This window comes from Rattus norvegicus, chromosome 3, assembly GCF_036323735.1.
Source record: "Rattus norvegicus strain BN/NHsdMcwi chromosome 3, GRCr8, whole genome shotgun sequence".
Classification (NCBI taxonomy): Eukaryota; Metazoa; Chordata; class Mammalia; order Rodentia; family Muridae; genus Rattus; species Rattus norvegicus.
In genome coordinates this window covers 177,375,212-177,446,402 of record NC_086021.1, presented here as the reverse complement: position 1 = coordinate 177,446,402, position 71,191 = coordinate 177,375,212, and the positions used below count along the sequence as shown (strand labels likewise).

The window sequence follows — 71,191 nt, the reverse complement described above, 5'->3', positions numbered from 1 at the left end:
AAGCGCTCTACCACTGAGCTAAATCCCCAACCCCCCTCCATGTCCTTCTTGAACCGTCATCTGAGACCTTTCCCTGAAGAGACACTTTTTATCGCCCCAGACAGGGAAGAAAGGCACTGACCATGCAAAGAAACCATTCTATCAGTGCAGCTTGGAGAACCACAGAGCGGGCTCCTTTAGTAGGAGCATGGGTAATTCAAACGCTGCAAAGCCCACGCCAAGCCCAGGGGAGAAGCTCGGAAGAGCTGCTGCTCTTGGGCTCCTGGTACAGCTTGCAAACGACTCCAGCATAGACAATCTTCTTTCCCAGCTTGGCTGTCCTCAGGGAGGGGCAGCCCAGTCCTGCTGGTTTCTCGTGAGACTCCTAAACCTTGGGGACCTCCCTGCTGCAGGAAACAGTGTTTGGATCCAGGAAACAGCCACACAGCACCCATCCTGAGATGCATCAGCCTGTACTTCCTGCCTCCCGAATTCACTCTTCCCACTGCCAACCCCGAAGCCCGGCCATGGAATCTTTATTTCTCCCATCTCCTGTGCTGCTGTGTTCCCATGCCTGGGGCAGACATGGCACGCTGCGGGGCCTCAGTGTGTCCTTAGTGAAAGATGAGAACACTACGGGAATGTCTTTCTAGGGAACGAATTTTAAATCCTCTCAAAGGAACCTGTGTGCTAGACTGATCAGGAACCACGAACCAACTGATTCCAGCACTCCAACTGCAAGGAGCACGTCCTCTCTCCTCATCGGGAGGGAGCACTGAGCCCTAGGAGACAAGTGATACTGAGCTGAGTCAGGAAATGAATGGACGGTGCCCATAGGAACCAGCCATGTGCATCCGGGCCAAGTCATCTTCTCAAAACAGCTGAGCCAAAGTGGATTCACAGCTGAAGAGCTGGCTCAGTCAGGATGTTCGCCTTGCCGAGCACGGGGGCCTGAGTTCAATTCCCAACACCCATGTTGAAAAGTGGGATATTGAAAGGCGCCTGCCATCCCAGTACTGGAAGTCAGGGAAGAGGCAGGACCATGCTAGGGCTTGCTGACTGACAGCTATGTCTGGGTTCAGTGAGACACCCTGTGTCAGGGGATATGGTGGGAGTGACAGAGCAAGACACACAACAACTTCCTCTGCGTTCCAACACACATGCATCCTTACATGCTTGGCACACACATACACACACACACACACCACACACACCACACACACACACACATTCACCGAACACATACACACCACACACACACACCACACACCACACACACACACACACACACACACCACATACACACACCACACACACACCACATACACCACACACATATACACACACACACCACACACACACATACACCACACACATATACACACACACACCACACACACACATACACACACAACACACACATATACACACACACACCACACACACACACATACACACCACACACACACACATATACACACACAACACACACACACACACACACACACACACACACACCAGGTGTGGCGGCTGGGGGGAGGGGGATGCAGATTCACCAGGTCTACGTACCTAGCACTGTGCATATAGCTGGGGTAGAAACTGAGGTCCTGTTTCTAATGAGGATCAGCAGATGTTACTCACAATCAAGGAAGCTGGTTGGGATGGGTCTCCATTCCTTGGCCAGCTCAAAGCTTGAGTTCAATAAACACAGCCACTTGTGTTTCGAAGAGACTCAGCATGACAAATGAGGCCGCAGAGAGGCCTCACCCCTGCCTGGGTGGCATCCCAGCCAGACCTTGGTCATCCATTTCCAAATGGTAACATTTCCAAACCAAGTAGATAGATCTCCTACAGCAGGATAAACAGAGCAAGGGCCGAAGAAGGCTTCGAGAACAGGGAGCTGCTTCGAACTGGAGCTTGCCTTCCCTTGCCCGCTGCTGGGCACCCCCAGCCTCTGGGTTAGTTATTTAACAAGAGACGACTGTCCACGGTGGTTTCCTGAGATCACTAAGGAAGTCAGCTAAGAAGGCACACAGGGAAGAAAGCCACTTCACCCACCCCCCTTCCCGTGGTACTTTGGTGGGGCTTTCAGTGTGAATATCCACCCCTGAGGCTCCATTGGTTCCCTGTGGGTGGCTCCTGATGCCGGGGAGGCAAATAAAGGCTCCCAGTGGACTCCCTGTTTTAATTTTCTCTTCCAGGTGAGAGGCTTGAAGGAGAAAAGGCGTGAAAACAGAAAGGAATCTATCTGGTCCATGGTACTGCTGCTCTGATGGCTTTATCTGCCCTGATCCATTTACAGAGTAAGAGCTATCAAAAACCCTTGATGGCCTCCCAGGGAGCCATATGTCATCAGACCCATCCTTTTCCCAGATGACTTGGTCCCCAATCTTCAGAACCTTGCAGCAGAAAAACCCTCTTCTGGGGAGGGACCTAAGAAAGCCCAGTTAGCATCCTCGCAGAAGCCATCACTTGGACATGTGTTCTTACCGCACATCACAGTGACCCTGGCACAGGGCAGCAAGGGACAAAACCCCAACACCACCACCAGCAGTCTGGACTTGCTGACCTTTCGCCTCTGAACCGTTGTTTTTGATTTTTGGGTTTTTTTGTTTGTTTGTTTGTTTCAGTTTGTTTTGTTTTGTTTTGAACAAAGCAAGAGATGACAGTCTCCTTAATGGCATCCACTCGGGTGAAGTCAGATCTCAACTACACTCTCAACTTTACCAAGGAGAGAAGAGAGGTGCATGCTTCAGATTTAAGCATGGCTGTTCACACAGAGATGCTTAGGATGAGGAAAATTACTCCCCCATAACATGGGTGGGGCTTCTCGGGACAACGTTGCCCTACGTGTTTTTTGTTTGGTTGGTTTTCAAGACCAGGTTTCTCTTTGTCACCCTGGCTGTCCTGGACAACTATAGACCAGGCTGGCCTTGAACTCAGAGATGGCCTCCCTCTGCCTCCCAAGTCCTAGGATCAAACACATATGCCACCATGCCAGGCACCCTTAGAGTCTCAAGAGTGGCTCTATATAGAGTGTGAAATTACACATCTCAAAGGACATAATTTATCACAAGGCTTAAAGATTAAGTGGCGTTTTTAAATTAAGTACAAAATACAAGCTGTTTTCCCTTTTTAAAACTTATTTTGTATTTTATGTGTGTGGGTGTTTTGCCTGCATGTATGTCTGTGCACCACATGTATGCAGTGCTTATAGAGGCCAGAAGAAGACAGAAGAATCCCCTGAACTGGTGTGCACGCACGCGCGCGTGCACGCGCACTGGGAATTGAACTCAGGTCCTCTGGAACAGTAGCCAGTGCTCTTAGCCCCTGAAACCATCTCTCCAGCAGCATTCCTGCCCTTGCGCCCTCCTGCCCTTGCGCCCTCGTGCCCTTGCGCCCTTGCGCCCTTGCGCCCTTTTAGAGACAAGAACTTGTGTAGTCCGGGCTGGCCTTGAAGTCCTGATATGGCTGAAGATGACCCTAAAGCTGCCTCAGCTTCCCGAGTGCTGGAATGAGAGGTGTGCACAGCACCCGCAGTTTATCAGCCTCCAGGGAAGCAACCCAGAGTTTTGTGTGCATTAGCAAGCACAGCTCGTGTGTTGCCTTGAGTGCAGTACCTCTCCAGGCGGTTCTGTAGTGCAGACGTTTCTGCGTGCAGGGGCGGAAGAAAACGCAAACTAGATCCCAGAGTGAGGTGAGGGCCTTTCCCTTCCCAGACCCCCTATCTTCCCCATCTTTCTATCCCTCTAAGCCCTCTGAGGCAGCCAGCAGCTGCGCATGTGCAGACCCCACCTGAAGCCCAGAGACTTCCCACCAGGACGCTCTGACTCCACCCACAAGCCAGCCGCCTCTGAGGACAGCGACCCGAAAGCTTTGCCCTCCAAAAGTCTTCAAGGATTTGAGAACACAGATAAGAATCTCCTATTAAGAGCTCCACACTGACAGAGGGAAAGAAACCATATGAAGGGCTACAAATGGAAAACGACCCTGTCAGCACGTTGGTATTTAATTCCACCATGACCAAAGAGTATACGATTTAACAAAACCGTTTTCAAATCACCAACCGTGATTGTGCAAAACGTATTTTAAAGTACAATTACTTAATTATTTTGTGTGTGGGTATGTGCATGCTACGGCACTGATGTGGGGGTCAGAGGGCAACTTGCCAGAATGTCTTCTCTCCTTTTATTGTAGGTCCTGGGGACCTGACCAAACTCAGGTTTGGTGACAAGCACTTTTACCTAAGGAGCCATCTTGGTGACCCCACGCAATATATTTTGAATACAAAATTTATAAACATTACCATATATTAAACAGCACAATTAATATAAAAACTGTAAGTAATAAATATGTTTACTATGAATTAAGTCATATAAAAAATAAAACATACAAGAACAAATTCAAGTTGAGTGGTGGTGGAGCAAATCTCAGAATTTAGGAGACAGAGGCAAGCAGATCTCTTGAGTTCGAGGCCAGCCTGGTCTACAGAGCAAGTTCCAGGACAGCCAGTGCTACACAGAGAAACCCTGTTTTTAGAAACCAAAAGAAAGGGTTGGGGATTTAGCTCAGCGGTAGAGCGCTTGCCTAGCAAGCACAAGACCCTGGGTTCGATCCCGAGCTCCAAAAAAAAAAAAAAAAAAAAAAAAGAAAAAGAAAAAGAAAAATAGAAACCAAAAGAAGAAGAAGAAGAAAAGAAGAGGGGAGGGGGTGAAGGAGGAGGAGGAAGAGAGGAGGGGGAGGAGAAGGAGAGGAGGAGGAGAGGGGGTAAAGGAGGAGAGGAGGTAGAGGAGGAGAGGGGGGAGAGGAGGAAGAGGAGGAGAAGAGGAGGAGGAGGACGAGGAGGAGGAAAAGAGAAAGGAACAAATCAAAAACTAAATAAATTCTTTTTGAAAGTTTCTACATTTTATAACAAAAAACCTATTAGCTCATATGAAACAGAAAAACAAATCAATTTAAACATAACCAAGTCCCCAGCGGTCAAAACGAATTCAGCTGCATCAGGTAGGACAGATTACCGTGATTCAACACAAACCCTCCGTCTTAAACCCTGGGTCACGCGTGCGAATCCTTCCAGACCAGCTTTGTTCTCCAGCAGCGTCTCTCTTGGACCTTGTGACCAGTTTTTATCTGGATCCACTGAGGAATATGATGGCTCTACTCTGCTTCTTAGCCAGAAATCACGTGATTCCGAAAACCTCATGAGTCAGGGATATGGCGCACAATGGCGGAGGACAGAGACAAGTTTTTAAATAAGACAAAGCTTTTAATAGATTTTCATGTAGACAGTGGGAAATAAACAATGGATTTGAGAGTCTGGGGAAAAGGAGTTGTTTGTGACAGGGGTGGGGGAGGTGTTGTAGCACAGGTTGGCCTTGAATTCACTATACAGTCAAGGATAACCCTAAACTGTTCCTTGGTTTTGGGTTCTGCTTGTTTTTAGGTAGCAAAGGCGTTTTCTTTAGAGAGAGCATTCAGGACACACTGTAAGGGGGTGTGAGTGCTACCTGGGCTAGACCTTGAACTCTGGATTCTCCTGCCTGCACACCCTGATCCCTGAGATTCCAGGGGTCACAGCGTCCAGTTTATCCGGTGCTGGGGATGGGACCCAGGGCATCCTGTAAGCTTGGTGAGCACCTCACATTCTGAGCCATGTCCCCAGTCCGAAAATAATACTTGATTCTCAGATCAAAGTGTGTACCAATGGGGAGGCGAGTGTAAGGGAAGAAAAACGACATGAATGTAAATACACACACATCCTCATATAAAGTTGTGACGAAACCCGGTTTTTTACATGTCAACTTAGAGAAGTTAATTGATTTTAAAAGTTGTACTAAGTATGTCCTAGATGAATTCCAAGTATCTTCTGTTGCAATTTTTTTTTCAACTGTTAAAATAAAAAACCAATGGGCCATGGCAGGTGTGGTGGCGCATGCCCTTGGTCCCAGCACTCAGGAGGTAGTGGCAGGCAGATCTCTGTGAGTTCAAGGACAGCCTGATCTACAGAGTGAGTTCCTCCACAGCCAGCTACATGGTGAGACCCTGGCTCATACAAAACTAAACAACTGTGGGCCATTTGAGAGAGTTCTGAAATAAAGTAGAGCTCGCCTCCAAGCCTGATAACCTGAATTAAATCCCCAGGACCCATGTGAGGGAAGTGAATACTACTCTTGCTTGCTGGGGTGTGACGAGTGTCTTTAATCCCAGCACCGAGAAGGCAGAGGTAGGTGGATCTCTGAGGCTAGCCTAGTCAACAGAGAGAGAGACCCTGTCTCAAAGGAGAAAAACAAAACAAACACCTCACCCCCATACCCGTACACACACCCTTACCCACACACCCCACCCCACCCCACCCCCACTCCCCCAATACTTTCTCAAAGAGAATCGCAGTTGGGTTTCCAGCGCCCACGTCAGTCAGCGCTAGAATTCTGTCACTTTGTATCTGATTTCTCGCCAAGGTATCGCATCTGCCTCAGCCACAGCCCACTCACAGAGAACTTTTACTAGGCCCATGAGTGAAGCACAAGCTTCTTTTGAGCACACACAATGTCCTCCTCCCTTCTCGTTAGGAAGATGAAGGTGAGAAAGGTGTTTTCCAAAACAAGTGATCTTTTGTTCAGTTTGAATCTTTATGCAATTCGAAACAATCTCTGGGGCACCTCAAGACGGAAATGACTCAGCCCTCAGACTCTGGAAGAAGTTAAAATAACAGTACTATATTTTTTTAAAGGAAAAAAAACCAGTATTTTGGTGCTTAAAAATAGCACGGTGTACCAGAATACCAAAAAGAGGAAATTTTACTGCAATCATTAGCGCAGTTGCTAGGAGACTCATGCACAAGCCTGAAGCTAGAGCACAGGTAGGAAAGGGAAATTCACTTCAGCCGCTCGCTTCGGGTGACAGGGGCCGGCAGGCAAAGTAGTGATAAAGTCCTTAAGAGTCTGTGTCTTAGAACGAGGTCTGAATTCCATCCTACATAGAGTCTAACTACCAATCACTAGGGATAGTTTCCCACACCATTCTACATCCCGATGCTGTGTTTATTCTGCAACAGTGCCTGGAGATTCTCCTTGTCCGTGGTTACAGAAAGGCAGGGTTATCATCCCAACTACTCAGGAAGCTGAGGCAGGAGGATTAAACCAACACTGAAAGCCAGAGTCAGCCTGGGCAAGTCAGTGAAGCTATCTAAACACGGCTAGAGATGTAAAGTGCTTGCCTAAAACGACTGAGGCTCTGGGATCCATCCCTTAACACCTTAGCATGTGTGTGTGCACACACACATTGTTGTTGGGTCTGATTTCTGCCCATGGGCCAGGAAACCGTGACCTGAATTATAAGTTCCAGGCTTACACATACTGAACAGTAAATAGGACAGGTGAAACAGGAGCCAGTTCTTGATGGAGAGGGAAAGAGCATCCCATGTTTGGGGTGTGTGTGTGTGTGTGTGTGTGTGTGTGTGTGTGTGTGTGTGTGTGTTTGTGTGTGTGTGTTTGTGTGTGTGCATGAAATATATGTGTATGATGTGTGTTTGTGTGCACAATATGTGTGTGCATGCATGTGTGTAATATGTGTGTAATGTGTGTAAGTGTGTATCTGCATGTGTGTGTTTGTGTATGTGTGTTTGTGTGTGTTTGTGTGTGTGTGCATGAAATATATGTGTGTGATGTGTTTGTGTGCACAATATGTGTGCGCATGCATGTGTGTAATATGTGTGTAATGTGTGTATGTGTGTATCTGCATGTGTGTGTGTTTGTGTATGTGTGTTTGTGTGTGTGTTTGTGTGTGTGCATGAAATATATGTGTGTGATGTGTTTGTGTGCACAATATGTCTGCGCATGCATGTGTGTAATATGTGTGTAATGTGTGTATGTGTGTGTCTGCGTGTGTGTGTGTGTATGTGTGTGTGTGGGAATACATTTGTGTGTATTTTCGGAGGTCAAAAGTTAGTCAAAATTGCTTCAATTGCTTTCCATCTTTCTTTCTATTTCTCTTTTTCTCTCTTTCTTCCTTTCTTGTTTCTTTCTCTCTTTCTTTTGTATTTTTATCATGCTTGTTTAATTTCTTAGATTTTTCTCCTTAATTTTTTTGTTATTTATTTTTTAATTCACTTTACAATTCAATCACGGTCTCTCTCTCTCTCCCTCTCTCTCTCTCTCTTTCTCTCTCTCTCTCTCTTTCTCTCTCTCTCTCTCTCTCTCTCTCTCTCTCTCTCTCTGGTCAGGGTCTCCACCTGCCTGGCCTTAGAACTCACTATTTAAACAGTAGCTTCCTGGCAATGTGAACTGAAGTCGGCCTGCCTACATAGTGAGTCTCAGTTCAGTTCAGGCGGGGTTACGTGTGAGTTCCTATCTCTCCAAAATTGAGCAAGCCTTTAAAAATAAACCAACAAGCAAACTACGCCACAGCACCACACACATCCTTCCATCAGACGAGCATCTGCTGATGAGGCAAGGTGAAGCAGCCCCTCCTGACGTCACTCAAGAGCCCCTGATGTTGCTCTGACAGCGTGGCCCAGTGGCAGGCGTGGGCACAGCTCACAAGCCGCCAGCAGTGACTCTGACTCAATCCTGCCTTTAGGAGCACACACTGTGCTACGCGCAGCAAAGCGCGAGTGTGTGCAGGAGTGATGGCTGCAGCAGCAGCAGTGAAAGCCAAACGCAGAGGCCCCTAAGCACCCATACCCACGTACACAGATTCATCAGAGGGAGGCCCAGGACTTGTGGGCAGAGTAGGGTGCAAACAACCATAGTGTGTGTAACCGAGACTTACACAAGTGTCCGTGAGTGTACATGTACCTGTGTGTACAGATATATGTGTCTGAGGACTTGTATATGTGCATGTGTGTATGTGTTGCTAGAAATCTTTCCCTCCGGGGAGATGCAAACAACATCTACCCTGCATTTTAAGGTCCCATCAAAAAGAACTCAGGTGTGATTCCACCCTGGGGAGCCAATAGGTTTATCAGGTTTCCTTACAGGGCATGGGTGAGGGGTTACAGGCAGGAGCATAGGTGGCTTAAAGCAACCGCAGTGGAAGGTCTGTACCCGGAGGGATGGCAGCTCACCCAGGACTGTGTAGATAGAAATCCCCTAATTCTTCATATATACATATACATTACATATACATTAAACATACACATATACATTCTTCGTCTAGCCCTTCACAGCACCCAATTAGAGCATAAGTGTATATGGCTGTTTTGGAAGAGTGACTGGGTACACAGACAAGGCATCAGAACCCTCCCGCCCAACTCCTTCCCTCAGTCAACAGGCACATCTATGATGATCTTTTGCAAGCAGTCCCAGCCAAATGCCTAAAGGTGGCAGGGTTTGGCTAAGAGGACAGCCTGCGTGGCTATCTGGGCATGTCTACGTGTGTATGTACAAATGTATGTGAGTGTGTATGTACAGATTGTGCTCATGTATGTACAAGTGTGTGCGTCTATGGATGTGGACATGTGTAGCCATTTGTGTGCAGGTGTCTGTGCACGCATGTGTATGATAAGTGATTAGAGCATGATGCACAGGAAGAAGAAACCAGAAACTAGTGGAAAGTTTTCATGGGTGTGTGTGAATAAAGAGAACTATGGGGGGAAGTGGAAGGAGACCTCTAAGGCCACCTTCCTATACAGTTTTTGGGTTGAACCGTGTACATTAAATAAGAGGTGGGGGAAAGCCATCCCCAAGACTGAAGATGAAGTGAGTCTGCACAGCCTGGCTGCAAATGTGGACTTTAGCTTCCATAGAATCACTTCATCAGAATTAGTTTTTGAGCATGTTAAATGTGTGTGTTATGTAATAACGTTGTTCTTGCTCTTAGAAGCCCCACGACTGAGGTATTTATAGGTAAAAGGATACGGTGTCTTCATGCTGCTTTCAAGCACTTTGGGAAAATGCAAAATGTCAAATGCCAAACGGTGAGCCCAGAAGAAGGCACGGGGAGGTCATTAGACTATCTTCTGACCTTTTCAACACGTTTGAAATGTGTTGGAATAAGTCCTGGGGGATAATGAGCCAATTGTGCAAAGCTGACTACAAACAAGGCTCGGGGCCTCAGGAAGAGGAAGGTGAGCCACTCGAACCTACCATGAGCCGAGTACCATTCATGGTTCTGGTGTGGAAGGGAGGCTCCTCACAGCACCAGTGGAAGCTCCACACTCATTTATTCCCATTTAAACTAGAGCTAGAGTCACAGAAGACAGCTCGTAAACAAGCAGTGCCCGTTCGGGAAATCCCAGCCTGCCCTGACTCCCACGAAGCCACTCAGCAGAACTTATCAAAGTCTCTGTGAGAGACCACCCCTGTCCAGGTGCCCAGGTGATACATAAAGGGCTTCTGTGCCTTTAAGATGTGCTATGTAGCCAAGGCACAGCAGGAGAAAGCGCACAGCTTGTGCACATGGGTGTTCCCTGTACACTTTGCTGGAAAGGATTAGAGAATCCGATGCTTTTTCTAGGAAGGAAAATCAATATTGGACTTACCTCGCATTCTTTTGTTCTATTTTGAATTCTTACATTGGAATGCGTTAACTGTATAAAATGTGTCTCATACATAGTAGTATGGTAGGTGAATGGATGAGTTGGTGAGTCAGTAGATGGATGGACAGATGGATGTATTGGTGGAAGTGGGTAGGTTGGTGGGTGGATAGATGGATTGATGGACAGATGGGCGGGTGGATGGATGGATTGGTAGATAGACAGATGGACAGACGAATGAGTGGGTAGATACATAGATGCTAAGACAGATGGGTGAGAAGACAGATAAGTGAATGGGTGGGTTGATGAATTGATAGACACATGGACAGATGGATGGGTGGATGGATTGATGGACAGATGGATAGGAGGATGGATAGATGATAGATAGATAGATAGATAGATCGATAGATAGATAGAGGATGGACAGATGAATGGGTGGATGGATTGATGGACAGATGGATAAGATGGATGGGTGGATAAATAGATGATAGATAGACAGACAGACAGATAAAGGATGGACAGATGGATAGATAGATAGATAGATAGATAGATAGATAGATAGATGATGGACAGATGGATGGGGAAGGATAGATGATAGATAGATAGATAGATAGATAGATAGATAGATAGATAGATAGATAGAAACAGGTGAACAGATGAATGGATTAATGGGTTGTTGGATGATGAATGGGCAAATAGATAGATGGGTGGAGAGTAGATGAGTAGATAGATAGATAGATAGATAGATAGATAGATAGATAGATAGATGGATGATAGATGATAGATAGGTGGACAATAGGCGGGTAGGAGGATGCAGAGATGGGTGAATGATGGGTAAACAGAGAGATGGACAGATGGATAGGTAAATTGCCGGACAGCTCAGTGGGTGGATAGATACAGATGGATGGTACATAGAAAAACAAGTTTTCCTGTCCCAGACATTTGCTCTACGACGCCCCACCCCTGCTTCCATTGACAAGTATTGGCTGGTCTGAGCTGCTCCCGCTGACTTGAGGCCACAGCCTGGCTCTGGGTCTTCAGTTTACAACTGGAAGCTTCTCTCTGTTATCCCTCCTTGGATTTCAGAGACCTCTTCCTCCCACTTCCCTGCCCTGAGACACTTGCATCTCATTGTCATTGTCCCCAGCCAGAGGGACTTGTTTGTAATGCCCTCTCTTCTTATCTGCAAAGGCAGAACCAGGTTCCACCTGATCACCGGGATGACTGAGGTGGCCCTGGGAAGTCTTCTGAGAAGCTGCCAAGGCCTCACAATTCCCTGGGGACCGCCTGCTGACAAAATCCCGGTATCTCTGTGGTAAATTACTCTGTGTGGTTGTCTCTCTCACGTCACGGCTCCAAGGACCTCATCTCTCTGGCTGTGTCACAGGCAACGTAACCAGAACTGTAACTCCTGCAGAAGGCAAGGAGTACGGGCAGAGAGCCAGGGCCTCTCACTTCCATTGCTAGACCCCACCAGAGCTGGGAAACTCAACTCTGCTGAGGCACACACACTGCAGGGGGCATTCCTGCCAGGCCAGCCTCCACCCCGCATGGACCACGTGAAAAAGTGCACAGCAACAATATCGAGGAGGGTTGGGGAGATGGCTCAGGACTAAAGTTTGTGGTGTGTAGGTTATAACTGGCACCCATTGTAGAATCATTGTGGTCCCTCCCGGGTTGGCTCCACCACAGGGCTCCGGTTGCTTGGGGAGGTAGGGTGTGGGACGTTGAGTGTGCTTACCCCCTTGCTGCTGTACATGGGTGTCGGGTTGTGGGAAGCCGTGGGACATTGTTCTGGGGGGGGGAGTGCTGTCTGAGCACCAGACACAGCTGGAACTGGCTCGGGGGTCCCTGGGCCTGCGAGGAAGCCGGGGTGTCTGGTTCTCAGGCACTTGGGCATCCGGAAGTCACTGGGATGCTGCGGGAGAGCCGAGAAGGGAGTGGGGCCCGAGGGACTGAATCTAGCCTAGGGCGGAGGGGAAAGTGGGAGAGTTCCAGCTGGTCCCAAGGGGGTAGTCCTAGGCTTGATGGCCGTGGGCTTGGTTTGGTGGTGGTCCCTGCTGGGAGCGCAGGGAAGCTTTCTTCCCGGAGATTAGATGGTGGCTCTGTAGTCGAAGGCCTTCTCTGTGGCTCCCCCCAGCAGATCCTGATGAAAGGAGGTGGTCCGTGGTCTTAAGGAGTTTATTCTCATAACCATACCTCACTTCTTAGGGTGAGATTAAATACCTTTTTCATGGAGGAATGTCTGGGAAGAAAAGGTCACTGGCTAAGCCTCCAGGCCTTTGAGTACCTCATTATAATGGAGATCTGTCTTGAGCCTATGTGACCCTTAAGCCTCTACCTCAAGGCTTGGGACCTTGTCCTTACATGACCAATGGCCACAAATCTATGGAGGGCTAGTGTGGGCTAGTGACAGGCCTGGTTTCCTGGGAGTCAGGCAAACGCCAACAGTCCCTTCAGGGTTACCAGGGTTTCAAACTTTCTCAACCAGGAACCAGGGTGCCTTTCACGGTCTCACAGCGGTGCAAGCATGAAAACCAGATTTCAGATTCCTAGAGCCCACATCCATGTCAGGTAGACAAGTTGGCCAACTGAGAATTCCAGACCCTGGAGGACAGAGATGAGATTCCGGCGGGGCAAGCTGGCTAGCCAGAGTAGGCCTTTCAGTGAGCTTTGGGTTGAATTGAGAGACCTTGTCCCAGGGAATGAGGTGGACATCAATCAGGAAAGACTCTGAGCTTAACCTCTGGCCTCCACGTGAAAGCATACACATGTGCACACACAAGCATACACACGTGCACCCAGACACCCACATTCACACATGCACACATAACACATATAAACATGCACAAAAGAAAGAAAAGGGGAGGGGTGAAGGAAGGGAAGAAGGAAGAGAGAGAGGGAAAGAGGGAGGAAGGAAGGAAGGGACAGAGGGAAGGAGGGAGGGGGGAAGAAACAGAGGGAGAGACAGGAAGGAGGGAGGAACGAGGAAGGGAGGAAGGAGGGAGGGAAGAAGGGAAGGAGGGAGGGAAGAAGGGAAGGAGGGAGGGAAGAAGGGAAGGAGGGAGGGAAGAAGGGAAGGAGGGAGGGAAGGAAGGAGGGAGGGAGAGAGGGAAGGAAGGAGGAGGGAGAGAGGGAGGGAAGGAGGGAGGGAAAGAAGGAAGAAGGAAGCAGAAATGGAAAACACAGAGAGGTCGGGGAGAGAGAGAGCATTCGGTGAGGGAACCTGACTTGCTCTCTCAGGACAGAAGGACAGGCATGGAGGTCCTCAGTGCCTACATTAGTTGGTTTTCTCATCCCTGTAAGCACTGCATGTGACAGAAATAGCTTCAGAGAAGAAAGGTTTGTTTAATTCATGATTTCAGAGATGCGGATCCATCATGACAGAAAGGGTACGGTAGCTCACATGATGGGCAGGCCAAGATACAGAAAAAGGGCACTAAGTACAGCTTAGTTAGCAGTGCTTGCCTGGCACAAAGCCCCCGGTTTGCTCCTCAGCATAAAATAAAATCCTCAGAATAAAACCAGACGTGGTGTCACTCACCTGTTGTCCCCTAGCACCAGTGATGAGAAGACAGGAAGTCCAAGGTCACCCTCCCCCACTCAGTGGGTGAGAGGTCAAGAAAAAGGAAAGAAGGAAGAAAGGGAGGGAGGGAAGGAAGAGGAAAGAAACAGAAAGGGAAAAGAAATCCAGGAAAGGATGAGGTGAGACAGCCCAGTGATCCATCCCTCCAAGCAGGCCCAGCGTCCGCTGGCCCACCAGTTAGCAGGGTACTCACCTACCATACACGAGGCCTGGGCTCCATCCCCAGCACCACACAAACTAGGTGTGGTAGCGCTTGCCTAAAGTCCCAGCATTCAGGAGGTGAGGCAGATGGATAGCAGGTCAAGGTCATTTGAGCTACTTAACAAGTTCAAAGCCAGCCTGGGATATAGGAGACCTTGTAGTAGTAATAATAATAATAATAATAATAATAATAATAATAATAAGAAGAAGAAGAAGAAGAAGAAGAAGAAGAAGAAGAAGAAGAAGGAGAAGAAGAAGAAGAAGAAGAAGAAGAAGAAGAAGAAGAAGAAGAAGAAGAAGAAGAAGAAGAAGAAGAAGAAGAAGGAGAAGAAGGAGAAGAAGAAGAAGAAGAAGAAGAAGAAGAAGAAGAATGTTAGCATTTCCCAGCCTCACTCCTTGCGTTCCTATACATGAGTCATACTCACAGCACAGTCAAATCTGAACCAGTCCCCGGCAACCTCCTTCCCATGGCTCCTCACTGCCCAGTGACAGACGATGGACTACTGTGGTTTGGATGTCTGTGTTCTCGAATTTTGGGGAGAAGCCAGAGTTGGTGGTTCACACCAGTAATCCTGTCATTCAGGAGATGGAGGATCAGAAGTTCAAGGTTATCCTCAACTACATAGCAAGTCTTAGGCCAGCCTGGGCTTCAAGAGACTCAAGAAAAGCAGATAAATAAATGTGGAATCCAAATTTGAGTTTATAATTAGGAGAAGGCATTGATTAGGTCAGAGCCCTCCTGGCCTCCCTTGAGCATCCTCAAGGATAAAGTTAGGGATGCACTTCATAAAACCTCCTAGGCACCTGCCAATCCAATCAGGCTGACAGGATTAATCATGGCACCTCATTTCCATTGATTAGCATAATTACCATTGTCCTCCTGGGGAATGAGCACCCTTCTGGATCTGACTTCCTGGGAAACTTGCAGCTTCTGGGACAGGCGGGGTAGACTCTGGGGGGACCTTTCTGGTCTTAACTCTTGCTTGTTCCCTCCCCACCTCCTCTGCTGGCATCAACATCTTAGTGAGTTTGGAGCTCCTCGATATGTTAGGGCAGATCTTCTGTAGGGGGACAGAGCCCTTAGAATGAATGTAGATTTTAAGAAGGAACTCACCAGACTGGCGGCTTCTGACCATGGCCACCTGTCTGCTTGGGGAACCTCAGGACCCAGCAGCTGCTCCGTCCACTGAGCAAGACCTCTCCCTCAGCAGTTCCAGTCTGGCAATGAGGGACTGGAGGATCCTGAGAGAAACTCTGGCCTTCAGTCCACCTTGGAAGCTGAAGACCTTGGCAGCAAAGGACGGTGGCCGCGGGCGTGGCTGTGGGCGTGGGCGTGACTGTGGGCGTGACTGTGGGCGTGGCCGTTGCCGTGGGCGTGGCCTCAGCGCCAACAGAGTAGACACACTCTCTAGCAAGGCGGGGAGGCAGACAAACTGCCTTCTCCCCAGATCTCTGCATCTGGGTCCACCAGAAGGTGCCGCCTACTATGTGGAAGGTCTTCCCCTACTCAGAAAATCCTTTTCGAAAATCACACACACACACACACACACACACACACACACACACACACACACCACTTTCCTGCCCAGAATTGTATATCTTAGCTGATTCCAGACACCATCAGATTGAAAATCAAGAATAACCATCACGCCCACGCCAGTCCTTACACTAACCTTACACTTGACTCCTTGGTCATGCCAACTCCACGTATGTGCTGGAGACACAGGCTATGAGCTCAGAGGAATCAGGAAAGCGGAGCTCAGCAAACCTAGTAACCCCCTAGGCCAGCTAATACAGCTAAAAGGGAAAGACGAGCTGGCCCGGGGGCAATCCGAAAACCCCTAGCAGTCTAAGTCTGCAAGGCTGCCCGGGTAATCTCCACTGTCTGCTCTGCAAGGTTTAGGATCACCATGGCAACACACCTCTGGGTGTGTCTGTGGGGAATCTCCATTGAGACTGATGGAGGAGGGAAGACAAACTCTGCGTGTGACCCGCACCATCCATACTGCAGCTCCAGACTGAATCAGAAGGAAAAAGTCATCCAATATCCACCTCCTTACCAGCTGCCTCACACTCCTGCCACCAGGGCTTTCCTACCACGATGGACAGAATGCTCAAACTGTGACCCCAAATAAACCCTTTCTTCTTCTTTAAATTGCTCTTGAAGTAAGTATTTCCTCACAACAAAGAGAAAAGGCGCAGCCCCCTGGCCTTGTCCAGGTCTGGGTAGCAGATGACCTCATCTTTGTTCCCAACCAGATACCCTTGGAGGCTGAGAACAGGAAAGTCTGCACCCCTCCACCCCTTTTCTGGAAGACACTGGTGGGTGTTCCTACCCTTGCTGGAGATTAAGCTCCAAGTCTCGATGGGCCACCTCTGCAGCCCTGGCTTTGCTGAGATGTTTAAATTACTATTTAACGTATTTTTATGATTATTTTTGTGCATGTGCGTGGGTGCGAATGCACACATGAGTGCAGACCCGTGGAGGTCAAAGGCATTCGACTCCCTGGTATTCTCTGGATTCAGAGTTACAGGGAGTGATGGGCTGATTAATGTAGGTGCTGAGAACTGAACTCGGGTCCTCTGCGAAAGCAGCGTGCACTCTTAGCCACTGAGTCAGCCCTCCAGCTCCTCTTAGCTGGGTTTGAACCACATCTTCTTACGAAGAATGCTGGGAGGTCTTTACATAGTCAGACTGTGAACTCTGAATGACCTGTAGGTCTCTCCTCTCTTTCACAACTTGCCTGACCCCACACACACACACACACATAAGGACCCCTTGCTGTGTGGTTCACACGGACACTGCAGTCCTCTTTGTCACCAGCTGCTCTTCTTGGAGTTGGCAGCCTGGACCCAACTCTGCCTCGTTGGCAAACCGTCTTCCCTGGACGCTGGCACTGCGGGTGTGGGTGGGTTCCTTTCAACAGCTCTTCCCTCCTACCACTGCTTCAACTGCCTATCACAAAACCATGCAAGGCTGATATCCTCCAAAAACCCGAGCAATTTGGGCTCAGGTTTATTCCGGGGCACTTCGTTATACATGCATTCCCCAAATCCTATGTACATTGGACATGGGTGGGAGGGTGATCTTTTTGTCAACGATTTGAAAAGTGTTGAAGTCTCAGTATGCATTCTGCAGGAAACTTTAGCATAAAGACTGTCTAGAACATGAAAAAGTCTAGGGCTGAAGAGAAGGCTCAGGCACCCAGTGCTATGCAAGCACAGGGAGCAGAGTTCAATCCCAATCACCTACCTAAGAAGAAGCCCAGGGAGTCTGGCAAGATTGTTTAGTGGTTAAGAGTGCTGGCTACTCTTGCAGAACACCCAAGTTCAGTTCACAGCACTCACACTGGGCGGCTCACAGCATCTATAACTCTAGTTCCTGGGGATTGGACCCTGAGGGCACCTGCACACATCTACACACACACACACACACACACACAAAAACACAGAGAGAGAGAGAGAGAGAGAGAGAGGGAGAGAAAGTGGTTAGTTTGCTTCTATAATTTTGGACTTAATCAAGTCGAGTTAGTAGCGTTTCTTTTCCAGGAAGTCCACAGCCTGTAAAAGTTCAATAAATAAGAATTCAGAGTGCAGAGAGATTTAGCATTGAAAGGCGTGATTGGTTCTGAGAGCCACAAAGAAGTATCTTGGGGATTATGCCAAAGACATTAATAAAGAGGGAGGGGAGAGTTTCCCAGTGAGTACAATGAGTCGCTGGAGGGTGACTGGGAATAATAATCACATTATTTATGTCTAACTTCTCTGTCCGGACTCAGCGGGTCACAAATGGATCTGAAAGTGGCTTTTAGACATGAAGGTTTCTCAGAATATCGTTGTTCCAGTTTGTTCCAGTTTGCTCTCTGTTACTGTGATTTAAAAAAAAATAACATGACCAAAAGCAACTAAGGGAAGGAAAGGGTTAATTTCATCTCACAGATCAGCACTGAGAGGAAGCCAAGGCAGGAACCTGGAGGCAGGAACTGAAACAGATGGGAAAGGAATACTGTTTACTGGCTTGCTTCACCTGGCTTGTTCACCTATCTTTCTTATATAGCCTGGGCTCCTCTGCCTGGGCTGAGCCCTCCTACACCAACTAGCAATTGAGAAAATACCCCACGGAAATAGCCATAGCTCAGTCTGACTGAAGCGGTTCTTCAGTCAGGGTTCCCTCTTCCCAGGTATGCCAACCTGACAAGAGAACTTACAAGGACAGCCATTGCTATCTTCAGAGATTAGATGCAATCTTGGATGTTGTGGCGATTTAAATGAGAATGGCCCCCATAGGCTCCTACGTTGAAATGGTTTGTCCTCAGTTAGTGGAGCTCGGAGGATATGTGCCAATGGAAGTGGACTTTGAGGTCTCAAAAGCCTATGCCAAGCCCAGCCTCTCTCTGCCTCTCTCTCAGGGGATGCTCCAGCGCGGTGCCTGTCTGCTTCCGTCATGATGATCGTGTACTCACCCTCTGAAACAATAAGCAAATCTCCAGTTAAATGTTTTCTTTCTGAGGGTTGCCTTGGTCACAGAGTCTCTTCACAGCTATGGAAGAGTGACTAAGACAGAAGTTCACAATGGCACCAGCAACAGATCAAAACAAAAACAACCCTGCCCACATCTGGCTTGGGAGCTTCTCTCTCAGCTCCACAAGACTGTGTTTCCATTCAGAAGAAGGGCCAATGACTCCTTTCCAAGACTCTGCAGAATCTCAGGTGTCGCCCCTACCTTGGCTACTTAAGTTTAGACCAAGTGTGATGGCCTGATACAATGTATCCCCCAAATGCTTCCTCCTCCAGCCTTGAGGCTCTGACCCGACCTATGGATTCAGTCTTTGGTGCACTGATTCTGATGGTATGGCTGGGAGGCATGGGTGGGGGGGAGTGGGCGTGGGGAGGTGAGGGGGGTGGGCCTCTGTTGAGGAAGCAGGTCCCTGAGGAATGTGCTCTTGTGAACTAGTGCCTGTCCAGCTCCTGAACCTGCTCCTTTCCAGCTGCCATGAGGTGGTATCCTTTCCAGTCACATTCACCTGCCTGCTATGAGATTCTTCTTAGCCAGGACCCTATAAGCCATGGAGTCAGCCCCCCTATAGAGTGGGAACTATGAACCAAAATAAACCTTTCCCCTCTAAACTGTCCCCAGGTAATTACCATGAAAAAGATATGCTCTGACCAATTTTTCAGTTACCATAATCATATCAAACTTCTTTTTTTTTAATTTATTTTAATGACTAGGTGGCGGTGGTGTATACCTTTAATCCCTGCAATATGGAGGCAGAGGCAGGTGGATCTCTGTGAGTTCAAGGCCAGCCTGATCTACAGAGCAAGTTCCAAGACAGCCAGGACTGCACAAAAGAACCCCTGTCTCTGAAAAACAAACAAACAAAAAGATTTATTTTCATCTTTTGTTAGGTATGGTGGCACATGTCTTCAATCCCAGGACTCAGGCAGGTAGATCTCTGTGAGTTCGAGGACAGTCTAGTCTATCCAGCAAGTTCTAGGACACCAGAGATACATAGCAAGGCCTTGTCTCAAAAAAGTTTCTATTTTTGGATGAAACAGGAGTGCATACACATGAGTGTAGTTACCCACAGAGGCCAGAAGAGGGCACCGTGCCCCTCTTCATTGGGTGCGTAGTTGGGCACCACACGATTGACCAACAACGGTGCTGGGAACCAAACCCAAGTCCTCTGTAAGAGCCACAAATGCGCTTAACTGCTGAGCCATCTCTCTGACCCTGAGATTTCTTCTTGAAGTTAAGTTTATTAAAACAAAGCAAGCTGGCTTTAAGGACCCTTCAAGTGGCTGGCTACTCAGGGACAGGGGACAGATAAATCAGAGCCCAGGCAAAGCACAGAAGGCCGAGGTTTGCAAATTGTTCGTCCTAAGAGAATTTTGATGGAACTTGGTGGAAACTGCCTCTCCCTTTAATCAAATTCCTGTGAAACCCATTTGCATTTCCAGTATCTCATCACGAATGCATTAATACATATTTGCTGGATAATTGAGGAAATAATCAATCAACAGGAGACACTTACTGTAAGACCTGTCATCTCCTCTCCAATTAATCCAGTTCATAGCAACAAAAACATCTACACATAGGCCATGCCCCTTGGCCACGCCCAGCCTGCCTGTCATGGTCTAATGTGAAATGCCCCACACACAATGGAATGGTTGGCCCCTCATGGTGCTGCATCCTCGGCTTTGTAACCCTTGAGACAGGAGTCCTAGATGTCAGAAGTGTGATTCAGGTGGGAGTGGGGGTGCTTAAAGTTTGAATTAGCCTATGCTTCCTGCCCCAGCTCTCTGCTTCCCGATTGTCCAAGAAATGAGAGATTTCAGACATCCTCCTGCTGCTGTGAAGTCTGTCAATGAGGAGTGAAAGTCTGAACTGGAGGAAACACCTCCTCTTTATAAGTTGCTTCTGTCACAAATTTTGCCATGGTGATGGGAAAAGAATCTTCTAGACCACCTTAAGCAGACTGAGACCACTTTGGCTAACACTGGGCAACGTCATCCACTACAAAGCCTGTTCCATAATAGGCCATTGAGTATGCAGTAGGCAGTGTGGGATCACTTCCACACCACTATGAAGTGGGAAAGTCACCAACAGGCACACTGTAGGTCAGCAACTGAATGCAATCCTCTCCTGCCTCAACCCAGTTTCTGAAGTCACATTTTCTCTCTGGCTCTATCCTTCTTGACTCTCTCTGTCAAGAGCCCTTTTGTGCTATTGTTGCAGGGGTGAGAGATGTTTGAGTGGGTGGAGCTTAAGTCAGAGAACTAGGGCCCTAGAGATACAATGGCCATTCAAGTCACTCTGGGCCAGGGGCTCCCAGGTCCTTTGTCAACGGGACCAGGAGAAATGATGAGTGTCAAGGGCAAGCAAACCCTCACTGAGATTGTGGTGCCCGTTCCGTGAAGACCACCAGAGAGCTGATTCTGGTGTCACTGCACTAGGATCATTATTCAAGTTTCGGGGGGGGGGGCTCACTGTCAGTGATGCAGCAGGACAGGAGGGCGGAGCTGCAAGCTCTCGGTGGGACAAGGTTTTACAGGAAACAGCGAGCAAGCAAGCGAGGGGGTGTCCAGCCTGGCAGGCATCTAACTGGGTGACTGTTGTGACAAATGCTGTCCTTTAAGCTGACAGCTGGGTGATCTGAAGCCAAACCACCACCAATAATCACAAATGGTCTGAAAGTACATCTGGATCTATCAGACCGATCCTGATTGGCTGTTGCTAGGGAGTAATTCGCTATGGGCCAGGGACGAGCTATGTGGTTCTTCCTGGAACTTGGGTGCAGTTTGAGCGCATCTGCAGGTCAAGTTCTCAGGGCCTTTTTCTTTTAAAATGGAGGCCAGTCCCAAGAGGGAGTAGGTCTGGCCTCTCAAGGTAGAGAAGCAGCTCTGGGCAAGGGAGGACATAAGCCCTGACCTGGACCTTGAGAACCCAGCTTCTGTTGGATAAAGACCAAGATCAGCAGGGTGACCTCCCCAAATCGAGGTCCCTGGCTGTGGTGAGTCAGCGAGGGCCCCCGGCTGATGAAGGGTGTTCTTCAGACATGCAGGAACTGTGGGAACACTTCACACAAATATGGCTGAAGTTAAATTATTAAGAGCAGTGAAGTCTCAGCCTGGGCCTGGCGTCAGGTCTGTCATCCCAGCTACTCAGAAAGGTGAGGCAGAAGGATTGAAACAACAAAATGCATGAACGGGTATTCACAAGAAGATGGGGTAGGGGCGACCACTCTCAGGGCCAGGAAACTCCATCCCCAAACTCTGAAGGCAGTTAGATAAAAGACAGCTTTCTTCAGGAGACTGTGGAACTGGCTCCCACCCCTAAAGGAGCCGTTTCCCTCACCTCTGGCAGAAGGGACACATGGCTACCTGTGGTGTCTATCAGCACAGCACAGCTCATGCTGGCCTCCAGGCTCCCTCGAGTGTCACAGGGACCTGTTAGACACTTCAGAGTCCATGCTAGCCTTCTGACTCCTCACCTCGTCTCTGTCTTAACTCTCTCCAGCTCTGGTTTCCCTCCACCTCTCTACTCATCCTTTTTATATCTCTGTTCTTCCTTCTTCCCTCCCACCCCCAACCTCACCGCCACCCAATCCCACCTCCCCTCCTGCTTCTCCCACCATTTCTCTATTCTCTCCAGCCCCAGACTGCTGGCCGTGTTCAGTCTACTTCTTTCCCTCTCTGCTCTGGACTCTTCCAGATGCTCTCTGGCTGTTCTCTTTCATAATTATAACAAAAACCTTCCCCTTATCCGTATCATGAATTGATCATGTTGTCAGTTTATAGAATCACAACCTGTATCCTCAGCGAGGTTCTTATTCTAGGGTATGCGCGTGAGAGAGGAGAGAGGAGGGAGAGAGAGAGAGGAGGGGGAGAGAGAGAGAGAGAGAGAGAGAGGCTTAGCAATTAAGTGTTAATGAAACAAAACAAAACAAAACAAAAAAGACAGCATAGGAGTGAGGCCAAATGACACCCCGAGGTTCTGAAATTACGATATAAAATTATAATTAATTGTATGCATTTATTAAAAATATGTATTTCTGTCAGGCCTGCTAGTTCACACCTTTAAGCCCAGAACAAGGGAAGGAAAGGCAGGTGGATCTCTGTGAGTTCAAAGCCAGCCTGGTCTACATCATGAGTTACACAGTGGGACCCTGCCTCATTCACACATAGATTTGCCCAAGTCCTCAGGAAAGATGGGGAATGAATGGCTGCCTTCAAGTCTTGAGCCCCTGGTACCAAGATGACTAGATGCCACCAGGGGCAGCTCTTTAAGGGGCCAGTGCTTTTGAGAGGTGACATGGGAAAGACTCAGCTATGAGATAATAGAGGTGGGGACATGGGTGGAAACCTGCTGGGAAGAAAGAAGCCAGAACTAATGTCAAGGGGCAGGGCTGGCAGGTGACAGGGATAACAAGCACCTAACAAGAAATCTGGATTTCTTTTCTAAGAGACAAATGGGGAGCATGAAGCAACCACTTGAGGTGGCCAGAGCTTTCAAAACATCCCCTCCAGCTGCTGAGGGAACAGAGGTGGGCTGGCAACATGGCTCAGCGGGTTAAAGGGCTTGCTGTCAAACCCGACTGCCTGAGTTCAGTCCCCAGGACCCACATGGTGAAGGGAGAGAGCCAACTTCAGTAGGTTATCCTCTGACTTCTACTTGTGCACTGTACACACACAGGCACGCGCGCACGCACACACACAGACACATACACACACACACACACACACACACACACACACACACACACACACACACTAAACAAATCAAATGTAGTTTTAAAAAAGAAAAAGGCCAGGGCTGGGGATTTAGCTCAGTGGTAGAGCGCTTACCTAGGAAGCGCAAGGCCCTGGGTTCGGTCCCCAGCTCCGAAAAAAAGAACCAAAAAAAAAAAAAAAAGAAAGAAAGAAAGAAAAAAGAAAAAGAAAAAGGCCTTTGCGGTATCCCACTCAGACTCCCCACCTCTCCTACCCACCGGGGCTCACCTCTTCCCTCCAAGATGGGTTCCTCCACACTCAGAATCCTACTTCCCTCACTGCTCCCCACACCACTGATTCCCGCTCTCTCCTGCCCTTGAGGAAAGAGAGGAGGAGGGAAGGTTACCACCGTGGGAGATCTCTAATATGCTGGGGTCCAGGTCCTAGCCCAGCAAGAACTGAGTCCTGTGTACTACAGATACAAAACTACCATTCAGGCCACATCCCCAAAATCACAGTAAGTGTTCAGTAAATGCTTAAAAGGGATGTGTGGAAAGACCAGCAAACTTCTCACAAACCACTACCGGGGCAGACAGCGAACAGTTTTCTTTCCTTCACAACAGCGTGCTTCCCAGTACCCAAGGAGGAAGAGAGAGCCCCAAGCTTGACCGCTGAGGACAAAGCGTGTCAGTCAGGCTGCACGTCAACAAACCGCTCGCATGTAATAGGGGTAACAGGGTAAGCAGCTGACGGAGTGGCTAGAAGTGTAGCCTGAAGTGGGCAGGGCAAGGGAGGTGAGATTCCAGCCTCCTGGAATCGGGGTGCCTGGCTCCCTGTCTGCCCCACCGTAAGACTCTTTCCCCACTAAGCCGTCGGCCTCCACGCTCTGTGGAAAAAGGACTAAATTTGTGTCTTCAGAAATGAAAGAAGAAGCTGATAAGATTCCTGCTTTCATGTTTTTTTTTTCCTTACTTCAAAAGGAAGCGCTTGGCAATAAATGGGAGAACCCGAGGGCAGCGGAACATGCAGCTGACACAGCGAGGAAGGGATGAGAAGCTGTGTAGAAATGGCTAGACTCGACCTGGGGGAGGGGGAGGTGGTAGGTCCAGGACACAGGAGACAGAGGGGCCAGGCATGAAAAAGCCTGCGAACCACAACCTGCTCTGCAACTCTTTGCAGCCAGCTGCTTCAGGTTTCCAGGGTCACACACGAGGTGACAATCATTTAACACCGGAGCTGCTCCGAGCATGTAATGAACCCACCACATGGCACTAGGAGATGCATCCAAGTTCAACCCTCCTGGCTCCCAGGGGCAGAAGCCACAGCATGGGGTCCATCTACGACTGCTCAGCCAGTGACCCAGTCCAGTCTGTTCCATGAAGCCTGAGCCACTGTGAGGGGACACCACTAAGGAAGAGAGGGACCAGAGCTGTCCTCCAAACCGCTGTGATGGACCACTGGGACAGCAGGCTAGGCTGTCTGCTTGTCTGCTGCAGAAGGTGAGGTCTTGAGGAAGAGATGGTGGGATCAGGATAGCGGGCAATCACTCATTCATAGATGGTGGGATCATTCACTCATTCATTCATAGATGGTGGGATCATTCACTCATTCATAGATGGTGGGATCATTCACTCATTCATTCATAGATGGTGGGATCATTCACTCATTCATTCATAGATGGTGGGATCATTCACTCATTCATAGATGGTGGGATCATTCATTCACTCACTCATTCATAGATGGTGGGATCATTCACTCATTCATAGATGATGGGATCAGGATACTCCCTCATTCATTCAACAGTACTATTATCCTTTGTGTTGGTGGAGCCCAGGACCTCGTACAACTTAGGCAAGCTCTCTACCACTGGGATATGGCCCCTGTTCTGATGGTTTAAATAGAAAGTGTCCCCTGTATATTCGGTCCCCAGCTAGTGACACTGGGGAGGTTATGGAGCTTTTAGGAGGTGGAGCCTTGCTGGAGGAAGTGCATCACTTGGGGTGGGTTTGAGGTTTTATAGCCTCCCCGACTTCCCCTTCTGACTACCAAGCCACCTCACACTCCTGCTGCCCACCATGATAGGCTGTATCAATCTGGAGCTGTACACAGAAATAAACCATTTTCCCTCTATTTCCTTTCGGCCATAATATTTTATCGAAGCAACAGAAAAGTATCTGAAGTCTTGGCCTCTTTTTCTCTGGTATTTTTTTCACTTCAGACAGCCTCAAGGTGTTGCCCCAGTTGGCCTTAAACTTGCAGTCCCTTCTGCCCCAGCCCCCCAAGTAGCTAGGATTACAGGCAGCCTGTGGTGCCAGGCTCAGTGCCATTCTGCCAACACTGATGAAGCATTTACTTTCTCAGTGCTCTACTAGACCGAGAATGCAGGTGATCAATGCTGGGAGCTACGAAGAAGCTGAGATAAGCCTGTGTGCAAACGGGCAAGATGGCTTTCTCCAAGGCTCAGGGATCTTCAAGGAAGACGCAAGAGGAAGACCATAAGAGCCAGAGGCGGAGGATAATGCAATAGGGCAGCCACACACGTGAACTCAGAGACTGACAGCACCCACAGGATCTGCTCAAGCTCAAGACAGACAGACAAAATCCCGGCATGGATTTGGGAGGTAGGCACAAAATCCCAGCCCTCCTTGAGGAGCTGTTGGCATTTAATAGCTGCTGGACATTTAATTGGGGCTGGCTTACAGTTTCAGAGGTTCAGTCCATTATCATCATGGCAGGAAGCATGGCAGCATCCAGGCAGGCGTGGTGCAGAAGGAGCTGAGAGTTCTCCGTCTTCATCTGAAGGAAGTCAGAAACAGACTGACATCCTCAGGCAGCTAGGAGGAGGGTCTCAAAGTGCACCCCCACAGAGACACACCTCCTCCAACAAAGCCACACCCACTCTAACAAAGCCACATTTCCTCCTAATAGTGCCACTCCCTGGGCCAAGTAGATTCAAATCACCACACTGGGCAACGCAAACAGAACTTGATTTGTAGGGAGACGAAAAACAGAAAACTCAAATTTAGATGGTAAAGGAAGGGCCCATGGAGACGGTGGCTCTGGGAGGAGTTAGGAGCATGGATATGATCAAAATATGTTATATTAAGCTTATATTAAATTCTCAAAGAATTAAGGAAAAATTGAGATGCAGGGTCTCTCGCTGGCCCTCACGTAGTCTCTCATGAGAGTTATCACACGGATAACTTTGCAGGGATGAGGCAAAGCCAAGGTGCAGAGGAAGAGAGCCACAGCTGCTGCAGAACAGCCTGGCCAGGGAAGAACTCCAGGAAAGGGGCACAGGGGAACTTCTGCAACAATGTAATACTGTAAGCCTGAATAAGGTATTGTGAGCTACGCAGGCGCCTTGCGACCAGGCTGACAAACAGCCGGAAGACTGACTGGTCCATTTGTAGGTTCTGGAGTCAGGGCAAGCATGAGCCTCTAGGATTTTCAGCCAGGAGAGCGGGTGTGGCAAGTCGGAAGAAGTAAAGGTCAGTACAGCTTCTCATCTCTGTGTCCAGAGTTATGTACAAAACACAGTCAGATGGAGCTCAGCTAATGCTGTCAAACACAAGGAACAATGTGTCTGGGGGGGAAGGATATGGATCTGGAGTGACATCTTTAAAGGGGAGCATTCCAACTGAGACCCCAGAAAGAGAAGAAAGAGGATCCTTGAGTGGTAGTGGCAGAACATTCCAGAGAGAGCAGGTCCTTGATGCACGGCCTTCTGAGATTCTGGAGAAGAAAAAGAACCGGGTCTAACATCTGGGAGATGTCAGCCTGCCTCTGCCGGTCACCTGTGTGCAAACCCTACAAGTGTCTACTTCTCTCTGGACTTCATCTCGTCATTTGAACACTGAGAAATAAGTTTGAAGACACAATCTAGAGGCTGGTCCAGCTATGGCATCTGGGGAGTGGGAGACTTTGATAGGCTACACACTTACAAGGTTTCGGGACTTAAAGGACAAATCAACAAGGAGGAGTCCACTAGGCAGTCCTGGGGTTGGGGGTGGGGAGAACTGAGACCAGAGGCTCTGCCGCTCTGCCGGTCTCGTTGCTGCCAAATGAAGATGTTCAGTGTCTCCCTCCGGTCTGCAGGAACAAAGCAAGGTGGCAACCGCCCAGAGTGCTCGCTCACTCTGCTGTCAGCAGCCCTCAGCCACTGCTGCCTCAGAAATAAATGGTCCCCGTCAGCCACTGAGGAGGTGAACTCGGGCTTTGAGATGGAAATGAAATAAGAGGGAACGGAGCCCAGAAACAACGCAAAGGAACGCGGGAATCAAAATCTTCCACTGCAGCAAAGCCGACTTTCAGGATGGTACAAGCAGCACTGACCTTGAATGCAGGGACCTGGGCGCAGAGCTGGTGCCTGACCCGGGAGCGAGCGGAGTGGGCTGCACTTCCGACTTCTGACCCACCCCTGTGGGAGGGAACCTTTGCCTTCCTGTGCTCCCCGCCCACTATGCCTGCCCCCTACCTACCGGCTGGATTAAGGACTCAAAGCCTTGGGCCTCTCTTCCATGGGGGAGGAGGGGAGATGACCGTCTGGGATGGAACAGGGTAGAGAGCAGCTCTCCCTTAATTCGGGGTGAGGGCTCAAAAGAAGAACAAAAGAGCGCAGCCAGGTCCTTCTGCCCTCCTGGCAACCACAGCAGGTTTGTGATCCCGACAATAACCTTCCCGTCCAGAAAACAAGGAGAATAATAAAATCTACCCTGCGTGGTCGTAGATTTAAAAATCTTAGAAGAGGGTCAGTCAGATGGCTCAGTGGGTAGTCGATTGTAGCCAAACCTCACGCCCTGAGTTCAATCCTCAGGACCCACGTGTTGGAAGGAGAGAACTGACTCTTGAAGTTGTCCTATGACCTCACAGGCACGCTGTGACACACACATACCCAAATGCACACACAGGAACATAAATAAATATAATTTTAAAAAGTGTGTACGTCTTAAGAGGCAGATGGGTACCTGTACCACAGCTGCTGCCATGATAGTTTTTGTTTTGTTTGTGGTTTTGCTGGTTTTGTTTGTTTGTAAGATCTCTTTACCTTTTTATTTTATGTATATAGGAGTTTTACCAGTACTCGTGCTTATGCACAACGTGCATTCAGTGCCCATGGAGGCCAGAAGATGGCGTCAGATCCCCCGGAACTGGAGTGAACTACCACACGGATGTTTGGAATGAAACCCAGATCCTCTCTAAGAGCAGCCAGTGCTTATAACTTCTGAGCCATTTCTCTACCGGTGTTGAATTTTGAAACAAGGTTTCACTATGTAGCCCAGGCTGACCTAGAACTCCTGGGCTCAAGTAATCCTCCTTTCTCAGCTTTGGGGGATGGGGGGCAGTGGGGGGAGGGGTAGACGGGCCCTGGCTTAGGTCGTTCCCTTAGGCTTAGGTCGTTCTTCAGTAAAGAACCACTTTATGTTCCAGTTGTCCCTGCAGGTAAAGGCAAGACCACACATCAGCCAAGAGGAGACCATGAGACTATACGTATGGAGTAGGTTCAGACCAAGCACCCTCATGTCCCGCTTTCCCTTCTCCCATCAGGTGTCCCTCCCTCTGAGGCTGCACAGGAAGTCACTTGTTCAAGGCTGTATATTGTCTCCCTATCTTAAAAGTGTCAAATCACTATCAGGGACTTTTCTGAAGCAGCCCCCTCCAGAGGCTACGTGTCTAAAGTCCAATCCCCACCCCCATGTGTTACTGAGGGCCAGGCAGGCATCCTTTGGATGCAAGAATCACACCTCCCAGCTGGGTTAACGCTGCAGGAACCCTGGGCAGATTGAACCAAAACACCCTGGAACATGGATATGGGCTTGGGCTGGCGGGTGGGGGGTGAAGGCTGGAGCTGGGAGGGAGAACTGCAGGCAGGAGGAAGAGGGGCTTCAGGAGTGGGGTTGTCAGGACTAGAGAGAAGCCACCATCCTCAAAGGGGCTGAGGAGAGCGGGGAATCTCACAGCTGGGTCCTGAGAGGATGTTCCCAAACACACATAGTACTCTCTGGAGGAGGGTGCTGTCAGGAAGGCTGCCGCATGGCTGAAGGCATCTGGAGACAGTGCTGGAAAGGTCTGCATGGCGTGGGACTTGAGGACATCACATCTCACCTGCAAACCATACATTGCACAGACCACACTCAGCACAGCATCCCCTGCTGGCTCAGTTCTTGCTGTGATAGAGGCCCCTAAAGGATGATCTCGTGGATGAAACTGAGGGACAAACAGCAGAGCACTGAAGAGTAGAGCCACCTCACGCCTCCCAAACTGCACGCTGCCAAGAGAGAGAAATAATCACATAGAGATCCCGACTGCATGGGGTGACATTTTGTGGGGGTGCGCCAGGAAGAAAAATACAAGTGACATCCCTAAACGGCTGGGGCCCCCAAGGCCACAAGAGAGACTTGGTATATCTGTCAGAGCTCTAGTGGGAGGGACTCTTAGGTTGTTCTAGAACCAGAGTCAGAGGTTAACCTTCCCTAGAACGATGAATCGATGAATCAAAAGGTTCAAGTTGCCAATGGAGCACAGACTGATTCTAAGCCTATTCTCCTGAATCCAGCCCAGAGTTGCTCTCCGTTCGTTCATTCGTTTGTTCTTTTGTTTTATTTTGAGGGATAATGTCTCTCTATTTAGTCCTGGCTAGCCTGGAACTCTGTATCTAAACCAGGATGGTCTCCAACTCGCCGAGATCCCCCTGCCCCAGCATCTCCAGTGCTGGAATTAAAGGTCTGACTATCACATCTGACTGTAGAGGCCTTTTCAAAGAACCCAGGCAGGAGTTCAGGAGTCAGCCAGGGGTGGAGAGCACTGGCTGACTTGCTGAGGATCTGAGTTTATTCCCAGCACCCACAATCAGGGAACTCAAAACGCCTGTGACTCCAGCTCCAGGGGGGTCTGATGCCCTCTTCTGGCCTCCATAGGCACTGCACTCACACGTGCATGCACACATACACATAATTAAAAAAGACAATAAACAATTTTTAAAGATTTACTGTTATAGGTGCTTTGCCTGTGCACCATGGATACGCAGCACCCGCAGAAGACTGAAGAGAGTGTCAGCTTCCCAGAAACAGGGGTTACAGATGGTTGTGAGCTGCCCTGAGGGTCCTGGGTACTGGAAACTGAACCCAGATCCTCTGCCCGAGTAGCCAGTGTTCCCAACCAATGAGCCATCTGAAGTGGAAATTTCTGGCTTGGAGAGTCAGTTATGTCCAATGATGTTTTGCTGAAGCAGACACAGGTGAAAGTGTGTTACTAAAGCAGACATGTGAAGGAACATTTCACCAAAGCAGACACGGGTGAAAGGATGTTTTGCTAAAGCGAGCACGTGAAAGGACACATGATTCTTCACTAACGACACGCATGTATTGGTTCCTCTTACATGGCGTTGCTGAGCTCCGCTTGTGATGACACCATAGAGAGAAACTTACCAAAGAGCTCGTGAGGTTCCCACTGCTTCCTGTCGCTTCCGCAGACTCAGGGCGATTAGCAGAGTGAAGTGGAAGTTCTGATACAGCCTTCATGTGGATGTTTGCTAAGACAGACTCACGTGGTGTTTGGCTGAGGCAAGACCCATGGTGGGGCAAGACCCATGGGAGGACATGGGAGGGAGGGAGCCTAAATAGGACTCAACGGACAGTGACAGCAGGCGGACGTAGCTAGCTTTGCAATGCTTGGTTGGTCTCGTGTCCTCGCTGATCTTCACTCTGTTGAGAGAGACACAGCAGAGAACTTCTCCTGGTGTCCCTGCTGGTCCTGGCCGCTCTTGCAGACTTGTGTTGGTCTGGTTGTCTCTGCTAGACCGTGCCACCGCTGCCGACTCATGTTTGCTATCCCGACACTCCTGAACTGGACGGCCGGTGTGTTTGTGAAGTGTGTGCCATGGATTGAACGGCCGCTGCTGATCCCTGTGAACCGAACTGCTCGTTTCCGGACAACACTGGTTGGATTGGCTTCAAAGAACAATTTCTAAACAGGTTCACTTTCCCATATTGTACTAACATTTCCTTTCCACTGCCTCTGGTGGGTGGTGGGCTAGAAGGGAGGTTAAAGCATTTATGAATTATTATTTAAAGTAGGTTTTGAAAGAACTAAGCGGGGGGGATGGAAAAAAAGAAAGAAAGAACTAAGCCAACAGCCATCTCATTCATATATATTTTTTCATATATATATATATGTATATATATATATGTATATATATATATATATATATATATATATAGAGAGAGAGAGAGAGAGAGAGAGAGAGAGAGATGACATCATGGTGGAATGCACCTTTAATCCCAGCACTCTGGAAGCTGATTGCAGACAGAATTCTGTGCATTCTCCTTGGCCAAACTGGTCTACATAGGAAGCTCCAGGATAGCCAGGGCTCAGGAGAGAGCGAGAGCGAGAGCCAGAGAGAGAGCGAGAGCGAGAGAGAGAGAAGGCCCCAGGCTGGAGCCAGGGTACAAAGCAACCTTGTAGGCTCTTCCAAAGAAATCACTAAGGAGAATTAATAGCATCTTGATGCAATATTTTAAAATATCGGGGTTCGGTCCCCAGCTCTGAAAAAAAAATATCAAAACTAATGCAAAATGATCGGTGTTGTGCTAAATCTCCAGGCCTGTCCTTGAGTGGGCCATTCTCACAAACTGCTCACACCCACCCCTGGATGAGGGGTCTCGGGGCGACAAATAAAATCCATGGGGTGAAGACTCTGGGTAAAGGAGCAGAGTGGGCAAGGCTCACAGGCCCAGAAAGGGGACAGAGTGACCAGAAGACAGGAGAGTGGCAGGATCTCTTGGAGGGACCTGACTCCAGGCCTTTCCCTATAGCAAGCTGCACTCCTCAAGTTCCTGAAGGAGGCCTGGCACCCCCTCTAGCCTCTTCATACTCCCCAACTCTAATCTGATCCAAACCTTTTCCTCTCAGGTGACAGATAAAAGCCTCAGACAGCTGCCTGGGGAAAGCAACCAAGGACTTGGTGACTCGCTGACAGTGGGTAGTGGATAAGAAGAACATTCTTAACCCGCTGACAGCAACTCCCTTTTAAGGCGAGTCCCGAGGCCTCACTAATGAGTCTCCTCCTGTCCCTAGGGATGTGGTGTTCAGTTTTCAGGGTGAGTTCAGGTTTCCGGGTCGGACTGGCATGGCTTCAGATATGGCTTTGCCATCCACCATGGGACTCTTGGAGATCTGCTAAGATGATCGGCACCGCTCTGGCTCCTGGGGATGTGGCAGTGACTTCAATGACTTACAGGATAGGAGACGGCTGAGAAACAAACCATGGCCTCCCTAGCACTGCGGGACAAGGAGACAAGAGGGTCAAGAGTTCAAGTGCATCTTCGGATAGATCAAGTTCAAAGGTCAGCCTGGGCGTCAGGAAACCCTGTCTCAATCTTTTTTTATTTTAATTAAATTAAATTCAATTTTTAATTAAATTTTTAAAAATCAAGTCTGGTGGTGCCCAAACTGTAATCCCAGCACCTGGAAGGGGGTGATGAGAGAGTCTGAAGTTCATCCATACATCCTTAGCTACACAACAGGTTCAAGGCTAGCTTGGGTTACAAGGAACCCTTCTCAAAAAACAAAACAAAACAACAAAAAAACAAAACAAAACAAAAAACAAAACACTAGCCAGATCTGCCAGCTTTTCAAAAGAAAAAAATGTCATATGAAATCTGATTTTTTTTAATGTTAGCAATCAATTTCAAACTTATTAAAACTTAGCCCAGTAGAGAGACAAATAAAACAGGGTTGCATGCCACAGCCCGCCTACAGAGCAAGTGTGAGCCTGTTACCTACAGGCCACCCCATGTGTCGGCAAGCACGCACGACGACAGTTTGGCTGTCATCTTCTCAAAAGGCCTACCCCAGCACCCTCGGCATCCGTCTCCACAGGACGACTTGGCCAGGGATGCTTCTCGGGAGGGAGATGAAGATAAGAACTGAAGATCTGGCAGGCAGCACAGGAGAGGAACTGCAGAGGGAATCCTTAAAAGGATTCCGAAGGCTTTTATTGGACGTGGTGAAGCAGAGAGGGGGATAAGATCATAAATTCACCCCTGAGAACAGTTTGGGTCTGACACTGTGTGGAGGTCCAGGGCAGAGGGAGGAGGGGGATGGAGTGTTTGCCCCCGCTGGGCTGGGCTTTCGGTCTGCAGGTCAACCCTCCCACCCCACCCCCCAGCCTCCCACCCCCCTCAGGTGCCCATGCTGGGTGTTTCCCATAGGCCCAGTCCCCTGGTCCTAAACATAAAGAAGCTAGGCTAGCTTTGGCTTCACAACCCATCTAAGTATCTCATGAGCTCTGAAGTCAGATGGAGCTGGGATAAGCCAAAGTCTTCAAAGAGCCCAGACCAGGGAACTTGCTAGAAGGGCCGCAGGCATGATCCACTGGGTTTGAGGAATTCTCCAGAGGACTCTGATCACGGTAAAGTTTTGAGAACTTCTGCTCACATCCTGGTCCTGCGGTCCTCCACGGGGAAAGCTGTTGACTTGCCCAGGAGATTGGTTCTGTCATAGGACAGGGCTGGGTCTCTCCGACAACTATCGAAGAGGCTACTCTGAAGCTTCCCCACTTGGAAGCTGCCGGCCAGAGGGAAGACAGTGCAGTCCTTGCTTGGGTAGAGCATGAGGCTCAGAAGAAAACAAGAAGGATGGAAGCACGGGTCCTTTTATTCGAGAAGGCAGGGGCCCGATAGAGCACCAAGGACCAGTCATCTTTTCACCATAGAACCCGGGACCACTGGGTCCCAGAGGCAATGGAGAACCCTTATGCTGGCCTCTGTTATGCCGCTCTGGTGCATTGCCTCAGGGTTTCTGCATCTCAGAAACCTTTGTTTATCCCTAGTGAGGTATCTTTGCAAATCTTCCAAAGATGTGGTCCTCTCAGCTGCTAGCCCTCCTCGGGAGTCCGTCTTTGTTCCATCTAAGAGCCCCTCCCCCACTCCCCCCTGTTCCTGCACTTTGCAGCCGCTTCTCCTGGTGTAGACACTGCAGAAGCAGGAGAGTTCCTGGGGCAGGTCCTCAGTTGACTCTCTGACTCTGCCATCTGTCTCCACCCGCGTGCTGAGTGAACCCAAAGCTTACACCCCGGAGCCAAGCTCAACCATCTCTGTAGAGAAGCCCCAGGCAGAGCCACACCCGCTCCTGAGCTTGGTCCCGGAGTCCCTCCCGCTTCCCTGACTGAGGAGAAAGGACCAATCAAACAAACGCCCCAAGGTGACTCCCCCTCCTCTCAGACGGCGCGCTCACCTAATCCCAATGCCTCCTGCGACTTCCACCAACTCAGAGGTCTCCAGAGTCCACCCCGCCCTCCCCGGGCTGCGGAGAACAGGACCCAGAGACTGGCAGACTGGGTCCCACCCGAGGCAGTGATCAACTATAGCACAGGGGTCACTCTGGGACACGAGGCACTCATTCTTTGGCTTTGGTGACACCTCAAAAGTGGTGCAGGCCCTGGACCGCAGGGACCGGTAGGGCCCAAGGCCACCAAAGGAGAAGAAGGCACAGGTACGGGTGGTGTGGTCCCCTAGAAGGAGATGTTCAGGTGGAGAGCGCGTGTGGCTCCCGGACTGCCACACATGAAGTGTCCTCGAACGTTATGCCTGCAGTGCCCGTGACAGTTTAACGAAGGATCCACGACTTGGCGTGAGGTTGGACCTCCTAAGGACAGGAGACAGGTCGTGTGGCATTCTCACGATAGAGACTCACGTGGGGAATGAGGCTCGGGTCCTGGCACTCGCTGACTAGGATAGAAGAGCGCCACGCACGAACCTCCCACGACCTCTTCGAAAACTGGAGAGGTGGCTGCGCCTCGGGCCAGGAGCCCTGGGAGGAGCAGCGCTGGGACTTAAAAGGTCACCACGGGAAGGCAGGGGCCTGCGGGGCGCAGGAGATGGTAAGGGGAGGAGATGATTATGGGCGGGATAAGGAGAGTGTGGCGCTGCATTCCGCTAGGACCCAGCGTCCCAGAGGACTCTGGGCCGGGTCAGGGTGGGTGGCATCACAGTGGCCGGTCCCCGCGGTGCCTCCATCCTCCTCCACCTCCCCCTGCCGCCCGCCCCTCTTCCCGCCCCGCGCGCAGTCCCCTCCCTCCGTCCCGCCTCCTGCCCGGCCACCTCCCTCAGCTGCTGCCGCGCGGCGTTGCCGGCGCACTTGCAGCCCGGCGGGCACCAGGAGGCGGAGGCGGGACGGTCAGGGGTCCGAGAGCGCAGTACAGCGGCCCGAGGGCCAAAGTTTGCCAGCAGCCCCGGCAGGCCAAGCAGCTCCCACGCGCCACTTGCTGCCCCCTCTAGCATTCTCACCCCAGCATCGCTGCGCCGGGGGACAGAGCTGCGGCCCGGCTAGCTCCGAGGCGGGGACGCCGCGACGGGAACTTAAGGTGGGAACTTCGCGAGCTGCAGCCTGGCGGGACCCTGCTCCTGCAAGCGGCGCTCCGGGATCTGCACGTGGCCGCGGCCCCGGTGCCCCCCTGCAGATACCTAGGAGCCCTGGAGAGGCCGCCTGGGCGATGCGGGGTGCACCCACACGGCCTCAGTTTGGTCCGACCGCGAATCCTCTCCAGGGGTCCCCGGAATGCGAAGTGCGCTTTGACTTTGCATGCAGGGTTCTTGGGGTCCCCCGGGAGGAGTTGAAATGCAGGGGAGTCTTTGACTTGCTGGTTCACTGTCAATATGCACGGAAGGCAGCACCCCCACCAGCGGGCCTCGTTAAGTCATTCATTAATTAGGAACTCGGTGAGGGCTTATGGACAGCCTACTGTGTGCAAGGCCCTGGTGACAATCAATGTTCTGGGGCCTTAGCATCTAGTAGGAAAGTTAGAGGTCTCCTTAACCTCAGCGTACCCGTGATGGGTGGCCCGGCTTTGCTCACAGTTTTGGGGTGTGGATGGAAAAGGGACGAATTCCTTCATTTTCTGAGTTGTACAAAAAATTGTTTGAGCACCTGCTGTGGGCATCTCACTGTACCAAAGACTCAATGTGCATCCATTCACTTATTCAGTGGCCAAGGTGGAGACAGGACAAGATGGGGGGGAGAGGCTGAGACTCAGGCCCTGCCTCAGAAGGTCACAGCCTGCCAGGGTGACCGGCAGCAACGCCACATGTGTATAGCAGCTTTAAGGTCAGCATAGCGCATTCACCCCTAAGGGGGGTTGATCCCTGGAAAGGAAGAAGTGGGCTCTTAAAAGCTCATTAGTGGGGGTGGGGATGATGATGGGGGCTGAGAAGGTTCATCCAGTGTTAGGTGAGCACAGCCTCCTAGTGATGGGGTCTATAAGCTAAGCTGTCACTTCAGCACATGTTTCATTAACCGCTTGCGATTCAGATGTACTTAAGGGGGGCTAAACACCTGAGTTCCCCAAGCGGATAATAGGTGGGAGGCAACCCCATATTTACCCCTCCTCGATGACACCTGAGCTAAGTGCACGGGAAGGTGAGAGGAGGGGGTGGGGACGGTCTGATTCACTAGAGAAGGGAGGGCTTGCCAGACTCTATAAATCTGGGTAGATATTCGCTGGGGTCTGTTTGACACCCCCTATCCCTCCAAGTACACACACACACACACACACACACACACACACACACACACACACAGAGTCACTGTCTGGTGTCTCTTCAATAAACACACCTCCCCGTTAAGTGGAGCCCCAGAGATTAAGGCAGTAGGGTGTGCAAACGGTTAGTTCTACCTGTAGGTCTTTAAGCTTTTGTGGCTCTGCAGAACCACCTGCTGGGGGGAGGGGAAGGGAAGTGAGGCTAGGCATGGAGGCTTGGCCCCAAGGGATTGCTCCTACCAGCCCAGCTCTGAGCCAACCCATTCCAGTGGAAAAATGTCTGCTGTGGGACACACTCCAAACCCACAGGGGACAAGTGCACTGAAAGCAAGTCACCCTGAGCCTCTTCCCAGAGCTGGAGGGCCGGGGCTGTGAGCGCCCTGCAGCTTAATGAGGCAGACTCCTGGGGGGTGGGGAGGGGGAGTTGAGTTCTGTGCACCGGGTTGGCACAGGACTCTGGCAAGAGGTAAGCCATCTGTCCCAGGGACAGAAAAACAGAGATGTTTCCTGAACACAGTGGCTCACAGGGACTGCCCTCTGAGAATCCACTCTGAGTTGGTTGCCTAAATCCAGAAAAAAAGAGAGCCCCCTCCCCACCCCTTCCCATGGAAATAGCGGCTGGTGATGGTGCCTAAACAGAACTAATAAAAACAGAAGGGCTGAAGGAGGTGCCAAAAGCCTTGGTATTTTTACCTGGCAGACTGTTCTTAGTGAAAAAAAGTCAGCATATGAATCTGCCACAGGATCTGAACTGTGTTAGCCTGAAGTTATCCCTGCCCCAGGCCAGCACCTACCCCAGCAGACAATAGACATAACATCCCTTCCTTCCCGGCTGGCCGAGCCCTGTGAGCAGGCCAGCTATCGGGTGCTGTCCCCAGTCCCCATCACTCCTCTGTGTGAGCCTGTGTTCCCCAACTTCTGACCACAAAAAAAAGCAAAAATGAAAGCCGGTTAGGTCAACAAGCAAGCCTGAGGACCCGAATTTAATCCCCAGTACCAAAATCAAGAAGAACTACTACAACAAAACAAGCATGGGACCCCAGGGCGAAAGCACGGCCTGATTAAAGGGACTCCACAACTGGCCCTGGGGCTCAGTTGTCTGCCAAGCCCAGAGAAAGGCCCTGCTCAAAAAAAAAAGTGGACAGAAACAACTGAGGTTGTCCCTAGGTACAGCTGAAACACCACACACACACACACACACACACACACACACACACACACACACACACACACACACGCCCACAAAGAAACTAATACAAAAGATGTTCTGGCCACAGTTTTTTAAAGCTCCTGCCAGAATAACAGTAGCCATTTTGCCAGCAGTAGAGCCAGGTGGCTAATGGACAGCCTGCCTATTTGATACACTTTCCCTCATTTTGGTTTAGGTGAGGTATGAGGAAAGGAGCCCACCTCCCAGCATGGAATTCCCTGGGGACTTTGACCCCGGCCCTCAGGAGACAAAGCTAAGGTGTGTGGGAGTGACGATGGCAAGTAGCTAAGACAGACTTCCACAGGCAGCAATCCTGAGGAGATAGGGCAGTGTGCAAGGACCCGGGGAGCCTGATAGCTGGATCCATTATAATTAACGACTTAATTGGGGGTGAACGAAGAGTGGCCAGTCTCTGAGTCAGCCCAGTCAGGAGCCCTAATCCTGATGGATGAGGCTCACAGGAGAGATGAGAGCCACCTGGAGCCTGGGAAGAGAAGGAAGGGAGCCTCGGGTCCCCTCTCCAAGTTAAGGATGGGAGTCCCAAGGGACAAACCCCGACACCAGAAGCTTAAGAAACAAATGTTCTAACTTCTAGAAATCTGCCTACGGTGTCATGTTAGGCTCCCACCTTTCATAATGTGTTCCTCAACATCTCAGAGTTTGAGGAGATAAACTCCAAATCTTGTCTTGCCCAGTAACATCTTCTGGGGAGAATCCACACCCCCATACCTTCTCCAGGGCCCAGAGACCTCCTGAATTCCTTGGCTCATGGCTGGGCCCTGCCGTAACTCCTGTGACTATGGTCATATCTCTGGGGGCCACAGTGATGACCCAGAACTCAACAAAAGCAGGGACTCGGTTGCTTTTCCTACCCTGATTGAGTGCAAATATGAAGATGGTGCTGTTTCCCATCCTGCATAGTCACCTGCTTCTCCCTGTCGCCAGGGGACATCTGTCCCTGTCCCCATCATGGCAGTAGAATTCAGGGATCCCACAGACCACTGCAGTCTCATACTGCCAGCCACGGATGCTTGTTTCACTGAACCTCAGTTTCCCCATATTGTCTTTTAGGAAACAGTGCAAGCCCCTGAAGTTACGGTCCCAGCATCACACCTTGGTGCTTACTGAGTTTGCCGTGCAGGGACATCTAGAGACTCACTGTTAACGGACAGGCGTTCTTTCTGCTCCCCACCTACCCTGAAAAAGGATGCCAACATTTCCTCCGAGGGGACGAGCTAATAAAGTGGGGGTCAGATCACCAGCCCCTGAACAGGCCCTGGGAGGCATCTTAGGAGTCAGGATCAACAGGCAGCAGTTCATGAAACCCTTTTATGCGAGAACCTCGGGGCCAGAGAGCAGATGATGTCACTGACGGCTACAGAAACCTCTACTGCCCTGCTTCAGAGCAGCTGTGCGAGAGACACCATTGCTCTCAAGGAGCAGGAGAAGGCTCTGTGAGAGCAGTGCTCTGTGGGTGTGAATGGCTGGCATGAACACAGGATCCTTCATAGGAGCAGTGGCCATGGTTAGCCACATCAGGCACAGACATTTTGTCCATCGCAACTACTTCCTTCCCAGACCTGGACCCCTCCCTTGAGCTAATACCCCTAAGCTCCTGGTGGACCCAGTGCTACTTAGAAGTCTCCCTCTAAATGAACATTCATCTTTGGAAATGTTTGCTGGGCCTCAGTTACAGCTCCCGAATTCTATTTTCCTTCCAGGAGGAAGGACAAGAAACAGCCTCAGGGCTGCCGTGGGTCTCTGGACTCCTGGAGGAGAATGGGATGGAGGCAACCCCAAGGGAGACAGACAGAAGGCGCAGGGGGTGGGGCATTCTCGGATTCTGCAGTGTCTGCAGTGAAGCCTTAAGATACCAAGCTGGGCAGTCGGGCAGGAGGCTCCTGGCAGCTCTGGGTTCTCCCAGCATTCACGGAGCCCTCCCTCCCACTTCTCTTTGGGACTTCCAACATGGTGGTTGTTGCTGAAGGAGCCAGTAGGCTGGTTCCAGGGGCGAGGGAATCTCAGAGGGAGACCAGGATCTAGTGTCTCTGCTGAGCGCCCACCCAAGACAATTCCCAAGCTTTATGGCTGCTTGTGCTTTTCGTTCATCTGCTATGAGACCCACCTGTTCACCCCCTAACATGCTTCCTCCTTGACGGGAGCGGGCGGTCTTGTCTCCCTGGTTTTTCTCCTCCCTTCCGGTTCCCAGGCCTGGTCTCCCCACCTCCCTCCAGCACATGTTACACACGGATCCTTCTGTGTGTTTGAGTCCTAGTCGGGAGTAATGTGTCCGTTTACATAAATAGCACCGTGCTGTAAACTTCTGTTGCTTTTCCCACTTGGCTCATGCTTTAAAAACCCAATTGTTTCTCTGATCCTATACAGACTCGCATCTTCTGTCTCTTTCTCTAGCAAGATTCACCAAACTGGTCCCGGGGGACGGACGCTGGGAATGTCCCACTGCCTCAAGTAAAGGGGGGGGGCATTCTTATATCTTGTTCATCCCTGGGATCAAATTCCCACGAAGCAGACCCCCAGTCAAAGACTTTAAGGGGATGGATAACTTGTCAGTATTTCCCACCACCTCTGTTGGCCCAGAGCTGCCCCAGAGAAGGGGAACAGTATTCTTTAGTTTCCTTAGCAGCCTAGAATGGCCTCCCTCCAGCCCTGGGCTATGGGAGTCGGGTGGTCCTGAGTTCGAATCCTGCCAGGTCAGTCCAGGGGAGACGCCCTTGATTGGTGGGTGGTGATGGACACTTGTCAGATCTGAGACTGAGAGGACAGGTGTCTGCAGACCAGGCACTGGGCCAAGCGCATCACTTAAGTCTTCTCTTCTCCACATCAAGTGGGCAGGAACTGTTCACATCTTCATTTTACAAATGCAGCAGCCCAAAGCCATAAAGCAGCCAGCCTATCTCAAAGCTAATGGGCTCTTCTGCTCCATTCCACCCCCAAGTAAGCAAACCAACTGATTGGCCCCTGGGGAGGGAGGCCCAGCTCAGTCTCTGTCATCCCTGTATTTACTACCCTCCCCATCTCCTCTTCCCCCTTCTCTTCTTCTTCTTTAATAAGGTCTTACTATACCGTCCTGGTGGACCTGGAATTCACTCTGTAGACCAGGCTAGCCTTAATTGCACAGAGATCTGCCAACCGCTGTTTCCTGAATGCTGGGATTAAAGGCATGTGCTATTTTGTATGCGTATTGCCTGCACTGAATGGTTTTAAGATAACCCACCTTGGTGGCCTTGTGGTTCTGTAAACCACAGGTTTAAAATGGGTCTAATGCTAAAACTGGGAGCTGGTGAGACCACATTCCTTTCTGGTTATTCAGGGAACCTTTGACTTGTCTGTCTTAACATGTGTTGGCTGTCCACACTGGCTCCCAGCTCATCCTCTGTCTTCCAAGCCACTGGTAGCCTACCTTAAGCAACATTCCTCCATCTGTAGTCTCAAGCCCTCCTTGCCGGGAATTGGATGTGCCCTCAGTTACTCATGTCTTCCCGATGTATAACTCCTGTGGTGTCTGTCTGCACTGACCTCTGAGGTCAGATGTGGGGGACTTCAGTAGAGTCCTGGGGTCTGGGTACTGTACCCAGGTCAAACTCCTGCCTCTGTACTTCGAGATAACTCTGCTAGCCTGACCCTCCCTGGATCACACACTGGTCAGGTCGGCTCTGGCCCTCTGACCTGCCTGTGAGATTCTCCCTCCTGCTGTCTCTCTCCTACACTTAAGTCGCATCCATACTAGTTTTTGTCAGAGGCTCCTTCTCACTCTCGTCTGTCTCAGCGCCACCTACTGGCCACATCTGGAATCACGCTCCTCTCTTGTTCGTCCCCTCACCCCCGCCCCCGTTGGTCTCCCCCATCCCCATCCCCCAGAAGCCCACCCCTCAGTAAGTTCTGCCGGCTCTTCCTCCAAGCCCGCTGAAGCCATGCCAGCCCGAGTCCCCTCCACTTGTCCTACCCTTGCTCCTCTGTTCCCACTGGTGTGTCTTGACCCCCAAGTCTGCCCCTAACACTGCCTGAGAAGCCCTGCCTCACATAGATCCTTCAGCAAATCTGTCCGATGACCTTCCCAGTGAGCTCTGGCTTGGAGGAAACTGTTATCTGCAGCGCTCGTCAACCACCTAACAACCTGCAAACTCCGTGTAGGAATCCCAATGTGAGCAGGAGACCCAGTGAGACGCTAATGGGGAAGCTCTGCCAGAGGGCAAGTCGGGGTGCAAGGAAGACTCCTGGAGAGAAGAGGTTCATGAATGAGCTGGGGCTGGGGAACGAGGCTCCCAGGCTCCCAGGCTCCCAGGCTCCCAGGCTCCCAGGCTCCCAGGCTCCCAGGCTCCCAGGCTATTCTAGCCAAGCAGAGCAAGGCTTTCCTCTTGTCTTTGGTGGCAGGATGAAGTGGCAGAGTGAGAAGCAAGACACTCTTGAAGCACCTAAAGGGACTGTTCCCACGCCTCCAAGGGATCCCGGCAGGCTTAGCCTGAGGACATGGGTTCCAATTTTAGGAGAAGTGAAAAGCTCTCAGCCGAACTAAAATGCAGTCATCAACTTCAAACAGGTGCAGCCTAGTTTCCCAAAACTCCCGTCTGTGAAGCTACAGCCTTCCCAGAGAGCGAGATCCGTGCTAAGCTGTCGCCGCACCTGTGGGGAGGAGGCCCCTTGAAGTGAGCACCCTCCCTGGTTGGGTTCCCCTAAGATCAGCTGTGTATTCCTGACCCTAACTGGATCCCCTGATATTGGAAATGACAGTCTCCACGTGCACTGTTTGCTTCATTTTTTTTTTCCTTTTGTTTTGAAATGGGTCTTCCTGTAACGTCCAGTGGCCACCGCTCTGTTTTGAAGTGCAAGAGCACTGCTCTTGCACCTCAAAAGGAAGAAGAGACTTTAGTCTGAAGGCAAATCTCAGTGGCCCTGGCCTGGGGAAGCAGATTGAAGTCTCCCCAAACACTATGTTCCACTGTGAAAGTGGTTATATGAGATCTTAGTAGCTACGGAAACAAAGAAAGATATAAACCAAAGTATTTACCAAGCACAGCAGTGGGGGCCGCAGGTAGTGAATCAGCAAATCCAGAAGGCTAGTGGGAATGTATTCTGAGGTCTCCATAGTCACGAGGACATTAGGTCAGACATGGGTGTGGGCAATGAATGGCTTTCAAAGGGGCTAAAAATAACCCAAGATAATTGGTTCTGGTCTGCAACATTTTAACCGACCATAGTCCTCCAAGTTTAGTCATTTGGCATCATAGAATAGCTAACACGGGTTACAGCCTCCTCCCCCTCCCCCACCCCTCTGTTTCTTTTTCTCACCTGCTTTTTCATTTCACAATAGCAAGGAACAACCTCAAACTTACAACTCTCCTGCCTCCACCATCCAGGTGCTGGGGTTATGGTGGTGCAGCACCAGCCCAGTTTCTGTAGTGCTGCGCATAACCCAGGCCTCTCCACGCTAGGCAGGGCACCCCACCAACTGAGCTATATCCCGGGATGTTTTGTTTACTTCATCAAGACAGTGTCTCTGTGGCCTGGGAGGTGGTGGCTCAGCAGTTAAAAGTATTGGCTGCTCTGTCAGAGGGCCTTGGGTTCAATTCCCAGCATCCACACGGCAGCTTACATCCATCAGTCACTCCAGTTCTAGGGGATCAACTATACCCAGGTTAGGCTCCTGCCTTTGTATTTCAAGAATTCTGCCAGCCTGGCCCCTCCCTGGACCACACAGTGGTCAGGTCTCTGGCCTGTACCAGTGCCAGGCGGTCATGTACATGAGTGCAGGAAAAACGCCCATACATGTAAAATTTTTAAAAAATTAAATTATCTTTTAAAAAAAAAAACCAACCATGGTGCAGGCCTTTAATCCCAGCACTCAGGAGGCAGAGGCAGGCACAGCTCTGAGTTCGAGACTGGTCTGGTCTATAAAGCAAGTCTCAAGACAGCCAGGGCTACACAGAGAAAACCTGTCTTGAAACAGAGAAACCTGCCTCCGGGGTTGGAGAGACGGCTCAGATCTCAAGAGCTCTCTGGCTGTTCTACTAGAGGACCCAGGTTCAACTTCTAGCAACCATATAGCAACTCACAAACGGTCTGTAGTTCCGACCCTTGCGTGGGCACTGCACGTTTGCTGTGTAGACGTGCGTGCAGACCAAACACACATTCACATTAAATGTTATTTTAGATTGAGGTTTCGCCGCATATCCCATTCTGGCCTTCAACTCGGTAATCCTCCTGCCTCAGCCTCCCAGGTGCACTACCAAGCCCAGCTGTGGATGATGACCTTAAAAAGCCAAATGTCACCTACGCATGACAGCACAGACCTGTAACTCCAGCACTGGTGGAACTGAGGCAGGGGGATCACAATTCTGAGGATAACCTGGCCTATGTAGTGAGAGTGGGATAGGAGGGAGGGATATTAAACTTTTGCTACTTTTCTTTTCTTTTTTTTTTTTTTTTTTCTTTTTATCAGAGCTGGGGACGGAACCCAGGGCCTTGCGCTTCCTAGGCAAGCGCTCTACCACTGAGCTAAATCCCCAAACCCCTTTTGCTACTTTTCTATGTATCCATTTAGTTTTAGAAAAGTCTTTGTAGTAATCCAAGGTCTCAAATGCTTAAAGTGCAGGAAGGAAGCCTGTGAGTGACATAGGGTGGGGGTGAGGGAGGCCACGGGGAACAGTGAAGACTGCAGTAGACTAGAGCCAGGCCTACAAGACAAAGCCATTTCTCAACTGGAATTCGGGCCATGAATACATCTTTTCGCATGAAGTTGCTTAATTACCAGAAGTATTTGTGAACCAAGCTGAGCCCATGAGCCGGAGACAGGTCAGCCCCCTCATTCTCTGGGTGTAGATTGTTCACTCTGAGGCTGGGAAGGAAGGAGTTCTCGGTTGCTGATAGTCTGACCTTTGCTTTCTAAAGCCGGCACGTGCTGCTGCTGGTTTATGCACAGTAAATGCTCTCATCCGGCAAGTGGCTCATGGAGCCTTTACACTGCTGGGTGCAGGGATCCAGAGATGAATCAGGCATTGTACCTGCCCGGGGAGCAGACAGTCCACAGAAGTATCCAAGCTTGCATGTAGATAATCGTAAAACTGGATACACAGTGGGGCTAAGAGCGTGGCTCCATGGGTAAATTGCTTGTTGCTGCTGCGTGAGGACCTGAGTTCAAATCCCCACCTCCCACGTAAAAAGCCAGGCATAGATGAGTGTGCCTGTAGCCCCAGCATTGGGGGGGGGGGATGGAGAAAAGTACATCCCACAAGTTCACTGATCAGACAGCCAGGCGGAAGCAGCAAGTTTCCAGTTCAGCATGAGGTCCTGACTCAAGGCATGCATGTATGGGAGGGAGCATGTATACACACACACACACACACACACAAGGGGGGCCTGGAGTTCCCAAGGTGACGTTTGGCAACAGGGGAGCAAATCGGGCCCTGTTTTGATATTCAGACATTTCTTTGCCCGATGCCTCTTTTGAACCTGTTTCCTGTCTGTGTGAGTGATAAAGATGTTACAATAAATGCTATTACAATAACCAGCCAGGACTGAGCCTGGCCAGTGTCAGGCACTTTGTCCTTTCTGATCTTGTGCTGTGGGTCACTTGGTTTAAACCCATTTCACAGGTGGGTGACTCATCAGGACTATTTGGTCCAAAAGCTATCACTTCAATACCAGAGCCTCTTCATCCAGCGTTCAGGGCACTGAGGGCTAGATGACTTCAGTGGGGACTGTGGTGGGCACTGTGGGCTGCTGAATTAGCTGCTCCCCTGGCCCTTCTGCTGGAAGCTAGAACTCGCCAATGCGTCACTCAAAACTACCTCAGGCATTGCTGCATATGTGAGAGCCACTGGCCAAGGCTAAAATGTCTCAGCTATGCCATTTAATTAAAAATTAGCTGGGCTAGGGGCAAGCCTCTGCCTCTGATTCCCAACACTAAGAAGTCAGGCAGGTGAAATAGCTCAGCAGGTCAGGCGCTTGTCAAGCAAGCCCAGGGACTGGGTTCCATCCCCAGAGCTCACGAGAAAGCTGTCCTCTGGCTTCCATATACTCACACACGCACACACACTTGTGCACACACACTTATGCACACACAGATGCACTATTATGCACACACAGAGACACAGTCTCACACACGCGCGCACACACACACACACATCCACTACACACATATGCACACACACTCATGTAGAGTGCTGAAGAACACTGGCTTCTCTTGCAGAAGACGGAGATTCAATCCACAGCACCTACCTGGCAACTCACAACCACCCATAACTCTGTTTCAGAAGAACCTAACACCCTCGAACTTCCGATTAACTTCTCCACACATGTGATACACATACAGACAAGTAAGCGCACACACATGCATATAAATAAAAATATGTAAAACCCACAGTACTATCTTTTAAATAAAATGAAAGTACATGGGCTGGAGAGATGGCTCAGCGGTTAAGAGCACTGACTGCTCTTCCAGAGGTCCTGAGTTCAAATCCTAGCAACCACATGGTGGCTCACAACCATCTGTAATGGGATCCGATGCCCTCTTCTGGTATGTCTGAAGACAGCTACAGTGTACTTATATGTAATAAATGAATAAATCTTTTTAAAAAAATGAAAGTACATACTTCACAATCAGTGGGGGGGGGCTCACTTAAGCCTCAGGGGTCACCAAGGATCTCCCCTCCTTCTTTTCCCAGCCCAAGAGGGATGTGAAGCCTCAAAATGACCCTGTTACCAGGAGACAACTCGGACTATGACTATAGTGCTCTAAGTTGTGCCTCAGACACCTCCTTCCACCCAGCCTTCTTCCCACAGCGCCAGGCCATCAAAGGCGTCTTCTACCGCAGGGCCCAACGGTTGGGACCGCAGGACGACCTGCACCAGAGCATCTCACTTGGGGACCGCAGGCGACAGATCATCATCAACGTGGGTGGGATCAAGTACTCACTACCTTGGACCACACTGGATGAGTTCCCCCTGACGCGGCTGGGCCAGCTCAAGGCCTGCACCAACTTCGACGACATCCTGAGCGTGTGTGATGACTATGACGTAACCTGCAACGAGTTCTTCTTCGACCGCAACCCGGGGGCCTTTGGCACCATCCTCACCTTCCTGCGGGCCGGCAAGCTGCGCCTGCTTCGGGAGATGTGCGCCCTGTCCTTCCAGGAGGAGCTGCTGTACTGGGGCATTGCGGAGGACCACCTGGACGGCTGCTGCAAGCGCCGGTACCTGCAGAAAATCGAGGAGTTTGCTGAGATGATGGAGAGGGAGGATGAGGAGGAGGCGCTGGACAGCGAGGATCAAGAGAGTGAGGGTCCATCCACCAGCGAGGGTCGCCTGAGCCGCTGCATGAGGAGGCTGCGTGACATGGTGGAGAAGCCACACTCAGGGTTGCCTGGCAAGGTGTTTGCCTGCCTGTCTGTTCTGTTTGTCACCGTCACCGCTGTCAACCTGTCTGTCAGCACCCTGCCCAGCCTGCGTGAGGAGGAGGAACAGGTAAGACCGGGAGAAACTCTGAATACTGGCTATAACTTCCTTAGCCATTGTCACTTTTCCTGCGAGGCTTCCCCTCACCGCGCTAGCTGAATAGCCTCTGTGATTCTTTCTTTCTTTCTTTCTTTCTTTCTTTCTTTCTTTCTTTATTTATTTGTTTATTTATTTATTTATTTTATGTATATGAGTACACTGTAGCTGTCTTCAGACAAATCTCAGAAGAGGGCATCAGATCCCATTACAGATGATTGTGGCCCACCATGTGGTTGCTGGGAATTGAACTCAGGACCTCTGGAAGAGCAGTCAGTGCTCTTAACCACTGAGCCATCTCTCCAGCCCCCGCCTCTGTGGTTCTTGATGTCATACTGTGTGGGTGTTTGTATCCATCTTCTCTACCTCCCTCCCTGATAATATGTGAGTGTCCAGCTCTCTACTGCGCCCCCTACTGTCCTAGCCTAGAACAAAGCCCAACAAAGAGACCCGCAGCCTCTTCTGCAGATTCCAAGTGTTTGGATGATGTGATCCTGACATGCCTGCCTCTAAGCTGGGCACATTCCAGAGGCCATTAAAACTGACCTCACAGATCCGTCCTCTCTCTCTCTTTTCCTAGCTCCCTTTTATAGCAACCTACCAAACTTATTTCCTTAGTCATGTAAACAGTTATTTTTAATTTATAGGTCTGTGTGTACGTACATGGCCCCACAGTAAGAAACTGCATGTAGCTGGCGGTGGTGGTGCACGCCATCAATCCCAGCCCCCCGGAGGTGTGAGTTTGAGGCTAGCTTGGTCTACAGAGCAAGTTCCAGGGCAGCAAGGCTACACAAAGAAACCTTGTCTGGGAGGTTGGGGGAGAGGTATTGCCTGTGAGACATTTATTCTTAGTCTGACATAAGCTGTGTGCTATCAAATCCATGGGATCTGGGGGGCAGGGCTCTGCTTCCAACTTACCTACCGTGAAGGTTCTCCTGTAACTCCATAGGAGACACGTTCTCACACCCACCCAGCAGGTGAGGACACTGAAGCAGACAGAACAGTTTGCCAAGTCTAGGTTCACAGGATCTGTGGTCTGTATACCCCACACAGCAGCTGGGGACCCACGATAACCCCACAGAAGTACATGACTGACCTGCCCACAACTCCCCCAAACTGGACTTGAGGTCTTCGGAAATGAGGTGTTTTCCATGTGGAAATGCACCCTTGGCTTTTCATACCGATGACAGAGACACGACTTTGGTGAGAGGTGGGTACACAAGGGAGGTCCCCTGGACCTCTGGGTAGTGACTCCTGTGACCATGTGAAGGAAGGAACCAGGTACACACTGTACAGACATTTGAGAGGAAGTCCGACAGTGTGATGTGAGCACAGATGCTAGCAGCATTAACTGAGTACCAGCTGGAGAGAGAGCCTGCGTGTGCTAAGCCTTTTGTGCTGTTTGACTTAATCTTTTTTTAAATGTATTTATGTTATGTATATGAGTACATATAGCTGTCTATATGTACTGTCTTCAGACACACCAGAAGAGGGCACCAGATCCCATTACAGATGGTTGTGAGCCACCATGTGGTCGTGGGGAACTGAACTCAGGACCTCTGGAAGAGCAGTCAGTGCTCTTAACCGCTGAGCCATCTCTCCAGCCCCTGTTTGACTTAATCTTAGAAGTTCTCAGGAGGGAGGAGCCCTTCCATCTACAGATGTCATGGCGGATGTGGTCATCCCAGCTGCATGAAACCAGAAAGGATTGCTGGCGTGTTCTTACACACCGAAGGTTTTTTAAAAGGATCTTAAGAACATATTTCACTAACAAAATTACATTGTCATAGGGACTGGGGACAAGGAGGGAGGGCTAGAGCCAGACAGTCGGAGCCTGAATGCCACCTCACCCACTCTCGCTGCATAGCTGTGGGAGACTTACTAGACCATGCTGTGCCTCAGTTTCCCCACCTGTTCAGGGGACTATGAATGCTGTTCTGAACATCCAGTTCAGTGAGGAAGTCTACGTAAGGGGATCAGCACCGAGCCTGGCATGTTATGTAGTACAGATTTCGTTTTAGCTCCGTCGTTTTGTGAGACAGAGCCTTGCCATGCCAAGTTGGACTGAAACCCACAACAACCCTTCTGCTTCAGTCCTCTGAGTAATAGATTTATCACCACCAGCTCCAATACTCTTGGCCCTAATTTTTTTTTTAAAGATTTATACTATTATTTTACATGTATGAGGTGGGGGAGTGGAGACTTTCATTCCAGCAGAGAATACTGGATGCCCTGGAGCCGCAGGCTCTAATGAGCCACCTGACGTGGTGCTGGGAACTGAACTCGCCTCCTCCTGAGGAGCTGTATGCAGTCTTAAGCACTGAGTCATTTCCCCACCACTTCCCATCCCCCACCACCTTGTTCCTAAATTTACCAGGAAAGCAGTGTCAAAACCACACAGATGGAACTTCTGCCATGTTTCGTTCTGAATTTTCCATGTGGTGCTGGAGGTGGAGCACAGGACCCCACAGGCTGGGAAAGTGTCCTATCATTGTGTATATACTCCCAATCCTCATAGCACTTCTTTTTAAATGTGTGTGTGTGTGATGTATGTACATGTATGGGGGGGGTGATGTGTGTGCGAGTGTGTGCATGTACGTGTATGTGTGTAGTGTATGTGTGTGCATGTGGTTTGTGTGCAAGTATAATGTGTGTGATATGTGTGCATGCATGCATTGTGTGCATGTCTGATGTGTGTGCATGTGTGATATGTGTGCTGTATGTGATGTGTCTGTATGTATGTGCATGAATGAGGTGTGTATGCACGTATGAGGTGTGTGTGCATGTGTGGTATGTGTGATATGTGTGCATGTGTGATGTGTGTGCATGCGTGCGTGTGTGCACATGTGTGCATGTGTGTGTGATATGTATACGTGTATGTGGGGTATATGTGTGTGATGTGTGCGAGTATGTGTATGTGCATATGTGTGATGTATGTGCATGTATGATGTGTGTGATGTGTGTGCATGTATGGGGTGTGTGTGCATGTCTGATGTGTGTGCATGTATGGAGTATTGTGCATGTGTGATATGTGTGCATGGGTGTGATGTGTGTGATATGTATATTATGCAATGTGTGTGCATGTATGAGATGTGTGTGTGCATGTGTTTGCATGTGTGTGTATACATGCATGTGGTGTGTATGCATGTGCAAGAGTGCACATCTGCAGAAATGTGAGTGGAGGCCCAGAGTTGGCATCATATGTTTTCCTAATGGACCTGTGCTTTTTTCCCTGAGGGGGTTCTCTTACTTGAACCAAGAGTTTGCTGATCCTGGCTAATCTGGCTACCCAGATTGCCCCTGGATCCTGTCTCTGCCTTCTGAGCAGAGACTGCAGTGGCTCCCACACCTTCCTAGATTTTACCTGGGTCCCGGGGATCCAAACACTGATCTCACTTTATCCACTGGATCACTGACAGCATCCTGTTATATCTTTAAAAATCAAATAAATAAACCAGGCAGTGGTGGCATGCCTTTAATCCCAGGACTCAGGAAGCAGAGGCAGGGGGATCTCTGAGTTTGAGGCCAGCCTGATCTACAGAGCAAGTTCTGGGACAGTCATGGCTACACAGAGAAACCTTGTCTCAAAACACAAAACAAACAAACAAACAAACAAACAAACAGGACAGGGTCCTGGGAATCTATGATCCCAGCACTGGGGAGGTGAAGAGAGAAGGGTCAGGAGTTCTAAGTCATCTTCTACCACCCTTTATTGTTGCCTAGCTGTCCTGGAACTTGCTCTGTAGACCAGGTTGGCCTTGAACTCACAGAAACCCAACTGCCTCTGCTTCCAAAGTGCTGGAATTAAAGGCATGTGCCACCATGCCCAGCCCTGGCCTCCTTTATGTCAGTGGCAATGATCTTTGGTTTTATTTGGGGACCATAGGATTCATTGTGGCACCTGGTCATGTACCTCAATGTGCACACATTTGAGGGCCTACTGTATACAGGCACTGCAGGGGAGACAGTGACCAGGACAAGTCTTCATACTTCCAAGTATATTGGTCTTAGCTGGGTTGGCGGTACCCAACTTCATAACCACACAACAAGGGGGCTTGTGTGAAAGGCCTAAACATACCTGGGGCCTCAGATGGTGTGCACTCCAGGAAAGCTTCCTGGAGAAGGAAGACTTCCCACCCCAGAAGTTGGAGACCTCAGAGTCCCCAAGTCAAATCACAGGTCCAGGCTGGAGTGCATTTTCAGAAAGACAAGACCACAGAGGTCCTCTGAGGACCTAGTCACAATCAAGAACCTTTTCCGTGGCTCTCAACTTTCCTAATGCTTCGACCCTTTAACACAGTTCCTCACATTGTGGTGACCCCCAACCATAACATTGTTTCTGTTGCTCCTTCATAACAGAAATATTGCTACTGTTGTGAATCATAATGTAAATATTCGATATACAGGATATCTGATATGGGTTCCCACAAAGGGGTACTGATCCACAGGTTGAGAACCACTGCTTTAGGAAGTCTACTGTTGGGACATCTGCAGTTCTCTAGGGCTCCAACCTCTTGAGGACTGTGTGCTGGGAGGATGCTAGCTGGGGGTGGGGCGGGTGCAGGCTGCCTGAGTTTCATGGGAGGTATCTTCCTAACATCTCTATCAATATTCTGCAGTAGAGAAAAAAAAGAAAAAAGAAAGGAAGGTGGCTGAGTGGTAGTGGCCCACTCCTTTAATTCCAGCATTTGGAAGACAGAGGCAGGAGGATCTCTGTGAGTTCGAGGCTGGCCTGGTCTACACAGAGAGAGTTCTGGGACAGCCAGGGCTACAAGAAGAAATCATATCTCAGAGGAAGAAAAGGAAGGGGGGGGGGGAGAGAGAGAGAGAGAGAGAGAGAGAGAGAGAGAGAGAGAGAGAGAACAGAGGGAGGGAGGGAGGGAGGGAGGAAGGAATGAGGGCCAAGCAGGGGAATGACCAGGGGCTGGAAGTGTGGGACCACCTAAGCTGAGAACTGGAACCTGGAGTGGCAACTGCCTTGAGTTAGGGATCAATGGCAGCTAGAGAGATGCCCTAGGGCCTGGTGGCATGGAGGGGCAGGGGAGCTGGGTGTCCCATTTAGGCCAGAGCCTTCCCTGCTGACTTGCTGGTGTGATCCCTGCCCTGTGCCTCCCCAGGGCCAGTGTTCCCAAATGTGCCACAACGTCTTCATCGTAGAGTCGGTGTGCGTGGGCTGGTTCTCCCTTGAGTTCCTGCTGCGGTTCATCCAGGCACCCAGCAAGTTCGCCTTCCTGCGGAGCCCGCTGACCCTCATCGATCTGGTGGCCATCCTGCCTTACTACGTCACACTGCTGGTGGATGGCGCTGCCTCCAGCCGCCGCAAGCCAAGCACCGGCAACAGCTACCTGGACAAGGTTGGGCTGGTGCTGCGCGTGCTGCGGGCGCTGCGCATCCTCTACGTGATGCGCCTGGCCCGGCATTCCCTGGGGCTGCAGACCCTGGGCCTCACCGCACGCCGCTGCACGCGTGAATTCGGGCTTCTGCTGCTTTTCCTGTGTGTGGCCATCGCTCTCTTTGCCCCACTGCTCTACGTCATCGAGAATGAGATGGCAGACAGCCCCGAATTCACCAGCATCCCGGCCTGCTACTGGTGGGCTGTCATCACCATGACAACCGTGGGCTACGGAGACATGGTACCCCGGAGCACGCCGGGCCAGGTGGTGGCTCTGAGCAGCATCCTCAGCGGCATCCTCCTCATGGCCTTCCCGGTCACCTCCATCTTCCATACTTTCTCCCGCTCTTACCTGGAACTCAAGCAGGAACAAGAACGGGTGCTGATCCGCCGGGCCCAGTACCTCATCAAAACCAAGTCTCAGCTCAGTGGCATGTCCCAAGACAGTGACATCTTGTTTGGAAGTGCCTCTTCAGACACTAGGGACAACAACTGAGGCGAGAAGATGCCCCCTACCCTGCCTGCCAGCTGCGGCTTCATGCATTCACCGCCACTGGAGCCTGGAAAAGGACTTAGCGCTTTCAAGTCCAGCCCTGGCCTGGGACTGACCTGAGCGAGCCACGGCACAGAAAGGATATATGCCACATCTCCAAGAGTCCCCGCCCTCCCTCTAAGCCCAGAAGTAACAGGGAAGCTAGCTCGAGCCAGTGCCTCACCGACCTGGCTTCTCGGTTGCTTCTCTTCCCTAAGAAGCTGACCGGCCCCATCCCACCATGTAAAGAACTTGTGCAGCAAAGTTCTTTGCGCACTGAGAGACTGCCTGGCGGAAAACACATCCGGCAGCCACATGTGACTTTAGTGTACATCCACGGAAGGAAGAAAAAGCCTGCCACTGGGACTTTCAAGAAAGGATCTGTGTCTCTTAGTGAAAGGACCACGGTGATGGGGTCCCGGGGCTGGTGGGACAATGGCATGATGGGAGAGAAGCAAACAGACAGACCTTTAAGGAGCCCACCACCGGACGCTGTTCAGGCTCCTCCTGCTCCTGCCTCCTGGGCTCCTCCTTCATGCTTCTTCCTGCTCACACTCTCCACAGCCTTTTATGCTTGAGGGCTCTCTTTTCAGACTCCACTCATCCCAGCCGGGGTGGGGGACACCAACAAGCCGGTCATCTCTGCTGTTTCAAAGGTGAAATCGCTTCATTCCATGGTTTAAAATTAGTGAGATTTTAGCCTACTCCAATTATTTTAGTATGAAGAAGAAGAAGAAGAAGAAGGAGGAGGAGGAGGAGGAGGAGGAGGAGGAAGAGGAGGAGGAGGAAGAGGAGGAGGAGGAGGAGGAGGAGGAGGAAGAGGAGGAGGAGGAGGAGGAGGAGGAGGAGAAGAAGAAGAAGAAGAAGAAGAAGAAGAAGAAGAAGAAGAAGAAGAAGAAGAAGAAGAAGAAGAAGAAGAAGAAAGTACTTTATACCCCTTACCTGAGCCTCAGTCTAAACCCACAGTGGACCAGTGCTTCTGGCAGGGGTGGCAGTCCCCAGGAAGTCTGGAGAGTGTGAGGGAACCTCCTCTATGCCCTCAAAAGAAGCCACTCAAGAAACGTAGTTTGGGCACCAAGAGGGACCCCAGGCCAACCTAGAAGATTCCATCTCAGACTGAGTCCTGGGTACCTGGCACTGAGGAGCCATTGTGAACACACATCCACACACGCTCATGCACAGACATGTGACATACATAAACACACACACACCCATGCACAGACATGCACACACACATGCTTACATACAGGCATAGATGCCCGTCCCCAGCCTCCTGGGTGCAACCGCTTTCCTTCCTGCTTCCTCCCACATCCCAGCTGTCTTCTTCTCTGTCCAGCAGCAGAAATTGGGCTTTGAGACATGTCTAAGCCTGATTGCGAGCTGTGTAGCCCAAACCCTGCCTGCGGACACAGTCTCCACACCTGTTCAGACCTTCCACCAGCCCCTCCTACCTCCCTTCAGACACACCCAGCCTACCCTGCCTCATTGTGGGCCCTCACATCTTCAGAGCCCTGTTCTGGGCCGCCCTCCCATGCATGCGGAACACTGCGTGACTTAAGGGTCAGGGTGTTCCCTTCATGGCCTCGCTGTCCTGAGCACCCCGCAGTTTCATGGTTTTCTCCATTCCCTGCTGGGCTTTCTTTGCCAAGTGAATGTGCTTTAGTCCTCTCTCAGCTCCTGAACTCTGCTCTGTCTCTCGCAGGACCAACCGTGTGTACCGGCAGGTCTTAAAGCGGTTCCCTGCTGCCTCCCAGGGCCTCGTTCAGGGTCAGCACCTGCCAGGTGCTCAGAAAACACTTATTAAAAAACAGGAGAAAAGGGAAAGAGCAGAACGGAACAGAGATGGGGAACCTGTCTATTACTGCTTAGATCCAAATGTCCCCAACAGTCTAGAGCCATACCACCCCAAATGTGCCTGATCTCATCTGAAATGTCACCCAGAAGTTCACCTGGCAAAGATTTGGTTCCCATGCAGCAGTGTTCAGAGGTGGGACCTCTGGTAACAGGATCCCAAGGGCCCTGTCCCCATCAATGGACCAACCCATGATAAACTCACAGCTTCAATGGCTCCTAGAAAATAGAAATATAGAGAGGGTGGGACCCTGTTGGAGGAAGTCTATTATCAGGGACACGCCCTTGAAGGGTATGCTGCCCCCAGATAACTTCCTCTTGCTTCCTCTCTGGTTCCTAGCTGCAGTGAGGGAAGGAGTTGAGTTCCAGCAAGCTGGCCCTCCTGGGATGCTGCACCTTGAAGTGGGCCAGAACCAATGGAGTCAAGGGACCATGGTGAAACCAGAAACCAAAATAAACCTTCCCTCCTCCAAGCTGCTGGCCTCTGGTGTTTTGTCGTAGCCATGAAAAGCTGTCTGTCACCGTGTTTATTTTTAACATTGGAGGCTGTGGAGGTCCCTAGAGCACCTCCACCTTCTTCTCCTGATCTCATGGAGAGACACAGCCATCTCTGCCGATGGAAATCGGCAAGTAGGCAGAATGGAAAGACTATGCAAACCCCCAAAGGACCTCTTTAAAAGTTCCTCCGACACCTGCTCTCCAGTGACTCAGAGCTACAAAGTTACTACTAATTAACACCACCTTCCCTGACCCGGCAGGTGTTATAACCCTGCACGTCCTCATCGGGCTAGCACCTCAGAGTAGTGGGATTCCTTTCACCCTCAAAGGTGGCTGTGAAAGACAGCCTAAAAATGCACTGGGCCCAGTGTACTGGGGAGCCTTCCGAAGTCAGAGTGAGAAAGGAAATGCCACTTGTCAAGGAGAGACCCTCAAAACTGAGGACAGGGCCTGGAGTGTGTGGAGAGGCTGAGGCCTCAGTGGCTGGGATCTCTAACCTTTCCTTTGCAGGCCTTGCTGTGTCCTGAAGCCTGGGTTGCCACCACCCAGGACCTCACCTGGAGACAAGGGCTTTAGATTCCACCAACAATGGAATAGACTCAGGTCTGAAGTAAAATCAGGGCACCCGGGGCTGGAGAGGTGGCTCTGCGGTTAAGAGCACCCGACTGCTCTTCCAGAGGTCCTGAGTTCAATTCCCAGCAACCACATGGTGGCTCACAACCATCTGTAAACAGATCCAATTTCCTCTTCTGGTGTATCTGAAGACAGCTACAGTGTACTTATATATAATAAGTGAATAAATAAATTTTAAAAAAAAGCAGGGCACCCAGGATACCCAGCAAACTGTTCTGGAACAGAGGGCAAATCTCCAGGCCAAGCATTTTGTCCTCTTAGCCAGGGACTTGATGTCCATGGGCCATCTGAGGCTACAAGACAGTTGTGATGAAAGATTCATTGGGCCGGTATGATCTATGCCTTGCCTCACTTGGCCGGGCCTCTGTGCCGCCCCTGACAGCCTTGTGTACAAATTTTGGCTCTAGGACACTTGGCACCTGGCTTGCCAAATCGGCATCAGTCGCTAAGTCACATGGTTGTCCCCTTCTGGGACTTGTCAGGCACTTCTCCACAGTCACAGCAGGCTAGAGTCTCTGAGCAGCCCTAGACCAAAGTGAGGCCAATGGGCGCCTGTCTTTGATACCAAAGCGGGGGAAGGACCAGCAATCAAGACTCCGATTCATTAATGCTTCCAGCTTTAGGATTCACACAGTGCCAAAAACACACGATGAACAACATGTCAGGAGCTTTCATAAAAACAGATCTGACTTTGGCCTCCTCGAAACTTGTTACCGTCCTGTCCCAGTGCCCTGATGTAACCAGTCATACAGTCAGAGCCTGGCTCCAGAAGCGGGAGACACAGGAGGGAGCTGAGGGATGTCAACATCTCAGCTGTGGGCACCGCATCCATCCTTACTTAACCTTTTAGAAGGATCAGGGGCCATCAGCAACACCTCACAGCAGCCAACCCCGGGGACCAAGGCCTGATGTTTGTGAGGTCTGCACGGTGACAGGAAAAGAGAGATGGTGAATATGTGAATTTGGCAAAAAAAAAAAAACAAAAAACTGATGTTGGTGACAAGGTCGGGGAGGCAGAACATGGCCACTTCTGTATAGACAGGTGATATCTATTCCTAGCTACTCCAGAGGCAGAAGCAGAGGATTATAAATTCAGTCCCAGACAGGACCCCAGGGACTTCAAGACCAACCTGGGCAACTGGTGAGAGTCTGTCTCAAAGTAAAAGGTACAGTAACCATTGGGAGTAGCCTCAGGGACATGGCATTCACGAGACCCAGGCTCCTAGCCTTAAAACCGCTCCAAGTATTTTATTTATTATTTTTGTTTGGGTTCTTTGTTTTGTTTTGCTTTGCTTTTTTTTTTGAGACAGGGTTTCTCTGTGTGTATCCCTGGCTGTCCCGGAACTAGTTCTGTAAATCAGGCTGGCCCCAAACTCACAGAGATCTGCCTGCCTCTGCCTCCCAAGTGCTGTGATTAAAGATGTACACTACTGGGGTTGGGGATTTAGCTCAGTGGTAGAGCGCTTGCCTAGGAAGCGCAAGGCCCTGGGTTCGGTCCCCAGCTCCGAAAAAAAGAACCAAAAAAAAAAAAAAAAAAAAAAAAGATGTACACTACCACCGCCCCTCAAAAACCATTTTAAAATGTCGGCGGTTCGGCGGTTCAGAGAAGGACTCACGAAGGAAATGATGCTAAGTAAAGAGAGCAGTGATTCAAGCAGAAAGAAGGGCTGGCCTAGATGCCCAGAGGTCAGGATAATTCCACCAGCCTTGGAGAGAGCCCAGGGCAGACACACACACTGCTGGGCCCCCTCAGAAGACAATTTATGATCTTTTCAGGCATTAGGGCCTGGCTCCTGGCTCCTGGCTCCTGGCTCCTCCTAGCATCCTTCTCTGTGCTGTCCCACCTCCTACTACCTTCCCTCACCTCTCCTCAGGTGTCACCTCTCCTCAGGTGTCACCTCTCAGGAGCTCTGAGGTGTGACGGGCTCTGCCTCTCTGGTCCTCTGTCTCCTCTCATTCCTGCCCTCGGTCCCACAGCCCTGGGACTCAGTCAGATCTCTCTCACGTCTGCTCAGAGCCAATCCTGCCTGACGCTCCCACCCTTGCCTGTGAAAGATCCATACCCTCCACTCCCACCCCACCTCCGCACCCATTGCCTAAGCATTTTCTCCTCAGCTACACCCACCTCTTCTCTAGTCACCAAAGACCAAGAACAGTTGCCACTTTCAAACCCACCTCCAGAGCTCTGACCCAACCACTTCCTGGGTAGGGTAGCCACCCCAGCACACAGTTCCCGTGCCGTGAGCATTAGAATCAGGCATGAGGCAACTAGGCACAGACCTTCTGACCCGGAGACCAAGCCTGCTTGCTCTTCTTCACCTGGTCCTCACACAGAAGCCACAGAGAAAGCCCCACCCCCCCAATATGGCCTCCCTGTACCTCATACCTCCCCTGGAGGAACATGTTACTCTCCAGCGACATGCTCTCTCCCCATGACATGCTGACCCCTCGTGTTTCAGTAAAAGTCAAGCCTTCGTTTATTTAATTCATGGTGCTGGCCATAGAAGATATGGTCTCGCCCATGCTAGGCAGGTCCTCTACCCCGGGCTTCCTTCCCTTCTGGCGTGTTTTTACTTTTTTGTCTCAAGACAGTCTCATGAAGTCCAGGTGGGCTTTGAACTTGTAAGTCCCCTGTCTCAGCCTCCAATATCCCATACAGGTCTATATGACAGGACCTATAGGCCCAGGTTAAACCAATATTTTAAACATCTCCTTACCCATCTCTAAAACCATCATTAACACCAAATGATACATTACACAGTTATTTACTTGTGATCCTTCTGTCCCCCTTGATGCTCAACCTCTTGAAGACAGGAAGCTTCTCAGAGCAGCCTGTCTAGGACAGAGCCAGGCCCACCCTGGCCCAGCCGTACCTGGGTACCTGTGCTTACAGCCTCCATCCTGTGAGGGTCACTGTCGATCAACTGTCTTTTGTGTCCAATCAAGTAGATGAAGGGTGCCGTGGGATTGGGAAAAACAAAACAAAACAAACAGAAACAGAAACATGTTGTTTACCCAAATGACCTGGTAAATATTCAGGCTTGGCTTAAAATAGACTTAAAGTCACCAGCTAGCCCTTCTTAGAGAGAGAGAGAGAGAGAGAGAGAGAGAGAGAGAGAGAGAGAGAAGAGGAAAGATGTGTAGGGTGGCAGCCTGTGAAAGATACTCTGATTATTGGTGGTCAAGATAGGTCGACTCCCCAGAGGCCCTAAAAGGGATAGCAGACACATTCCCAGTCTCCCAGGAAGATCAAGGCCTCAGGTAGCTGCACCCCCCCCCTACACAGACCCCTGTAGAGAGGTTTGAGACAGACCAGTCATGTAGAGCAACGCCTCAAGCCCCTCCTTCATAGGTGAGGACATGACCACAGGTCACGTAGGCTCAAGACAGATCAGTCGTAGAAACAGGACCACGCCCCCAAATATGTCGATGAGGTCTTCCCAAGCTCTCAGGCCAAACCAATAGGAAGTACCTGCCGTCAGACACTGACCCATCCAAAAACTGTATTTAAGTGTCATGTTCAGGATTAAAAATGTGCAAGAATTACTCCATCGTCTGAGAGCTTCTGTCGTAAGAGCTGTTAACACTACCACCGCTTAAGGAAGAGATCTGCTCTCCTGAAATCATCGCTGCCAGAAGCTCCCTGCACCCCTCGCTGGCTAGTCAGTCTCCTGCTGGCTTAGCCCGGCCTGAGCAATCCAAGCGGCAGTGGCAGAAAGAAGGACTGGCAGCAGGGACAGCGGAAGCTGTTCCCACTCCCTGCCTGAGTTCTCTCCCCATTCCCCAAACCCACGTACCTAGCCGGGCAAGAGATCTCCATGGAGAGCCCCAGGCACCAGAGCCCCACAAAGATGGAGAAGTGAAGTTGGGGAGAGGAAGTGGGGAGGGAAGGGAACTAGCTCCTGAGAGCAGGTGCAGTTCCTCCTGTCCCAACACACTGGGCCCAAGAAGACCGCCATCCCTAGTGACAGGTCCAGTTGATAAGTGGCTGGAGTCTGTCCTTAAAGGGAATAAAATACAGAGCAACTTACTTTAGCAGTGTAAGGGCATAAGACCATCCACCAAGGCACTTGGGGACACCACTCTAAGGGACAGAGATCCATGAGAATGTAGCCAGGCCTTCACCCTCTGGCCTTCACAGATGGTCTATCCCCCTCAGAGCTCCCATGGAGAGCTTTAGTTTCACAGGAAAATAAGATGGCAGAGGTCACCAGAAGCAGACACCCCAACACCCTGTAGTTCCTGTCTGGAAGACCTGAGCGGCCCTATCAGCCCTTCACAGTCTCTAACACAACAGCTGCCTTGTCATAGACATGCAGGTGGGGACAGTGACAGAGGTGGCCCTGCTGCAGAGCAATCTGTCCCCTGGATGAGAGTCCCGCAGGACCAGGAGAAGGCTGGAGTGGGGATCAGTTACTGTCACGTGTGTTGGCACAGCAGTGACTTTGATCATGCTGGCCACTGAACGCCGCTCTCCTCCTTCACTCTGACAGACCAGCTGAGGTAAGTCCGTCTCCCCTCACCAACAAGTCACCAGGTGGACATATGATCCTGTGGCCTCCCGGAGATCCTGTGGGGAGCTGAAGCCCTCTGCCTCCTCTCTGCCTTGGAGATGTCCCTGGCACATAAGGGATTGATGAGGCCACTGGCTAAGCTGTGAGTTCAACACTAGCCTGATGTACATAGTGAGTTCCAAACTAGCCAGGGCAACATGATGAGACCCTATTTCAAAAAATAAAATGAAAGGGGATGGAGAGATGGTTCAGGAATCAAAAGCACTTGTTCGGGTTGGGGATTTAGCTCAGTGGTAGAGCGCTTGCCTAGCAAGCACAAGGCCCTGGGTTCGGTCCCCAGCTCCGGGGGAAAAAAAAAAAAAGCACTTGTTCTCCCAGTGGTCCTGAGCTCAGTTCCCAGCACCCACATGGTGCCTCACAACCATCCATCCCAGGGGTGCTCATATATCTTCTGGTGCACGTACATGCATGCAGCCAAACCACTCATAAAATATATTTTTTTAAGATGTATTTATTTCATATATGTGAATACACTGTTGCTGTCTTCAGACGCCCCAGAAGAGGGCATCAGATCCCATTACAGATGGTTGTGAGCCACCATGTGGTTGCTGGGATTTGAACTCAGGACCTCTGGAAGAGCAGTCAGTGCTCTTAACCACTGAGCCATCTCTCCAGCCCCTCATAAAATATCTTAAATTTTTCCAATTAAAAACTAAGATGAGTTTGTCCGGAAACCGGGAAAGGGAATAACACTCGAAATGTATATAAAAAATACTCAAGTTAATTAAAAAAAAAAAAAAAAAAACTAAGGTGAGGAAGCTGAGCAGTGGGGCCCATGCCTTTAATCCCAGCACTCAGGAAGCAGAGGTAGGAGGATCTCTGAGTTCAAGGCCAGCCTGGTCTACAGAGTGAGTTCCAGGACAGGAAAGCCCTGTCTCAAACAAAACAACAACAAAAGAACCAAACCAAGTTAAGGAGTAGGGGGCTGGAGAGATGGCTCAGCGGTTAAGAGCACTGACTGCTCTTCCAGAGGTCCTGAGTTCAATTCCCAGCAACCACATGGTGGCTCACAACCATCTGTAATGAGATCTGGTGCCCTCTTCTGGCCTGCAGTCACATATGCAGGCAGAATGCTGTACATAAAATAAATAAATAAATCTTTAAAAAAAAAATTAAGGAGTAGAACCCAGGGCTTCCAACACAATGTTCTCAAGAACCTCGACATCCCATCTCCAAAGGAGATAAGACCTTTGCATCCAGAGATGCCAGGGGGTGACTGCACATCCCCTCAGGGCAGACCACGGCGTGACTAATGGCCACGGATCCCAGGCTTGGTCCAGTGGTGGAGATTATTCTGGGATGCCAACTGTGTTCTGGCTCCGAGAAGGAGGTTGCAGATTAATCCCAGGCCTGGCCACCAGCCTCCTGCTTCCTGTCACTTCTCCGGGTCCTCCCTACCTAGAGGGGTCAGATGAAGACCACAGGACCCTAGCTATATGACCACAATATGACAGGATGCCAAGGGCGTTGAGTCTGAAGGAAGCGGAGCCTCCGTGCTTACGGCCAGGAAGAGGAAGACAACACAGTGCCACCACCATGCTCCCCTGGGAATGGATCAGTAACTTCAGTTTCCACCAGTGAGGGAGACCCGCCACTGCAGTGCACTCGTAACCTAGAAAGTCCCCACAGCGCTTTCATCGGACTTGGCTTCCCAGTGCTAACACCAGAAAAGTAGGAAGGGAGCCAGAATGAGCAGGTTTGGCATCTCTCCCTGCAACCAGAGGCACACGCCCTGCTAAGCCAGCTCCCTTTGCAAGAGAGACTTAACTAGGGACGCACTACTGCCATGTCATCTTCAGGATATGTTTGGGGGTCTTTGCTTTGGGCTTTATGTATGGTTGGTTGGTGTTCTTTTCCAGACAGGGTCTCACGTAGCCTTTAGTTGCTAAGTTGATGAGGCCAGCCATGAATCCTCTCAATCTTCCTCCACCTCCAGGAGTGCTAGGATCACAGCGGAGAGCCACCGTGCGCAGTTGAAGGTCCAGTTCTAAAGAACAGACTCTACCGCCCAACTCCGTGATGTGTCTATGAAATGAGAGCAAACAGGAGTGGGCGTGGTCCCCCAGGAAATGCCCGAGAGGTAGCAGATGCCACGGGCACCCTTAACTGTTGCTCAAGGAGCAGACAGCAACAGAGGACGGTCTGGTCGCCTAACAGCAGACAGGCGGGGGTGGGGCCAGGGAGCAGGGTGGGGCCAGGGGCCGGGCACCGGTGTCCGCTTCAGCTGAGTTTTCGTGGCACCATGAAGGCTTTCGCACATGCTCCATCTGTTGGCGCCCCAGCTGCTAATTGCCAATGCATGTTCACACCTCAAGAGCAGACTTGGCAAAAGCAACCTGAGAGCTTTTCATTAGCACTCAGAAGACAAGGCAAGCTGCTTTGCCTGTTACTCAGCCTCGCCGTTATGTTCCCCCCACCCCAATCCACCCCCATCCCGTGGTGACAGTCAGAGTCCAGACTTGCTCACCTTTCACCATGATCTCTTCTGGCCCCGGGAGACAGGGATTCCTGGCTATCTCTCCTCTGTGAAGCAAAGCACGGTGGTGTGAAGGGCTGGGTGGTCCTGCCTCTGCCCCTCAGGAGCTGGGCGGCCTTGAGCTTGTTACTTAACTTCTCTGAGCAGTTTTTTTTTTCTCATATGGAAAAGAGATAAAAGACTTGATCTGTAGCTTGGTTGGCAGAGCTCTTGCCCAGCATACATGACGTTCTAAGTTCAAACCCCAGCATCGCATAACCGATGTAGTGGTTAGGATGTACTTGTCCTCCTAGCAATTGAGAGGTGAAGTTAGGAGGTTTGAGGTCAGCCTGAGCCTCTGAGAGCCTGTTTTAAAGAGGGAGAGGGTGAGGGAGGGGGAGAAGGGGAGGGGAAGAGAGTGCTAGCAAGAGAGGGGAGGAGGGAGGGAGGAAGGCGGGAATGGAGACTCTTCTCCAAGGATCAAGTAGTGAGGACATGAAGCAAAATAAGTGAGATTCACAGCAAAGTGTCTGTCAGAGGAAGTAGCCACTCTTTCCAAAACCACAGGTTAAGGAAGGACCACTCTGTTCCCAAGTACCCTAAAACGGCTTTATGGGAGAAAGGTTGCGATGAGGGAGCTAACTCCAAAACGGGTCAGTTTTTTTTTTTTTTTTTTTTAGTTCATATAATTGAACCGCAGATGGTCACACCAGCCTCTCACACAGCAGACTGCCACCTGGCGCCGTGAGGAGTCCCTCCTAATTGAATTCCCACCGCCTTCATCCCACTCTTGCGTCCCTCACGTCGATCACTGACAGCTCAAGACTCTTCCCTCGAGATGATAACATGGCTGCCGTAGGCCCAGACGCTCACTTCTCAAGACCAAGTCTAAGAGGAAAAACCAAGAACTTAAATAACTCCCAACCCCTGAGATTTGCTCTGACCAAAACGGCTTAACCATGTGTCCAGCCCTGAACCAATCGATGAGGCCCTGAGGTGGCAATGGAACATAGAGGGGCTGTGATCTGAAAGCAGGTAAGGCATAAAACTCAATAGAGCCCACAATGCCTCTCTAGCGCCCTCTGTGGAGAGAATTTGGCATTGCACTAAGTGTAAAGGCCAGATGTTTGGAGGAATTCTGTTCTAGACCAGAACGAAGGCATTAACTTAATCAAACATTTGCCTGACAGAAGCTGTAGTAAGAGAGAAAAGCATGGTTGCAGCCAGGAGCAAGCCTTTAGCACCATCTTTAGCCTCCCCTCACATTTCATAGACCCAACAGAAACCACAACAGGGTACTCAATCTACAAAATCCTCAAAGGTCCCTTCCCCTGGGGTAAGGAATGCTGCATGGCTGTGATTTATTTCCAGGGAACTAACAGACAGAAAGCTTGGTCCTCCGAGATGCCATGTTGTGAAGGAGTATCTCCTAGAAGGAGTGTGTCATGGGGTCTTCCCTTAGCGGGGCTATAGCAACTCTTATGAGACCCTGTTTAGATCCAGTGGGAGTGAACCGTTATAAAAAGCAGGCCTGACCCACCCCTCCTCTCTGACCTCTTCACCGTGTGATATCCCCCTCTTCCACACACAATTGCCATGATGCATGCCATCCACCAAGGTGTGACCTAGACAAATCATCCAGAGAGAGAGACCCAACTCTCTCCCCTGACTATAGCTGGCACTGTGCCCTTGAACCTCCAAAACTAGAAGTCAAATAATTTCTTTTCAAGATATAAGAGCCAGCCTCAGGGAAATTTCTCATAGCAACAGAAAGCAAACTGGTACACCTAGTTCTGCAGACACAGTCGCCGTCCCTAGCTTACTGAGGAGGCTGGCACAGGTCTGTAACCAGCACATGGAGACAGGCCTGTGGAAGTAGGAAGTCATTACTGGGACTGACGTGGGTCATATCCAAGCATTCATGGGTCCCTTTATGGCCAAACCAGTAGGTACACAGGGTCAATGTTCTTCTAACTATATAAATTAACTTCTTACACTAAGACCAAAACACCTCAGAAGACAAACTTGGGTGGGGGGGACAATCTCTCTTGGCTCATGATTTCAGAAGTTTTCATCCATATTATGTGGCCTGTACCACTAAGCCCGCTGCAAAGCCATGGCCAGAATGGGGGAATGGGGGAACAAAGCCACTCATTGCAAGGTAAGAGAACAGGAGAGAGTTGACAGAAAGCAAAGGAGAGAGAGATAGTCAAGGAGAGATTTCTGCCTATGGTGGCACATGCCTGGACTGCCAGCACCCATGAAGCTTAGACAGGAGAATTACTGAGAGTTTGAGCCCAGCCTGGGCTACATAGTGAGTTCCTGGACAGTCTGCAAACTGTCCAGAACAATAAGAAAATCGTGTGTTTGCCAGCAACAGCTACAGGTACAACTGAGTCTCACCAACTGTCCCTGGGTTCAGTCAGTATTGCTGTCACTGCCTGCTGTCCTGGCTGTTGCAGTTTCTTGGGGATGTGAACCTCCCTAGAGTAGAAAAATATCCCTCTCCTACCACTGCCTAAAGTAGGGAAATGCATGGTGCAGGGACACAGCTATGTTACTTAGCCCTGACCAAAGCTTCTTCTTTCCTTCACCTTCCCATGCCTGCCCATATAATCCCAGGAAGAGGGAGGAGTTTGCATATGAATACCAGGAAGAGGGAGGGGTTTGCACATGAATATACCATGGGCTTCTGTTCGGCATAGTTTTATGTCAACTTGACACAGGCTAGAGTCATCTGAGGGGAAGGAACCTCAATTAAGAAAACACCTCCATAAGATAGGACCATAGGCGGGGTTGGGGATTTAGCTCAGTGGTAGAGCGCATGCCTAGGAAGCGCAAGGCCCTGGGTTCGGTCCCCAGCTCCGAAAAAAAGAACAACAACAAAAAAAAGATAGGACCATAGGCAAGCCTATAGGACATTTTCTGAATTAGTGATTGATGAGGAGGGCCCAGCCCATTGTGGTGGTGGGTGGTACCTTCTCTGTTGGTGGTCCTGGGTTCTGTAAGAAAGCAGTCTGAGCAAGCCACAAAGAACAGCTCAGAACTCCTCTATGGTTCCTCCATCAGATTCCTGCCTCCAGGTTCCTGCCCTGTTTGAGTACCTGTCCTGACTTCCTTCAATCATGGACAATAATGTAAACCAAATAAACCCCTTCCTCCTCAACTTGATTTTTGGTCATGGTGTTCTGTTTGTAGCAGCAATGGAAATACAAAGTAATACATCTTCCTTGGCCCGTAACTGACCAGCATGTTCCTCCTCCCTCTTTAGTGCTCATATCTTAATGGAACTAGACAGCCAATGCATATGAAGCTCACGGGCTTCGCCTGCAGAGCCATTGCAATAAGGGCGTTCCTTGTCCTCCACTGCCACCTACTGGTAGTTTTCAAAGTTACAACATGGGGTAGGGCTGGCTTTCCCTACCCTTGCTGCTTGTAAACAGCCAGATTCGGTACATCGCTTTAAAAGTAGTAGAAGCTATTTTGTTGCTTGTTTCTGTTTTTGAGAGAGCATCTCATGTAGTCCAGTTGGGCTCAAAACTCATTACGTATTGGAGAATGACCTTGGACTTCCGATCTTCCTGACTTGACCTCCCTTGTGTGCACCGCAATTCTCCACAGCTGTCTTTATTTTCCGTATTTTTGCGCCCTTCCGGGGGCCGGGACAGTCTGGCCATCACTGACAAACATACCACTTCCACGGTTCGCTTCCTTTAGAGCAGGCACCCACCTCCATTTAGAAGTCGGTCCCAAACGGGCCTGCGCAAGTTTTACCCAGATCTGAGAGGCCTGAGACTTCTCCACGCCAGGACATTTCTTCCAGAAATGTCTGCAAGCTGATTTTCGTCTCCTTACAAGACACTACCAACCTGCCCACCTCTTTACCCGGTTGGCTTTTGCCTTGCTTGCTCTTTCCTACCTGTTACCACAGCAGAATGTCAGCCCCCACGCTCTCCGCATCTACTGACCATCACTCATTTCAGGGTCGGGTTTATCAAGCGTCCCTTGCTAGCCAAGTGTGACAACACCAGCCTGCAGTCTCAGCACAGGACAAGTAGAAGATGGGGATTTTAAGTTTGTTTTCAGCTACGCATTAAGTTCAAGGCCAACCTGGGCCACAGAAGACCTGTTTCAAAAACAAAAACAAAACAAAACAAAACAAAACAAAACGGGCCTGGAAACATAGCTCAGGGGTTATGAGCACTGGTTGCTCTTTCAAAGGACCTGGGTTCCATTCCCCGTACCCACATGGTGGCTCACAACCACCTGTCACGCCAGTTCCAGAAGATCAAGTGCTTTCTTCTGGTCTCTGCTGGCACCAGGTACAAACATGCTACACAGATATACAAGCAGGCAAAACACTCACACCCATAAAACAAACAAACAAATACATCTTTGGGCTTGAACATAGAATATGTATAGCTCAACGGTAGAGTACTTTTCTAACATACAAGGTTAAATTTCTGTCTCCAAATGCTGAGGTTAAGGGTGGAAAGTGTTTTGTTTGGTTTCTTAAAAAGAAACTTAAACAATATTTGAGGGGAACCTAATGTTCATAGCGGGAAGAGGAGGTGTGGAGAGTTAACCGGGAAGTGGGATATCATTTGAGATGTAAACGAATGGAATAATTAATTTAAAAAAAATTTTTTTAAGGATAGAAAAAAAAATTTCCCTAGCGACCCAGCGCCCCCTGCTGGTGAAGCACAGCCAAACAATTCCACTTTCTCTGCTAACCACAAACACCACCTGTCAATCAAGTGGCCCAGAACCCCTCCTTCCTCTAAAAACAAGTATAAGGGACTTCCTCTGGGCGTGGTGGTGCACTTCTTTAATCACAGCACCCTAGAGGCAGAAGCAGATGGAGCTGTGGGTTTCTGGCCAGCCCGGACTAAGTAGCACATTCTAGGCCAACTAGGACTTATATAATGAGAGACTGTCTTTAAAAAAGGGGGGGGGGGCTGGAAAGGTGGCTCAGTGGTTAAGAGCACCGACTGCTCTTCCAGAGGTCCTGAGTTCAATTCCCAGCAACCACATGGTGGCTCACAACCATCTGTAATGAGATCTGATGCCCTCTTCTGGTGTGTCTGAAGACAGTTACAGTGTACTCATATACATAAAATAAATCTTAAAAAAAAAAAGTCTCAATGAAACCCATTATTTGGCACATTAGCCAAAGGAAAAAATCCCTTTAATTTAAAGAGCCAGCTGAAAGTCCAAGCATTGGGCCGAGGTGAGCAGGGTGGGCAAAAACTGCCACTGGGGTCGAGATGCTGCTTGAGAAATGAATGAGTATGCCCTGGGCATGCTGGCATGAGATGAAGACACAGCGAGCAGGTCCCAGCCGGCCCTCCACCCACTACCCTGATTCTGGACACTTCTGCACTTCTGGTCACAGCTGCTGCCTGCCTGTCTCCCTCAGAAACCACCTCAATAAATGAGGAAGGAGACACAAAGGGTAAAGTCCCTTAGACAGCCCCAAGCCACCCCGAACCTGCCAGTCTTCTAGGGCAGGAATTGTCCCCTTGGCAGCTGCCTCAGACGTGTGTCTCTCACATCTCCCAGTCCTGTGCCCTGCCTGGAGGTGGCTTTAGTGGTTTTGACACCTAAAGAAAGCATTTGTCACCGCTGTCCCCTCTGCTCCTGGCGTCAGCAGGCACCACTTCTGCACAGTCTTAAGATGACAAGAGAGACTGGTGCCAAGGGATGTGAGAACTGCTGTCACCTGCTGCTGTCACCCTCTGGTGCCAGCTTTTCTTGACAGTGAATGAAGTGACTGGCAGTGGCAGGTGGAACCCCTGAGACCTAGTGACCCAGGCAAGACCCAGTGCATTAAGGTGGCAATCACCAGGGAGTTTGGGGGGTACAGGAATCTCAAGGACAAAGACTGTGCTCCGAGGGACTGGGGATAAATGGGAGGAAGTTGAGACCCAGTTTGAAGGACTGAAGCAGCTGGAACTCTGCTCCAATGGACGTCTTTTGTCTGTGGGTCCAGCGTTTGTAGTCCCATCCTTCTCTGGAGAACTAGGCTGGCCTGGAACCCTCGACCCTCCTGCCTCGATCAGGGCCTCCCAGTGTTGGGATCACAAGTGGGCACAGCAAACCAGCTGTTGTTTGGGGGTTTGGTGTTTGTTTTAGACGGGGTCTCACCATGTAGCCCAGGTCGTCCTGGGACTCCCTGTGTTGCTCAGGTTGCCTGTGTAGATTCTCATGCCTCTGCCTCCTCAGTACTGGGATTAAAGGCATGCACCACCACACCTGTCTGTACACACACACACACACACACACACACACACACGTGAGCACATGCATGCTACCCGTGTTAAACTCAGAGCACAGCTTGCAACAGTTAGTTCTCTCCTTCAGTCATGTGAGTCCTGGAGACTGAGCTCAAGTGGCCAGGTCTGGAAGCAAGCACCTTGCCTTAGTCAGGGTTTCTATTGCTGTAGTGAGAACACCATGACCAAACGCAGGTGGTTCGGCTTACACTTCCACATGGGTGTTTGTTGCCAAAGGAAGTCAGGGCAGGACCTCACATGGAGAAGGAGCCTGGAGGCAGGAGCTGATGCAGAGGCCATGGAGGGGTGCTGCTTACTTGCTTGCTCCCCATGGCTTGTTCAGCCTGCTTTCTTACAGAACCCAGGACCTCTAGCCAAAAGATGGTGCCTCTCACAGTGGGGTTGACCCTCCCCCATCAGTCACTAATTGAGAAAATGCCTTACAGCTGGACTTCATGGGGACATTTCCTCAGCCGAGGTTCCTTTCTCTCTGATGATTCTAGCTTGTGTCAAGTTGACGCACAAAACCAGGCAGTACACACTTTTACCTGCTGAGCCGTCTCACCAGCCCCTTTTAGATATTTTTATTTTGAGACAGGGCCTCACTACTTGATCATACTGGCCTTGAACCCACTGAGTAGACCAGACAGCTTTTAAACTTGTGATCTTCCTGCCTTGGCCCCTAGTGTGTATTTTTAACACTTTTTAATCTCTGACATCTTTGAACCTTGCAGACTCAGAGCAGTTAGCCAGACTGTGCAGACAGAAATCTACTCATCAGGAGCTGGCTTTTCCCTAAGCAAACCAACCTAGAGCCCACACAACAACCACATCTTTGTGGGTCCCCATCACCCACCTCCCTAACGTCACCATCACTCCAAATCACCAGGCAGCTATTATAAGCCCTGTACTCCAGAGCTACCATGTAGGTAGGGTAGGTCAGCCCCCACACCCCAGATCCACTAGGTAGGATGGGTCAACACCTATACCCAGATCCCACTGAAGTTGTTCAAGCTACACGAGGAGGCAGGTCTGGGCCTCCCCATGGAGGCTGTTCCTAAGATCCATGTTTTCCCCTTACTGGCTCAGCCTCCTGGGTATGTCAGTCACCTGCAGCACCTCCCAGGCAGGACAAGGCCTATCCTTCCAAGAGCTGAGCTGTTAGCAGCCATCTTTTAGTAGTATCCTCATAATGAATTCTTTTTCCGCTAGCTGTGATAAAATAACCAACAAAAGCAACTTAGCGGAGGCAGGGTTTCTTCTGGCTTTCAGTTGGA

At 50.3% G+C, this 71,191-nt stretch overlaps 1 protein-coding gene and 1 long non-coding RNA gene across 7 annotated transcripts; one reads left to right on the top strand and one right to left on the bottom strand.

Moving 5' to 3' along the window:
• Window positions 1–17,842: 17,842 nt before the first annotated feature.
• On the bottom strand, window positions 17,843–20,056 carry LOC134486480 (uncharacterized). Its single transcript, XR_010065468.1, has 2 exons — window positions 18,449–20,056; window positions 17,843–18,109 (listed from the first exon to the last, which is right to left on the bottom strand). It is a non-coding gene; the product is annotated as an uncharacterized LOC134486480 (long non-coding RNA).
• Window positions 20,057–33,416: 13,360 nt separating this feature from the next.
• Kcng1 (potassium voltage-gated channel modifier subfamily G member 1) lies at window positions 33,417–66,810 on the top strand. 6 transcript variants are annotated; one of them, XM_063283412.1, is made up of 3 exons: window positions 33,417–35,331; window positions 46,879–47,677; window positions 55,820–55,952. In XM_063283412.1, the coding sequence occupies exons 2-3, from the start codon at window positions 46,904–46,906 to the stop codon at window positions 55,826–55,828; spliced, it is 783 nt and encodes a 260-aa protein (XP_063139482.1). In that variant the 5' UTR covers window positions 33,417–35,331; window positions 46,879–46,903; the 3' UTR covers window positions 55,829–55,952. The 6 variants fall into 6 exon arrangements, with proteins under 6 accessions (XP_063139482.1, XP_017447105.1, NP_001100015.1 ...); XM_017591616.3 differs by having other exon boundaries at window positions 52,822–55,952; NM_001106545.1 differs by lacking the exon at window positions 55,820–55,952 and adding an exon at window positions 52,822–54,372 and having other exon boundaries at window positions 34,896–35,290.
• Window positions 66,811–71,191: the final 4,381 nt, after the last annotated feature.

Coding starts and splice junctions, on each gene's coding strand:
- Kcng1 (XM_017591616.3), top strand. CDS start 46,904: ATGACCCTGTTACCAGGAGACAACTCGGACTATGACTATAGTGCTCTA. Junction 47,678..52,821: donor TGCGTGAGGAGGAGGAACAG/GTAAGACCGGGA, acceptor GTGCCTCCCCAG/GGCCAGTGTTCCCAAATGTG.